Here is a 72089-nt window from a genome sequence, read left to right on the forward strand (position 1 = left end):
GGAGTCTTTCTGGAGTTTGTAAACCTGCTGTGTGGCCTTCCACTGGGCTCCCTTAGCCCTCCTAGCATCCTCACTTTTCAGTGTAGTTCTGTCAGCACCCGGATTCTGATGCTGGGTTCTTGACACTTAAGGGCAAAGTATCTCACTTACTATATATTGGATCTTCCATTTTCAGAGGATTTCTTGGCACAAGAAATTATGCTGTTGGCTAAACCTAAAAGAGTTATTGTTGTTTTTCTATTTGCAAAATACACTGATTTTAGCTATCTATCTCAGTTGTCCTCTTCTTCTTTTTCTTCTTCTTTCTTCTCTTTCTTTTGAGAAAGAGAGATGGACAGACAGACAGACAGGAAGGGAGAGAGATGAGAAGCATCAACTTATGGTTATGGCACCTTAGTTATTCATTGATTGCTTTCTCATATGTGCCTTGACTGAGGGGCTCCAGCTGAGCCAGTGACCCCTCGCTCAAGCCAGTTACCTTGGGCTTCAAACCAGTTGTTGGGAAAACAGCTGTGTTAGGCTTGCTCACTCGTTTTCCAGCTGCAAGCACTTAGCACAATTAGAGCATGAGTATGTGGCAGCGCCATGTGTATATAGTCTATGTAAGGCTATGGGTGCTTGTGCTCAAGGCGGATGGCAGATTGTGGATTTCCTGTCTACCACTATGAGGGGTCGTTTTTGCTGTTCATTCACTTCTTTCCCTGAGAAGAGGTTTTCCCCTGCCTATTTGCTCATCCATCATTGCAAGACTTTATTAAATGGTAATGGCCCAATGCTTTCTGGCTCTGCAATTTTTCTACCATCTGCCTGAATCCAATGTGGATCTGCTTGGCCTTGGCCACTGGCATTACACCAGTGACCTTTGGTCCAAAGCCAGTGGCCATCGGGTCATGTCTATGATCCCACGCTCAAGCCAGCGACCTCAGGGATTCGAACCTGGGTCCTCAGTGTCCCAGGTTGATGCTCTATCCACTCTTCCAATACCTGGTCAGATTAGATAGGCTATTATTAAAGTTAATAGCAATTGCTGTGTACCATACTTCAGCTAAGACTTTGAAGATACTCAAGATCAGTGGTTCTCAAAGTGTGCGCCAGGGCACACTGGCACACCCTAGAAGATTTCCAGGTATGCCCTATAGTATTCCAGAGAAATATGTGCCTGTTGGGGACCAAAAACCAATAAGGTTTTGGAGTTTAGATTTTTGGGGGACAGAGGTGTGGGAAATTGGCTGTAAGCTGACAGTCTGCCCAACCCCTCACCTCACTTGCCTGATTAGGTTGCAAAAGGCGGTTTTACTGTGGTGCTGGATTGTTTACACTACCCCCCATGTTCCCCAGAAAGACTGGAGGCAAGTTTCTTCTATCCTTTGTTTGGTGTAAAGTTAAGATGATATGTATGGTGGGGTTTTCTGCACTCAACACAATTAAGAGTAGAAAGAGAGAAATTCTTCAATGTATTGTGAGGAAATGACAGTTTGCCATTCAAATATATGCCCAAACATTGAAGAAATTGCTAGGACACATCAAGTTCATGTTTCTTATAAACACAAGAATGAAAAAACTTAACACATTCATGCCGGGATCTGCTGAATTTAGTAAATCTTACTAAGAATGTATCTATCTATATAAAAAGATAACTTTTTTGTCATTTTTTTATTTGTTAACCCCTCTTTTTTACAAATTTTAAAAGCATAACTCAAAAGATGTAACATAAAAATGTTTTTTAATGTCAGAATAAATTTAATTTTGTTGTATTTATTTTGTTTAATTACCATAAAAACATGCTTGGACTTTATATATTTTTTTCTTTAATATCTGACTTAATTTTATAACATATTTCTCAGAAAGTTGTGTGCCTACAATTATTTGTAAGATTTTAAATATGCCCCGACTTCAAAACGTTTGAGAACCACTGCTCTAGATCATTTATTGTTATTCTTTTGAAAAATATTCATGTGAAATAAATGTTAATATTGATAGGCCATAGTCCCTGATTTATCTGTTACTCAGAGTACTCTTAAGAATAGTACCTTCAATTTAAAGATGGGGAAAGGACAGTGAATAAAGCACAAGCACAAAAAATTTGTTATCTGTTACTACTGTCACTATATTTAAAATGTTCACTTTTGTGCTATTCTAAGTATAGTAAGTATTGCAGCCCTAGGTTTGTGAATGGGTTGGTAGTGAGGGAAGGACAGTGTGTATAATTCATAGAGCTTTCTCATCTCCAAGATATGTAAGATAGCTCCATGTATTACATTTGCTTCTGGTGATTATTTCTGTTTTGCATATTTTTGGTTTTAATTTCCACCAAACCTAGTAATTCTAAAATAGTAAGTTCTAAAAATGTTAAATAGATTTCACATTTTCTTTTGGCATTTTTACTTATCAATTACTAAGCCTTTTTATCATTTGATAATATTTTTGGTTTTGATGAAGTCAGCTTCTAAAATGGTTTGATTAGAACTTACTCATCTTATATAGCTTAAATACAAGGATGAGAAAATGTAGGTTTACAGTGGCATTATGACATTTTTTTAAGTTAATAAAGTTATTGTAGTCATTATAACCTCCATGTTTTTTTTCATATGAAAAACTGTTAACCTACTTTGTCCACCCCCATATATATAAAATTTTTATTTGTCAAGTATACTTCAATAAAAGTAGAAAAAAGCCCTGGCTGTTGGCTCAGTGGTAGAGCATTGGCCTGGCATGCAGGAGTCCCGGGTTCGATTCCTGGCCAGGGCACATAGGAGAAGCACCCATTTGCTTCTCCACCCCTCCCCCTCTCCTTCCTCTCTGTCTTTCTCTTCCCCTCCCACAGCCGAGGCTCCATTGGGGCAAAGTTGGCTCGGGCGCTGAGGATGGCTCCATGGCCTCTGCCTCAGGTGCTAGAATGGCTCTGGTTGCAACAGAGCAATGCCCCAGATGGGCAGAGCATCACCCCCTGATGGGCATGCCAGGTGGATCCTGGTCGGGCGCATGTGGGAGTCTGTCTGACTGCCTCCCCGTTTCCAACTTCAGAAAAATACAAAAAAAAAAAAAAAGTGGAAAAAAACTTAAAGTGTTATAATTAAGCTTCAACTTGAAATTTTATTTGTGAGAAAATAAGTGAACTCAAAACAAAGTAGAATATGTAGATTTCACTGGTAAAATTTTTGAGGCATTAATTAAAAAGATGCATTCTCAATAATAAGGGTAGATTAAACACTTCTCATTCTTGTTGGATAATTTATGGGTGGTGAGTTCTAAGATTTGAGAGAGAGAGAGCTGTGATTCTAAGTGTTCTCTTCTTTTAGATTTGCTCCTGCTATTGGACTTCACCATGTTCTTTGTTTCCAATGTCACTTAGTTTTGTCAAACCAGCTGCACCAAGGTGGCAGCCAGAAGATGGTTACGCACTGGTGATGGTGAGGTCAGCTACAGCAGGACATAGAGGTTGTGTTTGAAGGCACCTATGGCATTATAGTTTGTTTTTCCTCAAAATTTACATCTTTGTTTTTTAAAGAACAATTTTCAGTGGTTGCCTTGGCCATTAACTTTGAATAAACAGCTCAGCTTATCTGATTATTAAATAATACTCAGAGATTTCTAATAGTGTCATATACATTCTATTATTTTGCTCATTGGAATTAAGTAAAAAGTAATATATGAGAAATATTGCTACTTAGATTACAGCACTTTGAAATATTATCTTTGTTGATTTTCTATTCCCCAACATATTTTTGCTTAAGCAAATTTAAAACATATTTTTCCCTTGAGCTAAGAAATACTATAGCTAAAGGGAATAATTTTATTCTTCCTGTGCCATTTCACAGTTTTTTTCTTATAGACTGAGGGAGAACTCCACTGTTAGGGTTATTTCATTTCATTGTATGGAACACCTTTCACCTACCTGGTACCACTGAGGAGTAATATTCAGTTCACAGAAGCTACCTGGCTGATATGCAGTGTGTAGAAAGACAGGGAGGAGACAGTTATGTCAGTTGATGAATGCTGTCACTTCAGAGTCAAGCAGTTTCATCTCCAGATCCACATCTTCTTTCTGGTTTTTTTTTCATCCTCAACACAAAGATAATCAATAACGTTCAAATGAAAGAAAGGCTGATATTGCTTGATTAAAAAATAGCTATTACATTAGAAAGAAGCTATAGCTCATATTTCTGTGAATATGGATCAGAATTCTCATTCCTGAATGTCGGTACTTTATATGTGCTTGGAGACAGAGTAAGATATCATTTACTACACTCTGGTCACCTCGCCCGCCAGGCAAATGTTGAAAACAGTGAGACCCTACAATCTCCTTCCTGAAGTGTGTAAATAAATGGTCCTGCAGCTCTTCCTGCTCTGCTTTCTCCCCTTACAGAAAGCAGAAGTGAATTACCTGAAGTCTTCTTATCCAGCGCCCTTGAACTTCAGTGATTCCCTCAGAGTTAATGGTGTAAGAACAAAGTCCCATATTACTTTCCCTTTAAAGTTCTGCTTATCTGTACACTGCAAACTGGCAACAAGGAGAGAGACCATGGCCCAGTAGGGGAGACAGAAAGGAGGAATGGGACATAAACAAGTGCAATAGAATGACTAAGCCCTTGTTCTACCCCCATCAGTAGTCTGGGAGAAAAGATGGGGGTTCCATTTAGATATTTGATAAATTTAAACTAGTGCAAATGCTATTGTTCTAGATTATAAAATCTATTTTTGGAGACGCATTGTATGTCTCTCTTGTGATCTTCCTTTGTGGTTAGTTGATTTTTTTTTAGGTTGACATACTTCCTCTTCTCATTTTCTTTTCTTTTTACTATCTTCTATAGGTGTTTTCTTTGTATTTACAATGTGGTTACATGAAATGTTATAAAGTTTTAATAATCTATTTTAAGCTGATAACTTCAATTGCATACAAAAACTATACTTTTAGTCTCCCTACATGTTAAGTTATTGATGTCACAAATTATATATTTTTATATTGTGTATTGATTCATATAGATATATTTTTAAAGCATTTATTATTTTTTTATTAATTTTAATGGGGTGACATTGATAAATCAGGGTACATATATTCAGAGAAAACCTTTTGGTTCACAGCAAAATTGGGAACACACTGAGAATTCTCATATACTCTCTTGTCTTAAATGTGGGTTACCTGCCTCCATATCAACATTGACCACAAGTGGTTCATCTGTTAGCACAACTGATGAACCTACATTGGTTATAATGATTACCCACAGTCCATAGTGTACATTAGAGTCCACTCCAGATGTTGTATATCTATAGATTTGAACAAATATATAATAACATGTACCCATCATTATACTATCATACAGGCATTTTCACTGCTTAAAATTCTCCATGCTCTGCCTATTCATTCCACCATATCTTCCCTGGCCCCTCCTCTAATACCTGGAAACCACTGATCTTTTCACTGTCTCTATAGTTTGCCTTTTCCAGAACATCACTGAGTGGGACTCATGCAGTATGCAGCCTTTCATATTGGATTCATTACATGGTAATATGCCTTTAACCTTCCTCTATGTCTTTTCACGGCATGATATCTCAGTTCTTTTTAGAGCTCAATAATTTTCCATTATCTGTGTGTACCACAGTTTATTTATATATTTACTTACTGAAGTATACATCTTGGTTGCTTCCAAATTTTTGTAATTATGATTAAAACTGATATAAACATCCATGTGCAGGAGCATGCTTGCTGAGTCCATATGGTAAGAGGACGTATGTTTAGCTTGTAAGTAACTGTCACACTGTCTTCAAAGTGGCTGTACCATTTTGCAGTCTCAGTTATCCACAGCAATGAGCAAGAGGTCGAGTTAACGCCACATCGTCACCAGCATTTGTTGTTATCAATTTCAGATTTTGGCCATTCAAATAGGTATGCAGTGCTGTCTCGTTGTTTTAGTCTATATGATAATCTATATTATATTTCCCTGAGATCTAAGGTCCCCTCAAACCTTTTCTGTTACCATGTCTTCTTTGGATTTAATTCCAAATTAGAGGGAGTTGCTGTTTTATCTTGTTCAAGACTTTGTAATCTCTTGTTCCCTCTGGTGTCTGTCTGCAACACTGCAGATTCTCATGGGCAGCTGCAAGCCACCCAGCTCTCCTACATTTTCGGTGGCCCCCAGTCTTCCATTGTACGCTGGGTCCCTCACTGGTCCCTTGGGCGAGACAGAATCCAGTCCCTTGGGCAACCCCCTGAAAAGTCTGACTGCTGGATGTATGGCCAGGTCTTTCCTATCCCTTCCTGGAGAACAGCTGGGAATTAGGAGTTTTCTCCTAATGCAGTGGTCCTGAGCTAGGAAAAGGAACGAATGTGAGGGAAGGAATCAGTAGTGGGATTCAGCTGGTTTGCACAGGCTTGGCAGAACCAATACCTAATTTTTTGTTGAGTTCGGCAAACGAGTTATTAAAATGGTACTTGTAATCAGGGTTCTCTCTAAGGTGGATGCCTGGGCAGCCGCCCAATGTGGAAATTACAAAGTTACATTCCTTATTCTTTTTGAACATTGATCCATGCAACAGTGTATTCTAAGCACCGGGTAGTAATGTTCATTCCATCCATAGGTGAAAAAAATTGCAAGTGAGGATGCCAATCAAGAAGCAATATGGAAATATCTTAAATAACAGTTTTATTGTTTTTTGTCAGGTATTATTTAATATTTTTTATTAATATTTTAAAACTTTTCATGACATAATCTAGTTTTGTGTACTTCTTTTGTTGTTCTTATTTAAGTATCAAATGCATAAAATAATAAACTACCTTTCTGTATATAATTTTTTTATACTTAAAACAGTAATTAGGGCAGAGAACCAGTCATTAAATTATTTGAATTTCACCACTGGAGGAATGCCATGCATTTTCCCATTGGCTTTGATGAGGTTGGCATCACACTCTCCTGAGGAGCATAAGTCACTACACTAGTTTGTGGATTTCTCACAAAGAACACACGTCTATGTACCATTGTTGAGTCAGTGTCTCTGTGACAGGAAGAATGGTCTTCCTCTAGACAGAAGTATAATTACTAAGTGCTACCTGGGCAGAGTACTGTAGGCAGGTGGGAGAGGATGGTGTTCTGCTATTATTACTGTGAAACACTAGTCGATCCAGCTTTATTGCTGTCTGTTCATGCCAGCCAGATTTTTACTCACATCTGTGAATGAGATGAAAGAAACTTGAAAAGCTAAAAGTATTGATGAACTATTATGGTTTCATCTCAAAGTAGAGACACAAGTTTTAGAAGTGAAAACACATTTCTCTTAGAGAATCAACCTGTTTTTATACTCACTAGTTGTGATTAGGTTCTGATGAAGTCAAAGTGAATAGCTTTTCTTTACATTTATTTTATTTTTGAAACCACTTTCAGAGGTCGTGCAAGGTTGTTTTTTGTAAGAAAATAATGAAAATCTACACAGGATAATTAAAGGAATACAGTACTGTATACTTTCATCTTTCAAAAGCAAGACTTGTTAATAATTGCCTGTTTTCCACCTGAAATTGATATAAAAATATTGAATAGAAACTTTAATAAAAATACTAATTGCCTGCTTCTCTCTTTTCAATTCTTAGACCTATTAATAATACATTCACTGTATGATTTTGTCAAAATCAGAAACCAGGAGAATAACATTTCCAGTGAGACCTCAAAGGACACTTAGATTGAAAATTTAAATATATAGGTCACATTAATATTTACATGTTTTCCACAAAATTTTATATTTAACATATCTGCCTCGGTAACATGTAAGTTTTAGTAAGACTTGCACCACACCAGGGAAAATATTTAGAGAGCCAGAAATAATTTAATGTCCTTAGTTATTTAAGATGAATGTATTCAAACACTTGAGAGTTAAGCTCTGAAAAATGCTTTGCCAAATTGTTAAAAAATAAGTGGAATTGAATGTCATTTATTTAGATTTCTATTAACTTAATCATTTAACAAATACTTCTTTTATTATTTAAGACCTTTATTAACAGGTACTTGCAGTTTGTTGACTTTTTTTTAAAAAAAGAATAAGTTGTAAACTTATTACAAATTAAAAATGAGGTTTTAAAAAAATCTCAATTTGACTAGATTTGAAACAGTTTAAAAACCTTTAAAGACATATTGAGAAAAACTAGGCTTTTTATTTTTTTACACGTTTGTCATTACCAAAAAGAGATGTCTTTAAATAAAACTAATAAAAACCCATGCTGTGTAGATAATGCAGATAGTTCTAGTTTTCTGGTCAACTGGCAAAAAGCAGACACTTAGTGTCTTCAGCTCCAATCTTTTGTTCATTTCTTACTGCTGGAACTTCATATTCATTTCTTGTTGGATGAGTAACCCGATGATGGTAGAGAAGGCAAGCCGGCACTTACTCAGCCCTCCCTGCTCAGCCTCAGCAGACGAACTCTCAGCGGGTGGATCACTGCTTTTGTCTCTCTGCCTTTTTGTGGTTTAGGGTTTTCTGGGTGTCAGGGTCGGTAATTGAAGTTGCAGTGATACCGACATTGAGGGGTTGCTAACCTTCCCTCTCATCTCCTTGATTGTCCTTAACTTCTTCATTGTCTTCCTCTCCAAGCTGTGTCTGGGGAGGAGGGCCCCTGGAAATCGTGGTCTGCATCCTAGTTGTAGGAAGCCTCCATCATTTCTCCCTGCTCAGGAAGGCTGGAATACTGCGGTCGAGGCCCACAGGGCCTCTGCAGGTAGTAAGGTGGGAACCATGGCCTGCCCTAAGGGCAGTGCTGGTGATGTTGGGCCTGACCTTGGGGTGCACTCCCCGATCCCTCCCTCTTTCCCCACTCTCGCTATTCTGGTAATTCTGTGTGTCTTGCGAGGAGGACCGCAGCACGTGGACAGCATCTCTACTGGCTGGGGTCCACTGCACGTGTTTCCTGCCTTGCTCTGGAGCTCCACCCGGGCCTGTGCATTTGCTGTCTCGCACCTTTCCTCCAGCAGCAACGTCAGACTCCACTGTCTCTCCGTCAACACTGCAGAGATACCTCCTGGGGCTGTTCTCCGTGGCAGTCTGGTGTACAAGTACATCCTCCTTGGTGTCGTTCCTGTTGAGGAAACCACGCCTATTTCTTACATGGAACAATTTTACTGTTCCCTAAACCTTCATCAGGATAACCCTGACCCCACTGATGGGAGGCTGCTGGGGCCACTGCCGGGGGGCTGGGCTTGGAGTCTGCAGCGCTGAGGGTGGGGGCACAGGGCTGCTGGGTCTCAGCCTGACTGCTCATGGTTTGCGGTGACAGTGACGGAGATGGGGCAGCTGGGGCAGTTGCGGCTCCTTCTGGAGTGTGTGTGAGGGTAACTACTCTGGGGTGGGCTGCTCAGGGCTCCCCCCATCCTATCTCCCTCTCAGCTCCCACTATGGATCAGATTCACAGATATTTTGAATATTGCATAAAGAGATTGTGAAAGCAATTTGATAGATAATTCTATGACTTAGATACAAATAACCATAATAAAGTTCTTTGCAGAATTAGTACCATGGGAAAGATGTTATTATGTTGCAGAAGAAATTCAGAGGCTAGAGTAACATTTCACTGGGGTGAACAAGTGGTTTTCCCCACTACCACCCAGGGAAGAAATCATGCTTATATTATATTGTATCATTAGTGTATGTCAGGGGAGTTCAGAGATAGTGGAAGGAATGAACCAGAAGGTACTTCTTCAATAAAGTAGTTCAGTTTAGGCTGTGTCATGACTTACAGAGTAAGAAAGAAGAGGCACTCAGGCAGACAAAGTAGTATACTATGAGCCACATAAGAGAAAATTATACAACATCTTTTGGAAACAAATTCAGTTTAAGTGCAAATTATGTGTGATTATGCTGGCAAGGTAGATGAGAACCACTTTGTAGAAGTTCTTTACAGATTACTTACTAGAAAATGGGGAGCTAGGGAGGTTTTTGAGCAAAGGAGTAACTGGATTTAATATCCTTTGGGAAAATTAATCTGATAGACATATCTAGGATAGAATGGAGGTAAGACAAACTCATTAGAAATGACACTGTTTGTGGCAGGAGTTGATAAGGACCTAAACTAAAGCGGTAGCAATGAACAGAGAAATGAGCAGATAGATGAAAATATATAATGCAGATAAAATTTTTAAGCCTTGGTAACCAACAGCATATAGATAAGGAAGTAAAAGAGGAAAGAAAAATTTATTTAATTTTCAAACCTGATTAAGGTAGAAAATTTTGCCATTATCGGAAACATTAAAGTCAGAAAAAGGGGCTAGTTTGAAGGGAGAAGATAAGATAATATATGTTAATGTCAATAGGACATTAAAGTGAAGGGAAACACAAGGTAGTTGGAAAAACAAATACAATTGTAGGAAGGTGTTAGGGATTCAGACTAGGAAATCATTCATCAAGAGATAATTGTCAAGGCTTTAGAAGTTAATGAAATACTAAAGGTGGAGGAGATTTGGAGAAAAAGAAGCAAATAAATGCTTTGGAGAATGTTTTTGTTTTGTTTTTATTTAGGGAGCTCAAGATGCAAATGGAGCCAGCTCTGTAGGGAGGAGGAGGAGTCAGAGATAAGCAAAGACTAAAACTGTTTATGTCACAAAACCCCATGTTAACATGGTTTTTAAGATGATAGTTGAGCGATAGTCAAGGACAGAATAATTAAGGCCAGAATCTATATTATAAGGGACAAAAGAACAACTTGGTGGTAAATTGAGAGAGTGAGAAAATTGTTGGTGAAATGAATAAGAACCTAATGATGTAAGAGTAGTACAAGAGTTCACAAAAGGAATGTTTTAAGACAGGGTAGACATATCATTGTGTTGATAAGGATGAATGAGTAGAGAAGGAGGAGCTGAATATTAAAAAAAAGTGGGGAGAAGGGGAGTAAAGGAACAAATATATATTCCACATAGATTAACTGAAAAAAAAGAAGAAAAAAATATTAAATGGTTATATTATGACCTGAAAGAGGTACAGGGAATAAAAGAAATAGGGGTCAAAGTATTATCCTTGAAAGACAAACTTACTGCTGGGATATAAGATGAAAGGATGAAGAGTAAAGATATAAGAAACATTAGATGAAGAGGACAGAAGTTGAGTGAGTTCATTGTGCAGAAAAGAGGAAGCTGTATGGTACACAGTGATGTTCAGGGGCTGAGGCAATGGAAATAGTTCTGTGTAGCCACTACAGACCATCATAAGAGCTCCAGGTGATTTGAATGAAAAGATGGCTAGACACAGGGAAGTTACTTGTTAAGGAGAGTGGACTAGATTAGTATAATGTCACAGTAGTATTTGACACACTTGGCTGGCATACTTGGATGGATTTCATTAAATTTATATTAAGAAAATTATGCAGGAAATTGTGGATCCACATTTATTGAAGAATACAATAACTTCAATTATTAAACAGCTTGGTGGTTTGCAGTGACATTTTTTTTGCCATTGTTCTTTGATGTATCTATTTCTTGGAGAGTTTGTTATAAATTATTATCTTATCAAAGAATGAGGAAAATTAACCATACTAACTCTAGTAAGTCTTTACAGTAAGCAAACCTTTTTAACATTGTTTAACACAATGATTTTTAGAATTCTTTGAGATGAATAATTAGAAATATAATGACTTTGGCCATAACTCCTGAATGTTTCATTATGATTAGAAACCTAAGGGTATTTTTTCTTTAAGTGTATTTGTGCTTAAAGTTCATAAAGATAATGCCCAATAACAAAAGGTAAATTCATTAACTAGGTTTTTTTGTAGAAAATTTTTATTTTTATTTTACTATGGTGTAAGGTATTTTTCCCCACTGAGAAGGAAGAAACAGGGCTCAGAGCCACAAAGTGTGGAATAACAAAAGGCTTTATTGAGTACAGAGTGCACATCCTGCCCGGCGAAGTTCCCTGGCCCCGAGGAAAGATGGAGGCCAAGGAAGTCGCAAGTCGAAACCACGTGGGAGATATTTAAAGGGGTCCCTCTAGGGAAGTTGAGCTAATATGACGTGGTGAAATCTCACTGGCTGGCAGACAGTCGCTTTTTTCCAAACGGTTTCTGGGAAGCCTCTTTTGGCGTGCTTGGTTGTGGGCGGTCCTAGCCAAAGTTTGCAGGTCTGAGTTCCCCACATGACCATCCCCCATTATCCACTGACCTTACATATGGTAAGAATATTTAACGTAAGTTCTACCCCTCTTAACAAATATTTAAGTGCATGATACATTATTGTTGACTGAGGGTACAGTGTTAGACAGGAGATGTCTAGGGCTTCTTCAGCTTGCTAGACTAACACTTCATGCCTGTTGATTATTATCTCCCACTTTTACTGCCCCTAAACCCTGGAAACCACCATTCAGACTTTGATTCTATGAATATGACTACATTAGATACCTCATATAAATGGAATAATGCAGTATTTTTCTCCCTGTAACTGGCTTAAGAAGACATACAAATATTCAATGTCATTGATCATCAGGGAAATGCTAATCACAAGTATAGTCACCTCACATGTGTCAAAATGGCTACTAATAAAAAAAAACAAAAGACAAGTGTTGGAGAGGATATGAAGAAATCAAAACCCTTGCACACTATTAGTGGGAATGCAAAATGATGCAGTTACTATGGGAAAACAGTATGGAGATTCCTCAACAAAATAAAAAATGGAACTACCATATGATCCAGCAACCCAACTCCTAAATATTATATCAAAATAACTGAATTTCAGATGTTGGAGAGATGGAAGCACTCCTATATTTATTGCAGCTCTCACACCCAATCTCATACTAATTAAGTGAGAAGATCTGGGGGTAGAAGCCAAGCATCAATATTTTTTAAACTACACTATGTCATTCCAATGTACAAAACAATTGGGAAACCACTGCCCTGAAATATGATTTAAAGAAATACTGATAAGACTATAAGATGGCGATGGAGTAGGCAGAAGTTACAACTCCCACCTCCTAAAACTAAAGTGGATTACAATTTAACTTAAGAACAATCATCTTGAAAAACCAACTTTGGACTAAACTATAAGAATCTATAACCAAGGATCACTGAAGAAACCACACTGGGACTGGTAGGAAGGGTGGAGATGCGGAAAGGGCTTCACTGCTCCCAGGAGTGAGATCTGGCCCAGAAGGACTCTCATGGCAGGGTGGGTTGTCCAGAGAGTTGTAGGTCCTTAGCCCCAAAACCAGAGCCCCAGCCTAGAGCCCCAGAGACTAGAAGAGGCATATGGACAGTATTTAGCTGAGAGAAGAGCCAGGTTACTGTTTGCAAGAGGGAGACAGAACTCAGACCCAGGCTCTGTCTTAAGGGGATCACACAGAAAACCTTATTCACAGCTACTTACCCAGTGCTCCAGGAGTGGGGAGCCCTGAGAGGACTGGAGTTGTGAGAGGAGAGTGTAGTTTTGGAGTCACAGGGAAAGACACTGTGGGGACAGCAACCATAACTCCTGTGCTGAGTCACTCCCCAAATCTAAAGTGGCCATTTCTCCTGGGAGAAGCAACACTGGCAAAGGGAAGCAATTACCCCACCCACTGGAGGCTCTCCTACTCCAGTCAGAGCAAAGAGTCACTTAGAAGCAGGGGGCACATCAGGGACACAAGTTTTGAGTGCTGAGTCATGCCTATACCACCCCCGCATGCTGCTGAGTACCCATAGAAGGGCAGGCAGGCCAGGTTGTGGCAGTGGTGGGGGTGGTACCCATGACAGCACACTCACAGCAGTGGTGCCCATGCTCAAATGCTTGAGGAGGAGGTGGCGGCAGCAGCAGGCCAGCAGGCAGACCACACCTCAGGAACACAGAGGCTACATCACTGGCCAAGAGTAGATAAAAACCAACCTAGGAGTACAGCTGATATTTACAATGGCACCTGGGACCAGCAGAGGCAATCATAAATTCCTGTAGCTCCAAGCAGGTTGCTAAGAGCCAGTCACAGGCAGTGACCCCCACTGGTCTGCGCCAGGTTCCAGCCAGGGAGGTCCAGGGCTGCCATATCCAATGACCAGATACTGAGAGCATTAGCTGAGTACCTAACAACCCTTGTTAGAGTGGTATCCTAAAGAAGGGCTCCTCATACCTGTCCCAGTGAAGGCATAGAAAATGCCAACACAAATAGCAATAAAAACAGTAGCAGCAGATAAGTAGCCCACAGAAAACTAAAAACAACAGCTGATGCCAACCCTAGAAAATCTAAAAACAATGCAACTGGAAGCTGGAGGCAGACAACATCAACCCTATACTCAGCTAGCTACACAAACAGCACACCCAAAGGAGGAATCTATACACAGTCAAAATGGGAAGACAGAGAAATGCAATCCAAATAAATCAAAAAGAGAAATCTCTAGAGAAAGAACTGAATGAGATGGATATAACCAAGATACCGATGCAAAGTTTAAAATAATGATTGGTAGGATGCTCAAGGATCTTAGAGAAACAATGGATGGAAATAATAAACACCTAAATAAATAGATAGCAAGCATCAAAAAGGACATTGAAATCATAAAAAAGAATCAGTCAGAAATGACAAATACAATATCAGAAATGAAGACTACACTAGAAGGAATTTACAGCAGGCTGGATAAAGCAGAGGATTGAATCAGTGATTTAGAGGAAAAGATAAACAAAAGCATGGAAGCAGAACAGCAAAAATAAAAGAGGCTCAAAAAGTATGAGGAAACTCTAAGAGAACTCTGTGACAACATTAAGAGAAACAACATCTGAATCATAGGGGTTCCTGAAGGAGAAGAAAAGGACAAGAGATGGAGAACCTGATTGAAGAAATCATAGCTGAAAACCTCCCTAAATTGATGAAGAAAAAAGACAAACAAGTTCAAGAAGGACAAAGTCCCATTAAGAGGAACACAAAGAGACTTACACCACGATACATCATAATTAAAATACCAAAGTTGAGTGTTAAAGAAAGAATACTAAAAGCTGCAAGAAAAAGGAGTCAATCACCTACAAAGAAGCCCATATAAGGAAGACATCCGATTTCTCAACAGAATCACTTGAGGCCAAAAGGGATTGGCAAGAAATATTCAAAGTAATGCAAAAGCAAGAACCTACAACCAAGACTTCTTTATCCAGCAAGGCTATCATTTAAAATTGAAGGAGAAATAAAATGCTTCCCAGACAAAAAAAAAAAAAAGTCAGGGAATTCTTTATAGCCAAACCAATGCTGCAAGAAATGTTAAGGGGCCTGTTGTAAACAAAACAAAGAGAAAAATATCTAGAAAAAGAAAAATATAGATTTAAAAAATAAAATGACAATAAACAACTACATATCAACAATAACCTTAAAGGTAAATGGTTTAACTGATCCAATTAAAAGACATAGGGTAGTTGCATAGATAAGAAAGCAGGACCTGTACATATCCTGTCTACAAGAGATACACCTCAAAATGAAAGATACACATAGACTAAAAGTGAATGGGTGGAAAACAGTATTTCATGCTAATGGCAATGAAAAAAAAACTGGGGCACCAATACTTATATCTGATAAAATAGACTTTAAAACAAAGGCTATAGTAAGGGATAAAGAAGGTCACTACATAATAATAAAGGGAGCAATCCAACAGGAAGACATAACCATAATAAATATCTATGCTCCTAATATAAGAGCACTTCAATATATAGAGCAGATTTTGATGAACATAAAGGGCAAGATCAACAGCAATACTATAATAGTAGGGGATTTAACTACCCTACTAATATCAATGAATAGATCCTCAAGAAAGAAAATTAACAGAGAAAAGGCAGACTTAAAGGACACACTAGATCAATGAGATTTAATAGATATCTTCAGAACCTTTCACCCCAAAACAGCAGAATATACATTCTTTTCAAGTGCTTATGGTACATTCTCTAGAATAGACCACATATTAGGAAACAAAATGAGTCTCAATAAATTTAAGAAGATTAAAATCATATCAAGCACCTTCTCTGATAACAATGGCATGAAACTAGAAATCAACTACAATAGAAAAACTGAAAAACATTAAAACACTTGGAGACTAAATAGCATGTTATTAAATAATGAATGGGTTAACAATGAGATCAAGGAAGAAATAAAAAATATCCTTGAAACAAATGAAAATCAGCATAAAACAACTGAAAAATATGGGACACAGCAAAAGCAGTCCTGAGACGGAAGTTCATAGCATTATAAGCATACCTTAAGAAGCTAGAAAAAGCTCAAATAAACAACTGGACTCTGCATCTAAAAGAACTAGAAAAAGAACAGCAAATAAAGCCCAGAAGAAGTAGAAGGAAGGAAATAATAAAGATCAGAGCAGAGATAAATGATATAGAGGCAAAAAAAAAATACAGAAGGTCAATGAAACCAAGAACTAGTTCTTTGAAAAGCTAAACAAGATAGATGAACCTTTAACCAGACTCACCAAGAAAAAAAGAGAGAGGACTCAAATAAAATTAGAAATGAGAGCGGAGAAATAACAACTAACACAGCATAAATACAAAGGATTGTAAGAAAATACTATGAAGAACTGTTTGCAAAAAATATTAGACAGCCTAGATCAGGGGTCCCCAAACTACGGCCCCCGCCGCACTTCTGGAAGGGGCACCTCTTTCATTGGTGGTCAGTTAGAGGAGCATAGTTCCCATTGAAATACTGTTCAGTTTGTTGATTTAAATTTACTTGTTCTTTATCTTAAATATTGTATTTGTTCCCGTTTTGTTTTTTTTTTACTTTAAAATAAGATATGTGCAGTGTGCATAGGGATTTGTTCATAGTTTTTTTTTTTTTATAGTCTGGCCCTCCAACAGTCTGAAGGACAGTGAACTGGCCACCTATGTAAAAAGTTTGGGGACCCCTGGCCTAGATGAAATGGACAAATTCCTTGAAACATATGATGTTTTAAAAATCAATCCGGAAGAATCAGGAAACCTAAACAGACTGATTACAACAAATGAGATTGAAACAGTTATCAAGGGAGATGACGTCAGAGTAATAGCGGGGTAGGAAGCGATACCGATAAATCTCCCCCAAAACTCAACAAGATCTTCAACCAGAAACAGAAAAACCTATACTTGGAGCTTCCAGATGCTTCGCAATACACCCAAAGGTATGATTGAGTGAAAAATTGGCTAAATATATAACCAAACCCCGAAGGAAATAGGGAGTAAGAAATGCTCCGCCTTCCTCACTAACCTAAACAGGGCGGCTTTCTCTGGTAACTGTGAATATAGAAACTGAGGCGGGCAAAGGGGGTGAATACAAACGGCCGAACCAGGCCGTGGCACGGAGATCCAAGCCGAGGAAGATCTGATCCTGTGGCAACCCGGGCAATACAAGCTAACACTCGCGCCAAACCCAAACAAAGAAAGACAAGCGGCGCGGCCATTTTACCCGGTCTCCTGGTTGGTGCGCAGTTAGTGGGCGAGAGATTTCTTCCTAGGCCCCGGGAGTCAGTGCCCGTGTTGCCCCACGGAGAGGCAGGGTCAGAGGCCTTTCTGTGGGCCGAGGGCAGAGTCTCTGGGCAGCCCCAGCGCCCTGGGAAAGCCACGCACGGGAGGGAGTGAGAACTAATTCCAATGGTGGAGATTTTCCTTGCCGAGGGTGTTTCACTCAGAGGGAAAGCGGCCGGCCTCATATCCTGGTTTGCGCGCGCAGATAAGGAGTGAGCGATTCCTCCGAGTGCCTTGGCAGTGCGCGCCCGTGTCATTGCACAGAGGAGCAGAGTCAGGGGCCTTTGTGTGGGCCAAAGCGGAATCTCGGGCCGCCCCAGTGCCTTGCAAAAGCCGCGCACGGGGACGGAGCGAGACTCAATTCCAACACTGCAACTTTTCCCTGCGGTCGGGGGTTTCACTCAGAGCGTGAGACTGCTGGCCGGATATCCTGGTCTGTGCGCGCAGCCAGTGAATGAGAGTTTTCTCCAAGTGCCCCGGAAGTGGGCACCCGCTTGTGTTACCGGACAGAGTGGCAGAGCCAGAGGTCTGTGAGTGGGTGGAAAGCCCGCCTGATTATGCTAGCAGCTCTGACTGACTGAGCCTTACCCAGAGCCCTGTGCTGAGTGGAAATAGAGTGGGGAGTTGCCAGCTCTTTGAGCCTCTTACTATCCAGGCAGAGGCAGCAGCAACCCCATAGCTGGATTATCAGGCTACTAATTGAGGAAGGAAAGACTAGGAGAAAGGTTCTAGGAACACGGACTCTCTCACTGTCGGAGCCTATAAATGCTAATAGCCTAGACTGCCAACGAGACTAAAGCACAATACATGACATTGCCATAGAGACTTATCAACTGCAAACCTCCACCTGAGCGTGGCAAAGGGGCAAAACCCGGGGTACAGAGTCACCGACCAGGAAGAGGGAGAAAAAGAAAAAGCAAGAAGATAACCTCTCAAAATCAAGAATAATCTGCAGACTTTATAACCTATCCCATTTTATTATATTTGTTCGTTTGTTTCTCTTATCTTCATTCTTGATACTTTTTTTTTTCCTCCTCCAATTTGGCCGATTAACTCTCTACCGGTCTTCCTCTCTCCTCTCCTTGAACTACACTACCCATAAGTGTTACATCTCCCATTATCTTTTCTCTTCTCTTCCTTTCACTCTATGAGGGTTGCACTCCAAAACCCTTAACTCTCTCTCTCTCTCTCTCCTTTCTTTTTTCTTCTTTTAGTGGTTCCCTCTTTTTTTTCTCTCTCTCTCTCTCTTTCTTTTCTCCCTCTATATTAGTTTCTTCCTTTTTCCTTTACATCTCCTCTCATTCAAACCTCAATAACAAACAAATTATCTTATCTGGGACTCAAACTTATGTTTGTGGCATTTTGGGGGGTTTTTACTTCACCTTTTTAACTCACTAGCAGTGCTCCCATCCCTGGCTCTCCATATTATCTAGTTCTTGTTCCACTAAATACAATAGTAATTTTTTAATTTGTCCCCCCATTTTTCCGTTTTCCTCTTAATCCTCTCATCATAACTCTTAGACAACCAACACCTAAAAGCAAATCATTTTATTCTTGACCCAAATTTTTTCCTTATTTGCTTTTTGTGGGTCCATACGCTCTTTTTTTTCTTTTTTCTTTCTTTTTTTTTTTTTTTTTTGCCCCTTTATTACTTTTCCCAAATTCAGGCCCTCCATCACAGGCATTGTTTGTTATAATTCACAGTCCACCACAAGATTTTATCAAGAAAGAGGGGAGAGGAGAGGAGAGGAAAAAAGGAGGGGGGGAATAATTTCCTTTTTTTTTAAATTTTTATTTTATTTTATTTTTCTTTATTTCATTATTAATTTTTTTTTTTAAAAAACAACTCTTTTCGATTTTTTTTTATTATTTTTTTAAACTTTTTATTCTTTATTAAATCTCATTAATACTATCAACAAAACCACCCTCAGATGCCATTAAGGAAGAGAAAATCGAATATCATGGATACAAAAGAAAGAGAGGTAACACAGCTAGATGAGGAAAAATCTATGGAGAAAAAATTTAATATATTGGAAACCTTGGAGCTAAATGACAGAGAATTCAAGATAGAAATCCTAAAAATCCTCCGAGATATAAAAGAAAACACAGAAAGGCAATTTAGGGAGCTCAGAAAACAACTCAATGAACACAAAGAATATATGTCCAAGGAAATTGAAACTATAAAAACAAATCAAACAGAGATGAAAAACTCAATTCACGAGCTGAAAAACGAAGTAACAAGCTTAGCTAATAGAACAGGTTAGATAGAAGAGAGGATTAGTGAAATAGAAGACAAGCAACTTGAGGCACAACAGAGAGAAGAAGAAAGAGACTCAAAAATTAAAAAAAATGAGATAGCCCTACAAGAATTATCTGACTCCATCAAAAAGAATAACATAAGAATAATAGATATATCAGAGGGAGAAGAGAGAGAAAATGGAATGGAGAACATACTCAAACAAATAATAGATGAGAACTTCCCAAGCCTGTGGAAAGAACTAAAGCCTCAAGTTCAAGAAGCAAACAGAACTCCAAGTTTTCTTAACCCCAACAAACCTACTCCAAGGCATATCATAATGAAATTGACACAAACCAACAGCAAAGAAAAAATTCTCAAGGCAGCCAGGGAAAAGAAGAATACAACATATAAAGGAAGGCCCATTAGATTATCATCAGATTTCTCAGCAGAAACTCTACAAGCTAGAAGAGAGTGGACCCCAATATTTAAAGTCCTGAAAGAGAGGAACTTTCAGCCACGAATACTATACCCATCAAAGCTATCCTTCAAATATGAAGGAGAAATAAAAACATTCACAGATACAGAAAAGATGAGGGAATTTATCATCAGAAAACCCCCACTCCAGGAATTACTAAAGGGGGTTCTCCAATCAGATACAAAGAACAAAAAAAAAACAGAGCCACAAGTAAAAGCTCCAAGAAGAACACAATAAAACCAAATTTAAACTGTGACAACAACAAAAAGAAAGAGGGGGAGAAGATGGAGATTAACAGTAGCAAAGGACGATGGAGTGCGAAAGTACTCACAAAATAGTTCGCTACAATGAACAGGGTAGGGACCCTTTTCATTATTCAAAGGTAACCACCATTGAAAAAACCACCACAGAAGCACATGAGATAAAAAAGATAGCAACAGTGGAAAGATGTATGGAATACAACCAAATAAAAACAAAAGATAGAAAAACAAAAGAGAAGGATCAAACAAGACACAAAACTAACAGAAAGCAAGATATAAAATGGCAATAGGGAACTCACAAGTATCAATAATTACACTAAATGTAAACGGATTAAACTCACCAATAAAAAGGCACAGAGTAGCAGAATGGATTTAAAAAGAAAATCCAACTGTATGCTGCCTACAGGAAACTCATCTAAGTAACAAGGATAAAAACAAATTCAAAGTGAAAGGCTGGAAAACAATACTCCAAGCAAATAACATCCAAAAAAAAGCAGGTGTAGCAATACTCATATCGGATAATGCTGACTACAAGACAGGAAAAGTACTCAGAGACAAAAATGGCCATTTCATAATGGCTAAGGGGACACTGAATCAAGAAGACATAACAAATCTTAATATATATGCACCAAACCAAGGAGCACCAAAATATATAAGACAGCTACTTATTGATCTTAAAACAAAAACTGACAAAAATACAATCATACTTGGAGACCTCAATACACCGCTGACGGCTCTAGATCGGTCATCCAAACAGAGAATCAACAAAGACATAGTGGCCTTAAACAAAACACTAGAGCACCTGGATATGATAGACATCTACAGGACATTTCATCCCAAAGTGACTGAGTATACATTTTTCTCCAGTGTACATGGATCATTCTCAAGAATTGACCATATGTTGGGCCACAAAAACAACATCAGCAAATTCAGAAAAATTGAAGTTGTACCAAGCATATTTTCTGATCATAAAGCCTTGAAACTAGAATTCAACTGCAAAAAAGAGGAAAAAAATCCCAAAAAAATGTGGAAACTAAACAACATACTTTTAAAAAATGAATGGGTCAAAGAAGAAATAAGTGCAGAGATCAAAAGATATATACAGACTAATGAAAATGACAATACGACATATCAGAATCTATGGGATGCAGCAAAAGCAGTGATAAGAGGGAAGTTCATATCACTTCAGGCATATATGAACAAACAAGAGAGAGCCCAAGTGAACCACTTAACTTCACACCTTAAGGAACTAGAAAAAGAAGAACAAAGACAACCCAAAACCAGCCGAAGAAAGGAGATAATAAAAATCAGAGCAGAAATAAATGAATTAGAGAACAGAAAAACTATAGAAAAAATTAATAGAACAAGGAGCTGGTTCTTTGAAAAGATTAACAAAATTGACAAACCCTTGGCAAGACTTACCAAGGAAAAAAGAGAAAGAACTCATATAAACAAAATCCAAAATGAAAGAGGAGAAATCACCACGGACACCGTAGATATACAAAGAATTATTGTAGAATACTATGAAAAACTTTATGCTACTAAATTCAACAACCTAGAAGAAATGGATAAATTCCTAGAAAAATACAACCTTCCTAGACTGAGTCAAGAAGAAGCAGAAAGCCTAAACAGACCTATCAGTAGAGAAGAAATAGAAAAAACCATTAAAAACCTCCCCAAAAATAAAAGTCCAGGCCCTGACGGCTATACCAGCGAATTTTATCAAACATTCAAAGAAGACTTGGTTCCTATTCTACTCAAAGTCTTCCAAAAAATTGAAGAAGAAGCAATACTTCCAAACACATTTTACGAAGCCAACATAACCCTCATACCAAAACCAGGCAAGGATGGCACAAAAAAAGAAAACTACAGACCAATATCTCTAATGAATACAGATGCTAAAATACTAAACAAAATACTAGCAAATCGAATACAACAACATATTAAAAAAATAATACATCATGATCAAGTGGGATTCATCCCAGAATCTCAAGGATGGTTCAACATACGTAAAACGGTTAATGTAATACACCATATCAACAAAACAAAGAACAAAAACCACATGATCTTATCAATAGACGCAGAAAAGGCTTTCGATAAAATACAACACAATTTTATGTTTAAGACTCTCAACAAAATGGGTATAGAAGGAAAATATCTCAACATGATAAAGGCCATATATGATAAACCATCAGCTAACATCATATTAAATGGCACTAAACTGAAGGCTTTCCCCCTTAAATCAGGAACAAGACAGGATTGTCCACTCTCTCCACTCTTATTTAATGTGGTACTAGAGGTTCTAGCCAGAGCAATCAGACAAGACAAAGAAATAAAAGGCATCCATATCGGAAAAGAAGAAGTAAAGGTATCACTTTTTGCAGATGATATGATACTATACATCGAAAACCCCAAAGAATCCACAAAAAGACTACTAGAAACAATAAGCCAATACAGTAAGGTCGCAGGATACAAAATTAACATACAGAAGTCAATAGCCTTTCTATATGCCAACAATGAAACAATTGAGAATGAACTCAAAAGAACAATCCCCTTCACGATTGCAACAAAAAAAATAAAATACTTAGGAATAAACATAACAAAGAATGTAAAGGACTTATATAATGAAAACTATAAACCATTGTTAAGGGAAATCAAAAAAGATATAATGAGATGGAAGAATATACCTTGTTCTTGGCTAGGAAGAATAAATATAATCAAGATGGCTATATTACCCAAAGCAATATACAAATTTAATGCAATTCCCATCAAACTTCCAATGACATTTTTTAAAGAAATAGAGCAAAAAATCATCAGATTTATATGGAACTATAAAAAACCCCGAATAGCCAAAGCAATCCTAAAGAAAAAGAATGAAGCTGGGGGCATTTCAATACCTGACTTCAAACTCTATTATAGGGCCACGACAATCAAAACAGCATGGTATTGGCAGAAAAATAGACACTCAGACCAATGGAACAGAATAGAAAGTCCAGAAATAAAACCACATATATATAGTCAAATAATTTTTGATAAAGGGGCCAACAACACACAATGGAGAAAAGAAAGCCTCTTCAATAAATGGTGCTGGGAAAACTGGAAAGCCACATGCAAAAGAATGAAACTGGACTACAGTCTCTCCCCCTGTACAAAAATTAACTCAAAATGGATCAAAGATCTAAACATAAGACCTGAAACAATTAAGTACATAGAAGAAGACATAGGTACTCAACTCAGGGACCTGGGTTTTAAAGAGCATTTTATGAATTTGACTCCAATGGCAAGAGAAGTGAAGGCAAAAATTAATGAATGGGACTACATCAGACTAAGAAGTTTTTGCTCAGCAAGAGAAACTGATAACAAAATAAACAGAAAGCCAACTAAATGGGAAATGATTTTTTCAAACGACAGCTCAGATAAGGGCCTAATATCCAAAATATACAAAGAACTCATAAAACTCAACAACAAACAAACAAACAATCCAATAAAAAAATGGGAAGAGGATATGAATAGACACTTCTCCCAGGAAGAAATACAAATGGCCAACAGATATATGAAAAGATGCTCATCTTCTTTAGCTATTAGAGAAATGCAAATCAAAACGGCAATGAGATACCACCTCACACCTGTTCGATTAGCTGTTATTAGCAAGTCAGGTAACAGCAAATGTTGGAGAGGCTGTGGAGAAAAAGGAACCCTCATACACTGTTGGTGGGAATGTAAAGTAGTACAACCATTATGGAAGAAAGTATGGTGGTTCCTCAAAAAACTGAAAATAGAACTACCTTATGACCCAGCAATCCCTCTACTGGGTATATATCCCCAAAACTCAGAAACATTGATACGTAAAGACACATGCAGCCCCATGTTCATTGCAGCATTGTTCACAGTGGCCAGGACATGGAAACAACCAAAAAGCCCATCAATAGATGACTGGATAAAGAAGATGTGGCACATATACACTATGGAATACTACTCAGCCATAAGAAATGATGACATCGGAACATTTACAGCAAAATGGTGGGATCTTGATAACATGATACGAAGCGAAATAAGTAAATCAGAAAAAAACAGGAACTGTATTATTCCATACGTAGGTGGGACATAATAGTGAAACTAAGAGACATTTATAAGAGTGTGGTGGTTACGGGGGGGAGGGGGGAATGGGAGAGGGATAGGGGGTGGGGAGGGGCACAAAGAAAACAAGATAGAAGGTGACAGAGGACAATCTGACTTTGGGTGGTGGGTATGCAACATAATTGAACGACAAGATAACCTGGACTTGTTATCTTTGAATATATGTATCCTGATTTATTGATGTCACCCCATTAAAAAAATAAAATTATATATAAAAAAAAAAAAAAGAAACAGTTATCAAAAAACTTCCAACAAACAAAAGTCCTGGGCCAGATGGCTTCACAGGCAAATTCTACCAAATATTCAAAGAAGAACTAACTCCTATCTTACTCAAGCTATTTCCAAAAATTCAAGAGGAGGGAAGATTTCCAATTTCCTTTTATGAGGCGATCATAATCCTCATCCAGAAGTAGGCAAAGATACTACAAAGAAAGAAAACTCTAGGCCAATATCCCTGATGAACTAAGATGCTAAAATTCTCAACAAAATATTAGCAAATCAGATCCAGCAATACATAAAAAAATCATACATCATGATCAAGTGGGATTTATTCTGGGGAGGCAAGGATAGTACAATATTCATAAGCCAATCAATGTGATTCATCACATAAACAAAGGAAGGAAAAAACCACATGATAATTTCAGTAGATGCAGAAAAAGCATTTGATAAAATCTAGCACCCATTCCTGATTAAAACTCTCAGCAAAGTGGGAATACAGGGAACATACCTCAACATGATAAAGGCCATCTATGAAAAACCCACAGCCAACATCATAATTAATGGGCAAAAATTAAAAGCAATCCCCCTAAGATCAGGAACAAGACAGGGGTGCCCCTTTTACCACTCTTATTCAGCATAGTACTGGAAGTCCTAGCTGATGAACATAAAGGGCAAGATCAACAGCAATACTATAATAGTAGGGGATTTAACTACCCTACTAATATCAATGAATAGATCCTCAAGAAAAAAAATTAACAGAGAAAAGGCAGACTTAAAGGACAGTAATCAGACAAGAGGAAGAAATAAAAGGCATCCAAATTGGAAAAGAAGAGTAAAACTATCATTATTTTCAGATGATATACTGTATATAGAAAAACCTATTGTACCTGATAAATGAATTCAGCAAGGTGGCAGGATATAAAAATAATATTCAGAAATCAGAGGCATTTTCATACACCAAAAATGATCTCTCTGAAAGAGAAATTGACATTCCCCTTCACTATTGCAATAAGTAAAATAAAGTACTTAGGAGTACATTTAACCGAGAAGATAAAGGACTTGTACTTGGAAAATTATAAAACATTGATAAAAAAAATCAAGGAAGATACAAACAAGTGGAAGCAAATACCGTGTTCATGGATAGGAAGAATAAACATCATTAAAATGTGTATATTACCCAAAGCAATCTTTAAATTCAATGCAATTCCTATTAAAATGCCAATGGCATACTTCAAAGATATAGAACAAATAATCCCAAAATTTATATGGAACCAAAAAAATAAATAAATAAAAACAAAACACGAATAACCTCAGCAATCATGAAAAAGAAGCATAAAGTGTGTGGTATCACACTTCCTAATATCAAGTTATATTAGAAGGCCATTGTACTCAAAACAGCCTGGTACTGGCATAAGAACAGGCATATAGATCAATGGAACAGAACAGAGAACCCAGAAATAAACGCACACATTTATGGACATTTGATATTTGACAAAGGAGGTAAGAGTAATGGAGTAAATACAATTTTTTTAACAAATGGTGTTGGGAATATTGGACAGTTATTTGTAAAAAAATGAAACTAGACCACCAACTTACATCATTCACAAAAATAAACTCAAAATGGATAAGAGACTTAAATGTAAGTCATGAAACCATAATCATCTTGGAAGAAACATAAGCAGTAATCTCTCCAACATATCTTGCAGCAATATATTTGCTGATTTATCTCCATGGGTAAGTGAAATAAAGAACAGGATGAACAGATGGGACTATATCAAACTAAAAACCTTCTGCACAAAGACAATATGAACAAAATAAAAAGACAAACCACACAATGGGAGAACATATTTGACAATACGTCTGATAAGGGGTTAGTAACCAAAATTTATAAAGAACTTGTAAAACACAACACCAGGAAGGTAAACAATCAAATTAAAAATGGGCAAAAGAAATGAATAGATGCTTCTCCAAAGAGGACATCCAGATCGCCAATAGGCATATGAAAAAATGTTCAACATCGCTAGTCATTAGAGAAATGCAAATTAAAACCACAATGAGATACCATCTCACACCAGTCAGAATGGCACTCATTAACAAAACAACACATAATAAGTGCTGGAGAGGGTGTGGAGAAAAGGGAACCCTCCTGCACTGCTGGTGGGAATGCAGACAGGTACAGCCACTGAGGAAAACAGTATGGAGATTCCTGAAAAAATTAAAAATGGATCTGCCTTTGACCCAGCTATCCCACTTTTAGGAATATATCCTAAGTATACATAATTACTGATTCAAAAGAAGAAATGCACCCTCATGTTAATGGCAGCATTGTTTACAATAGCCAACACCTGGAAACAGCCCAAGTGTCCATCAGTGGACGAGTGGATTAAAAAGCTTTGGTACATATATACAATGGAATACAATGCAGCCATGACAAAGAAGGAAATCTTACCTTTTGTGACAACATGGATGGACCTGGAGACTATTATGCTAAGTGAAAAAAGCCAGGCAGAGAAAGAAAAATATCATATGCCCTCACTCATTTGAGGAACCTAATGATCAAAGTGAACTGAGGAATGGAATAGAGGCAGAGGCGGGATCAAAGGGACCAGAGGGAAAGTGGTCAGAGGGAAAGGGAATGAGAGGATGGGATCAGAGAGGGAAAGTGATTAGTGAAATTATAAATACATAATGCAGCAGCAGTGTTATAGAGAGCAGGACAGCAAATCATGGAGACAAGGGGGGAAGGTGTTGGGGGAGGGGGCAAGGGAGGTGTGGAGGGGAACATGGGGATGGGGGAGATATAGTTGGTGGGACACTTGAATCTATGTAAACACAATAAATTAAAATCAATAAAAATTAAAAAATAAAGAAATACTGATAACTCAGAACTTCTTTGATTAAATGGAAAATGTTAATAGTTTCTAGTTAAGCTAACTCTTTGGTTTTCTTTATCTACATTAAGACAACAACAGTTTTCAGACCTGTGAATTCATTCCTGGGGTTGAGGTTCAGGAAGGGACTCATCAGAGGGAGGTTGTCAAGGGCTCAGAGTACAGAATCCCAAACCCTGAGTACTGCTTTCTCTTTTCCTTTCCTCACTCACAATAACTCACCTGAACTGCTTGTCTTAAATAAGCATTTTGCATGATTTTTTTTTCTGCTTTAATTGTCTGGTTTAGTTTTCTTTCTTGTGTTCTGTGCTATGGTAACTTCTCCCATTAGTTTTCATCAAATCAGTAAAAGTTTACTAATATCAACTGCTTCCAGACCTTGCAATTTCCTCATGGTTGCTATCTTACCAGCACTTGATTTACATGGGATTATTTTGTGTACTAACCTCTGGCACAAGTCATTGAGTCTCGCACAATTTAAGTGTCCTGAAGCGACAAAACAACTGTTACATGCTTATTTCTTGATGGCTGGCAGTATACAAAGTTATGGGAAAGCTTGTCAAGGATGCTTCTTGTTGACGAAGTTCCTGCTCATAAGTGGTTAGTCACTACATTGAAGTTTTCAGTAGATTGCAAAGCATCATGTATTTTAAAACATATTTTATAAAGTATTTATAAACTATTTCATTTAACTGAAAATCTGTGGCATTTATTTTTTGTCTCCCGTAATACACCAATTTCAAAACAAAATACAGTGGTGGGCAAAAGAAGGTTTACAGTTGTGATTCCGTGAGACAGAGTTTATTCTTGTATTATTATTTACTCATTTTTGTCTTTTCCATAAGAACTATAAACCTATTTTTGCTGACCCTGTATTAACTTCCTATGTGATAATTTGATATGACTTAAAAGTTTATTTAGTTGCCAGCATATAAATTAATAATTATGTATTGATGAGTTCTAATCTAATAAAACAATAGTTTTTATTGTGTGTATTTAATAACAATATCCCAAGCATACTCCCATTTTAGTTATCATTAGTCCATCATAAGGGGGTATTAGAATATCTTTTTTAATTAAAATTCTCATACCTAATTATATTCAGGAAGGATTTTAATGAGAGATATAGCAATATCTGGGGACAGATATTGAAGAGGGTGTAAAAGAAGCAGAGGAAGGAAAGGAGTTGCAATAAAAAACACAGGCCTGAAATAGCCTATTAATAAAAAGGGAAGCAGCCTCGAGGTACAATAATCTCATTAGGTAACAAAAGAAAGTGTGACGTCTGACTAAAAGGGATAAAATTTTTGCTGACTCTGATGTCTGAGAGAGATGTCATGTTCTCCATATAAAGTAGCTTCAATCATCATTTCACAGAAGACACAGAGGTCATTCATACAGCTGTATTTACGTATCCATTCCTAATATTGACCCTTAATGCAAGCCAAGAAAAAAGGCTAATTATAGCTATGTCAAGGCAGTTAGTTGCCTGTTCAGTAAAGCAACTCATCCCAAGTCTATAGATATTGAGCATTTTGATGTTTCATTGGGGTCAGCCTCAGAGAACTCCATTTTAAAGTGTTTTTAACATGCCTCATTGCCTATTCTTTTATACTAGATTGTTACACATGCTTTTATTCCATCTTGTTTTTTTTTTTTTTTAATTAAGTGAGAGGTGAGGAGGCAGAGAGACAGACTCCCATATGTGCCCCAACCAGGATCACCTGGCAAGCCCCCTACTGGGCAATGCTCTGCCCATCTGGAGCTACTGCTCCATTGCTCAGCAACCAACCTATTTTTAGCATCTGAGGCAAGGCCATGGAGCCATCCTCAGTGCCTGGGGCCAACTGGCTCCAACCAATCTAGCCATAGCTGTGGAGTGGAAGAGGTGGGGGGAGGCAAGTGGAGAAGCAGATGGTTGATTTTCCTATGTGCCCTGACTAGGAATCAAACTCCAGACTTCCATACTTTACCACTGAACAACTGGCCAGAACCTCATCCTGTTTTTCAATGTAGCTTTTTCTTTTTTTTTTTTTATAGCTCAAAAGTAACCATATCCAGATTTATGGCCACTAGAGCGTTCACACACATAAATAAGTCTTGCATGCACTACAGTGGTCATAATTACCCACTAAAATAAAGAGATGAATGTAAAACATAACAGTACAAATTTCAGTTGGGTTAAGGTACAATTGGTTGTTGTAGGAGTTAGCAACTAATGCAATGAGCAACTAAATGTGATGGGGATTTATCTAATTTTCAGAGCCCAGAAAATAAAAACAGTTACACGTGTTTAGGTATGAACTATGTCAATGGTGCAAACAAGTCTTATCCTCCCAGAAAAGAATTATTATAATTTGTTTACTTCTTAGTGTCTGTGGACAAGGATAATCATAATACTTGTCATCCAAACTGGGACTTTGGGGAGTGTAAATGGGCCTTCATTAATTATGTCAGGAAAATAGACATAAATTGGAATTGTCCTGGGCAAATTATACTCCAACTGTGATCCCAGAAAAGTTGGTTTGCTTTCAATTAATTAGCTATTTAAATAAAGCTTTCTGATGTACATAGCTTCTCTCGGAGGTGTTTAATTTACAGATGATTTAATTAGGTCTGTGTTGCCAAACTTTGGGCAGAAAAGAGCATTCACACTTTCAGCTCCCTAGACCCAGAATGCTGTTTCCTGGATCATTTTTCCCTGTCAGCTCACAGTGGAGTTATCACCATCTTACATAAACCTTTCCTATTCACTCAGTCTGAAGTAGTCCCCCAATTTGAGCTCAAAAATAAATACTGAGAGGAACACTCTTCTATTCAGTATAATGTGAACATATAAATGTGTAGGGCATGATATATTTAGGAAAAAACACCTTCTGAAACCATCATATAATAATTGATACAGGCAATATTGGCATAACTTGGAGATATTATGGGTTCGATTCCAGACCACTGCAATAAAGTAAACATTGCACTAAAACAAGCCACACCAATGTTTTGGCTTCTCGGTGTCAATAGAAATTATGTTCATAACATACTGTCACTTATTAACTGTGCAGTAGGATTGTGTCTTAAGAAGTAATGTACAGACTTTAATTAAAAACACTTCATTGCTAAAAATGTTAACCACCATGTGAGCCTTTACCGAGTCATAATCTTTTTGCCGGTGGCGGGTTATCCCTTCAATTTGTAAAAACGCATATGCATTATAGGGAAAAAAGACATTCCAGCCAATAGTCAGTTTCTAGAAGGTGACTGTGATATTGTGATTTTGAAGAACTATTTTGTCTTCCAGTTTGTTTCTAACACAGTTTCTAAAGACCCTAGGCATTTCTTAAGTGGTGAGAGGGATAAAGTTGATTTTTATTGTGCTAATGAGATGAATTTTTGGCACGTAAGAGTAAGAACTGGCTTATAGGTAAAACAACCCTGTGATTGGGAGGTTGGCACTTTCAGTCTCCTCCCTCGACTTCTGGGGAAGTTGAATTGATCACCAATTAACAATGATTTAATCAGTCATGCTTATGTAATGGAGCCTCCCTAAAACCCCAGAAGGACTAGGTTCTGAGAGCTCCCGGGTTGGTGAACATGGGAGGAGCTGGGACAGTGCTGTGTCTGCAGTGGGCTTAGGAGCCCGCACTGTTTCCTGTGTGCCTTGCCCTATGAATCTCTTCCATCTGGCTATTTGAATTAGATATTCTTTTATAATAAACCAGTGATATAATAAGTAAAATGTTTCTTTGTGTTTTGTGAGCTGCCCTGGCTAATTAATCAAAACCAACAGGGAGGCCTTGGGAACTTCTGATTTATGACTTATTTGTTAAAAATACAGATAACAACCTGTACTTGGAACAGATGTCTGAAGTCCAAGGAGGAGATAGATGGAACTTCCTATTTGTAGTCAGTTCATCAGAAACACATGTGACAACCTGGGATTGTGATTGGCACCTGAATGAGGTGGCAGTCTTGTAGAAGTGAACCCTCAACCTGTAGAATCTGACGCTGCCTATCTCCCAATGGAGAGTGCTAGAATTGAGTGGAATTCTTGAATGCTCTGCTGGTGTCTGAGATTTGCTTTTTGGTGATGTGAGAAATCCCCAACCCCACACATTGAAATTGGTCTCAGAATATCAAAAAGAGTGACAAATTAGAAAATTACTCCACCTGGCTCTGTTACAGTAGTTTTATTTTTTTAATAAGCATAATATGAAAAATTAAGAATCTAGATAACAGCTTTAAACTTAGATGTCCCAGTGGAAGTATGATAGGCTTTCACTCTTTGTCTTCCAATTTTATGAAGAGTGTTTGGAAGAATATGAAAACACTGTGTTAACCATGGTTGACATTTTGCATATCTCTTGGAGGAACATCTGACGAATAATAAAATAAAAAATTTATTGAGGGAAGTTTGGAAATTCTTTCCAGACTCCCAATTATTTCCCATGTGATTAGGTTGCGCTTTTTTTTTCCTCTGAGACTTTACTGGTGTCCAGTAGGTAAAACTGAACTTTAAATTGTGTGTTTCAGACTATACATTATTGACCCTAAAGACTCTATGGCAGGGGTCGGAACCTATGGCTCGCGAGCCAGATGTGGCTCTTTTGATGGCTGCATCTGGCTCACAGACAAATCTTTAATAAAAAAAAATAATAATGTTAAAAATATAAAACATTTTCATGTATTACAATCCTATTGCTCATGTTTATGGTTGCGAGTGGCTGGAGCCAATCACAGCTGTCCTCTGGGACAACACCAAATTTTTATTGGATAATGCATAAGGTACACGGGTCGTTGTATGGCTTTCGCGGAATTACATTTTAAAATATGTGGCGTCATGGCTCTCTCAGCCAAAAAGGTTCCCGACCCCTGCTCTATGGGATTCTTTGGAGTATTGAGAGCTGTTATGTTGTGACTCCAATAACATTGCATAGTGGGCTGGCATTTGGAACAATTAGGTTTATGTTGTTACTACAGTCCTGCCTATCTTGGGCTTCGCAAACTGAGCTATAACAAATTATAAAACTGCAGCCACCCAGAAACCTCAGTAACTTTAGGCTTTGACATATCCATTATGACAATTTTCAGATTTACAATTTGAAGTTCTAATGACTGTAAATTCCCATGCATTTAATGGTTCCTCATGTCTAAGGGATATGTTGACCCTTAACTGAGATAAAGAGGTCTGTTCTCCTCTGTAATAGATGTCTGTAATTGCTGTGCATAGGAAGTAGGTGTAATCAATTATTGTGGCCAAGGAAAGGGTGTTAAAATTTTAAGTCCAATTTGATCTGACCACCTTCCATATTTTGTAAGGCTACATTTATCTGTCATTGTTTTGTTGTTACTGTTTCATATATATATGAAACATTTATATACTATAAATATTTATATACTATAAATGATTATTATGTAACTGTTTATGACTTAATAATGCATCCCAATATTAGGAATATTTCAGATTTTTTCTTCATGGGTATTTATAATTCAAGTAAAGTAAGCATGCTATTTTACAGGTAAAAGTAGGTTTATAAATCTTCTATTTCTTTTTTTTTTTTTTAATTATAATTTTATTTTTTTAATGGGGCGACATCAATAAATCAGGTTACATATATTCAAAGATCAACAAGTCCAGGTTATCTTGTCTTTCAATTATGTTGCATACCCATTACCCAAAGTCAGATTGTCCTCTGTCACCTTCTATCTAATTTTCTTTGTGCCCCTCCCCCTCCCCCTTTCCCTCTCCCTTTCCCCCCTTTCCCCCGTAACCACCACACTCTTATCAATGTCTCTTAGTTTCACTTTTATGTCCCACCTACGTATGGAATAATGCAGTTCCTGGTTTTTTCTGATTTACTTATTTCACTTCGTATCATGTTATCAAGATCCCACCATTTTGCTGTAAATGTTCCGATGTCATCATTTCTTATGGCTGAGTAGTATTCCATAGTGTATATGTGCCACATCATCTTTATCCAGTCGTCTATTGACAGGCTTTTTGGTTGTTTCCATGTCCTGGCCACTGTGAACAATGCTGCAATGAACATGGGGCTGCATGTGTCTTTACGTATCAATGTTTTTGAGTTTTTGGGGTATATACCCAGTAGAGGGATTGCTGGGTCATAAGGTAGTTCTATTTTCAGTTTTTTGAGGAACCACCATACTTTCTTCCATAATGGTTGTACTACTTTACATTCCCACCAACAGTGTATGAAGGTTCCTTTTTCTCCACAGCCTCTCCAACATTTGCTATTACCTGTCTTGTTAATAATAGCTAATCTAACAGGTGTGAGGTGGTATCTCATTGCAGTTTTGATTTGCATTTCTCTAATAACTAAAGAAGATGAGCATCTTTTCATATATCTGTTGGTCATTTGTACTTCCTCCTGGGAGAAGTGTCTATTCATGTCCTCTTCCCATTTTTTTATTGGATTGTTTGTTTGTTTGTTGTTGAGTTTTATGAGTTCTTTGTATATTTTGGATATTAGGCCCTTATCTGAGCTGTTGTTTGAAAATATCATTTCCCATTTAGTTGGCTTTCTGTTTATTTTGTTATCAGTTTCTCTTGCTGAGCAAAAACTTCTTAGTCTGATGTAGTCCCATTCATTAATTTTTGCCTTCACTTCTCTTGCCTGTGGAGTCAAATTCATAAAATGCTCTTTAAAACCCAGGTCCATGAGTTTAGTACCTATGTCTTCTTCTATGTACTTTATTGTTTCAGGTCTTATGTTTAGATCTTTGATCCATTTTGAGTTAATTTTAGTACAGGGGTACAAACTGTAGTCCAGTTTCATTCTTTTGCATGTGGCTTTCCAGTTTTCCCAGCAACATTTATTGAAGAGGCTTTCTTTTCTCCATTGTATGTTCTTGGCCCCTTTATCAAAAATTATTTGACTATATATTTGTGGTTTTATTTCTGGACTTTCTATTCTGTTCCATTGGTCTGAGTGTCTATTTTTCTGCCAATACCATGCTGTTTTGATTGTCGTGGCCCTATAATAGAGTTTGAAGTCAGGTATTGTAATGCCCCCAGCTTCATTCTTTTTCTTTAGGATTGCTTTGGCTATTCGGGGTTTTTTATAGTTCCATATAAATCTGATGATTTTTTGCTCTATTTCTTTAAAAAGTGTCATTGGAATTTTGATGGGAATTGCATTAAATTTGTATATTGCTTTGGGTAATATAGCCATCTTGATTATATTTATTCTTCCTAACCAAGAACAAGGAATATTCTTCCATCTCATTATATCTTTCTCAATTTCTCTTAACAATGGTTTATAGTTTTCATTATATAAGTCCTTTACATTCTTTGTTATGTTTATTCCTAAGTATTTTATTTTTTTTGTTGCAATTGTGAAGGGGATTATTCTTTTGAGTTCATTCTCAATTGTTTCATTGTTGGCATATAGAAAGGCTATTGACTTCTGTATGTTAATTTTGTATCCTGCGACCTTACTGTATTGGCTAATTGTTTCTAGTAGTCTTTTTGTGGATTCTTTGGGGTTTTCTATGTATAGGATCATATCATCTGCAAAAAGTGATACCTTTACTTCTTCTTTTCCGATATGGATGCCTTTTATTTCTTTGTCTTGTCTGATTGTTCTGGCTAGAACCTCTAGTACCACATTAAATAAGAGTGGAGAGAGTGGACAACCCTGTCTTGTTCTTGATTTAAGGGGGAAAGCCTTCAGTTTAGTGCCATTTAATATGATGTTAGCTGATGGTTTATCGTATATGGCCTTTATCATGTTGAGATATTTTCCTTCTATACCCATTTTGTTGAGAGTCTTAAACATAAAATTGTGTTGTATTTTATTGAAAGCCTTTTCTGTGTCTATTGATAAGATCATGTGGCTTTTGTTCTTTGTTTTGTTGATATGGTGTATTATGTTAACCCTTTTACGTATGTTGAACCATCCTTGAGATTCTGGGATGAATCCCACTTGATCATGATGTATTATTTTTTTAATATGTTGTTGTATTCGATTTGCTAGTATTTTGTTTAGTATTTTAGCATCTGTATTCATTAGAGATATTGGTCTGTAGTTTTCTTTTTTTGTGCCATCCTTGCCTGGTTTTGGTATGAGGGTTATGTTGACCTCATAAAATGTGTTTGGAAGTATTGCTTCTTCTTCAATTTTTTGGAAGACTTTGAGTAGAATAGGAACCAAGTCTTCTTTGAATGTTTGATAAAATTCGCTGGTATAGCCGTCAGGTCCTGGACTTTTATTTTTGGGGAGGTTTTTAATGGTTTTTTCTATTTCTTCTCTACTAATAGGTCTGTTTAGGCTTTCTGATTCTTCTTGACTCAGTCTAGGAAGGTTGTATTGTTCTAGGAATTTATCCATTTCTTCTAGATTGTTGAATTTAGTGGCATAAAGTTTTTCATAGTATTCTACAATAATTCTTTGTATATCTACGGTGTCCGTGGTGATTTCTCCTCTTTCATTTTGGATTTTGTTTATATGAATTCTTTCTCTTTTTTCCTTGGTAAGTCTTGCCAAGGGTTTGTCAATTTTATTGATCTTTTCAAAGAACCAGCTCTTTGTTCTATTAATTTTTTCTATAGTTTTACTGTTCTCTATTTCATTTATTTCTGCTCTGATTTTTATTATCTCCTTTCTTCGGCTAGTTTTGGGTTGTTTTTGTTCTTCTTTTTCTAGTTCCTTAAGGTGTGAAGTTAAGTGGTTCACTTGGGCTGTCTCTTGTTTGTTCATATATGCCTGAAGTGATATCAACTTCCCTCTTATCACTGCTTTTACTGCATCCCATAGATTCTGATATGTCGTATTGTCATTTTCATTAGTCTGTATATATCTTTTGATCTCTGCACTTATTTCTTGTTTGACCCGTTCATTTTTTAAAAGTATGTTGTTTAGTTTCCACATTTTTGTGGGATTTTTTTCCTCCTTTTTGCAGTTGAATTCTAGTTTCAAGGCTTTATGATCAGAAAATATGCTTGGTACAACTTCAATTTTTCTGAATTTGCTGATGTTGTTTTTGTGGTCCAACATATGGTCAATTCTTGAGAATGATCCATGTACACTGGAGAAAAATGTATACTCAGTCACTTTGGGATGAAATGTCCTGTAGATGTCTATCATATCCAGGTGCTCTAGTGTTTTGTTTAAGGCCACTATATCTTTGTTAATTCTCTGTTTGGATGACCAATCTAGAGCCGTCAGCGGTGTATTGAGGTCTCCAAGTATGATTGTATTTTTGTCAGTTTTTGTTTTAAGGTCAATAAGTAGATGTCTTATATATTTTGGTGCTCCTTGGTTTGGTGCATATATATTAAGAATTGTTATGTCTTCTTGATTCAGTGTCCCCTTAGCCATTATGAAATGGCCATTTTTGTCTCTGAGTACTTTTGTTGTCTTGTAGTCAGCATTATCAGATATGAGTATTGCTACGCCTGCTTTTTTTTGGATGTTATTTGCTTGGAGTATTGTTTTCAAGCCTTTCACTTTGAGTTTGTTTTTATCCTTGTTACTTAGATGAGTTTCCTGTAGGCAGCATACAGTTGGATTTTCTTTTTTAATCCATTCTGCTACTCTGTGTCTTTTTATTGGTGAGTTTAATCCATTTACATTTAGTGTAATTATTGACTCTTGTGAGTTCCCTATTGCCATTTTATAGATTGCTTTCTGTTAGTTTTGTGTCTTGTTTGATCCTTCTCTTTCATTTTTTTATCTTTTGTTTTTATTTGGTTGTATTCCATACATCTTTCCACTGTTGCTATCTTTTTTATCTCATGTGCTTCTGTGGTAGTTTTTTCAATGGTGGTTACCTTTAGGTAATGAAAAGGGTTCCTACCCTGTTCATTGTAGCGCACTATTTTGTGAGTACTTTTGCACTCCATCGTCCTTTACTACTGTTAATCTCCATCCTCTCCCCCCTTTCTTTTTGTTGTTGTCACAGTTTAAATTTGGTTTTATTGTGTTCTTCTTGGAGCTTTTACTTGTGGCTTTATTTTTTTTTGTTCTTTGTATCTGATTGGAGAACCCCCTTTAGTAATTCCTGGAGTGGGGGTTTTCTGATGATAAATTCCCTTATCTTTTCTGTATCTGTGAATGTTTTTATTTCTCCTTCATATTTGAAGGATAGCTTTGATGGGTATAGTATTCGTGGTTGAAAGTTCCTCTCTTTCAGGACTTTAAATATTGGGGTCCACTCTCTTCTAGCTTGTAGAGTTTCTGCTGAGAAATCTGATGATAATCTAATGGGCCTTCCTTTATATGTTGTATTCTTCTTTTCCCTGGCTGCCTTGAGAATTTTTTCTTTCCACTGGTTTGTGCCAATTTCATTATGATGTGCCTTGGAGTAGGTTTGTTGGGGTTAAGAAAACTCGGAGTTCTGTTTGCTTCATGAATTTGAGGCTTTAGTTCTTTCCACAGGCTTGGGAAGTTCTCATCTATTATTTGTTTGAGTATGTTCTCCATTCCATTTTCTCTCTCTTCTCCCTCTGATATACCTATTATTCTTATGTTATTCTTTTTGATGGAGTCAGATAATTCTTGTAGGGCTATCTCATTTTTTTAAATTTTTGAGTCTCTTTCTTCCTCTCTCTGTTGTGCCTCAAGTTGCTTGTCTTCTATTTCACTAATCCTCTCTTCTATCTGGCCTGTTCTATTAGCCAAGCTTGTTACCTCGTTTTTCAGCTCGTGAATTGAGTTTTTCATCTCTGTTTGATTTGTTTTTATAGTTTCAATTTCCTTGGACATATATTCTTTGTGTTCATTGAGTTGTTTTCTGAGCTCCCTAAATTGCCTTTCTGTGTTTTCTTGTGTATCTCTGAGTATTTTTAGGATTTCTATCTTGAATTCTCTGTCATTTAACTCCAAGGTTTCCAATATATTAAATTTTTTCTCCATAGATTTTTCCTCTTCTATCTATGTTACCTCTCTTTCTTTTGTATCCATGATATTCGATTTTCTCTTCCTTAATGGCATCTGAGGGTGGTTTTGTTGATAGTATTAATGAGATTTAATAAAAAATAAAAAGTTAAAAAAATAAAAAATTGAAAAAAGTTGTTTTTTTAAAAAAAATTAATAATGAAATAAAGAAAAATAAAATAAAATAAAAATTTAAAAAAAGGAAATTATTCCCCCCCTCCTTTTTTTCTCTCCTCTCCTCTCCCCTCTTTCTTGAGAAAATCTTGTGGTGAACTGTGAATTATATTGTATTTAATAGAACAAACAATGCCTGTAATGGAGGGCCTGAATTGGGGAAAAGTAATAAAGGGGCAAGAAAAAAAATAATAAATAAAAAAAGGGGTGGGGGTATGGACCCAAAAAAAGCAAATAATGAAAAAATTTGGATCAAGAATAAAATGATTTGCGTTTAGGTGTTGGTTGACTAAGAGTTATGATGAGAGGAGTAAGAGGGAAACAGGAAAATGGGGGGACAAATTAAAAAATTACTATTGTATTTAGTGGAACAAGAGCTTGATAAAACAGAGAGCCAGGGATGGGAGCACTGCTAGTGAGTTAAAAAGGTGAAGTAAAAACCCCCCAAAATGCCACAAACATAAGTTTGAGTCCCAGATAAAATAATTTGTTTGTTATTGAGGTTTGAATGAGAGGAGATGTAAAGGAAAAAGGAAGAAACTAATATAGAGGGAGAAAAGAAGAGAGAGAGAAAAAAACCCGAGGAAACCACTAAAAGAAGAAAAAAGAAAAAAGAGGAGAGAGAGAGAGATAGAGAGAGAGAGAGTTAAGGGTTTTGGAGTGCAACCTTCATAGAGAGAAAGGAAGAGGAAAGAAAAGATAATGGGAGATGTAACACTTATGGGTAGTGTAGTTCAAGGAGAGGAGAGAATAAGACCGTTAGAGAGTTAAACGACCAAATTGGAGGAGGAAAAAAAAAAATAAAAAAGAAAAAAAAATCAAGGATGAAGATAAGAGAAACAAACGAACAAATATAATAAAATGGGATAGGTTATAAAGTCTGCGGATTATTCTGATTTTGAGAGGTTATCTTCTTGCTTTTTCTTTTCTCTCCCTCTTCCTGGTCGGCAACTCTGTACCCCGGGTTCTGTCCCTTTGGCACGCTCAGGTAGAGGTTTGCAGTTGATAAGTCTCTATGGCGATGTCATGTATTGTGCTTCAGTCTCGTTGGCAGTCGAGGCTCATTAGCGTTTATAGGCTCCAACAGTGAGAGAGTCCGTGTTCCAGGAGCCTCTCTCCTAGTCTTTCCTTCCTCAACCAGCAGCCTGAGAATCCAGCTATGGGGTTGCTGCTGCCTCTGCCTGGATAGTAAGAGGCTCAAAGAGCGGGCAACTCCGCACTCTTATTTCCACTCAGCACAGGGCTCTGGGTAAGGCTCAGTCAGTCAGAGCTGCTAGCATAATCAGCCGGGGCTTTCGCCTACTCAAAGACCTCTAGCTCTGTCACTCTGTCCGGTAACACGGGCGGGTCTGCACGCGCAGACCAGGATGTTAGACCAGAAGTCTCGCCCTCTGAGTGAAACCTCCTGCCCGCACTAAAAAGTTCCAATGTTGAAATTGGCTCTCGCTCATCCCCGTGTGCCACTCTTTCAAGGCGCTGGGGCAGCCCGTGACTCCGCCCTCGGCCCACACAAAGGCCCCCGACTCTGCCCCTCCGTGGGACAACACGGGCTCCCACTCCGGAGGTGCTGGGAGGAGTCTCCTTCCCACTCTCTGTGCGCGCAGACCAGGATGTGAGGTTGGAGTCTCGCCCTCTGAGTGAAACCTCCCGCCCGCACTGAAAAGTTCCAGTGTTGGAATTAGCTCTCGCTTCCTCCCCGTGTGTGGCTCTCCCCATGTGCTGGGGCAGCCCGGAGGCTTTCGGCCCACACAAAGGCCTCTGACTCTGCCTCTCTGTGGGGTAACACGGGCGCACCCTCCAGGGGCTTTGGAAGGAATCTCTCGCCCACTATCTGCGCGCTCCGAGATCAGGTAAAATGGCTGCCCTGCTTGTCTTTCTTTGTCTGGGTTTGGCGCGAGTGTTAGCTGTATTGCCCAGGTTGTCACAGGAACATTTTTCCTTGGCTTAGATCTCCGTGACACAGCCTGGTTCGGCCGTTTGTGCCGCGGCCTGGATCTATTCACCCCCTTTGCCCGCCTTAGTTTCTATATTCTCAGTTTCCAGTGAAAATCGCCCTGTTTAGGTTAGTGAGGAAGGCGGAGCATTTCTTACTCCCTATTTCCTTTGGGGTTTGGTTATATATTTAGCCAATTTTTCGCTCGATCATACCTTTGGGTGTATTGCGAAACATCTGGAGGCTCCAAGGATAAGTTTTTCTGTTTCTGGTTGAAGATCTTGTTGAGGTTTGGGGGAGATTTATCGGTATCGCTTCCTACTCCGCCATTACTCTGACGTCATCTCAAATCTTCTATTTCTAACCAATTGTTTTACAGAAAAGGAAGCTGAGGCCTCAGATTAAGAAGTAAATTAGGTCCTGGTTGGATGGCTCAGTAGATACAGCATCATTCCTGGCACATGGAGGTTGCAGGTTCCATTCTTGGTCAAGGCCCAGATGAGAATCAACCAATAAGTGTACAACTAAGTAGAATAATGAATTGATGCTTCTCTCTCTCTCTCTCTCTCTCTCTCACTCTCTCTCAAATCAATGGGAAAAAGATTTTAGTAAATTAATAATAAAAGCAGACTTAAATTCTTGTTCCTGAACTTTTTACTGATGGTCTTTCCACTGCTGATAATTGGTTCCCTTTTTTAAAACACCGAAAACATTTATCAACCACCAATTCCCTATTATTATTAGGAACAAAAGGCTTACTTTAATCAATAAATCTATAAAATTTTAGTGAAACATTGTAGCATTTCAGTTTTGCTACTTAAACATATAACCATTATTTTGAAGACAGTTAAGCTCAGGTATTATAAATGTCCCCTTGTGCACGTTCATGACTGTACCAGCAATTCCTTACAAAAAATAAATGTATGTATGTATGCATGTATTTCTTTCAGGAATGTTATTCTTCCATACAGATAAAATCTTACAATTCAGTACATCTTGAAAATATGAGAAATGGTGCTCATTAAAAGAAACCCTATAATTAGGAGGTTAAATATTCAAGTAGGTTAGTGAAACAGCTGGAAAAGTGTAAAATAGGTTCGTTCCTCTGTGTGTGTAGTTTTTGTTTTTTTGCTTTTTTTTTCAAGGACACGATGGAAAGTGAGGTGTGAATTTCAGAGCTATGTTTTTTGGTTCCATATTAAAAGATTTTGGAACCACAAGTTGATGTAATTTTGATAGTACATATCATTCCCATCATTTAGAGTACTTCAGGAGGTGTTTCTTCCCGTCTGGGTCTGTTAACATGTTCGCTCAGCCTGCCAGCTGAGAAGGAATTTTCCCTGGCGGCCATGACCTCATTTTAGGGTTCTGGCAGACAAACCCTGACAAGTGACAGCCCAGATTTTCCTAGTTAGCATACTAATCGCCTGCATTTTAGCGTGCAGCCAGGGTAAGAGGAAGTCTGTGAAAGATGCTCCTGCCCTTCTTAGATCAGACTAAAGGAACCCCCTGTATACCTCAATTTTCTGTGCATAATTTCTTTTTTGCAGGCATCACAGTGCTTCCCAAATTTCTGTCTGGTGTTTGACTTGAACATATGCTATGGATAATGGAAAATGATTGAATTTTAGAGGACGCCAGAGTTGACTACCATGTTGCCTAAGCAGGAATCTTTGTGGATGATATTTTTTTTTGTCCCATTAATTTCCTTTGATATTTGTTTCTGCAAATTAAGGAAGGTCATTTCTTTCTTCTCAGAGTGGAAGTAAATGCTTAGCAAAACCAAATGAGCCTTTGCACCATTCTATTTTCTGAGCATATGCATTCTTAGTAACAGAATAAAAGAAATCTTATTAAATTAACATTCATTAGCTTATCATGTATATTGGGGGGAAAATGTCAGTGTTTAAAATGTTATAGATCTATTGTATGGGAAAATCTTTGGGTTTGCTTAGGATATTTTCCTATTTTATTTCTTGATAAATATTGTTGAATGCTTACTTTTTTTGCAGTTACAGACTATAGAAAATGAAACAGACTGTTCTTTCTACAGGGAAATATTAATCTTAGGTTTATTTTTTCACTTTAAAATTGTTTTGTTTGATATCATGATTTTGGGCCAAAACATTTTTTCTCTTTTAGTCTTAGGCTACTACTGGTAACCAGGAAAAACTTTAATAATAAACTGATCTGCATTTTTAATTATCAAGTTAAAGATTTCATTTCATTTTGAGAGTTCACTGAAGCCTCAGTAACCAAACCAACAGCAAAGCAAAAGACAGTTCTGAGAAATAGTGTATCTTTCCTCCTGTATGTCTTGGATTTATTTTTGGCTAGGCATTTTTTTTCTAGAAGCATTTACACAGTCAAATGAGAAGACAGACTTACGCAGAGCTGATTTAAAGAGAGAGACAGCTGATTTAGAAAGAAGGTTGAAGAATTCTCTGCTGTTAGTCAAGACACTGGCAATTTACTAATGATAAAAGTTGAATAAAAGATTGGATACATGCAAGAAAAGAATTCTTAAAGACCACCAGCTAAAGTTTGTGGTTTTTCATTCTTCTACCCGCTAAGACAGCCATATTTTACCATTTTATACATAAATAAAAATGACTTCCAGGCTTATTTGACTACAGACTGAATTACTCTGTCACAGGATGACAAGCAATGACAAATAGGTTCCCTGTAATGAAAAGTCTAACAGACCCTATATTCTCGGTGAAAGGTGGTCAGAGGAAACCAGTCAGATTTTCCTCCCATTCATACTCTTTTACATGTGGGCTATAATACTGTCAATCTCTATTAGATCATTAGATCACAGGGAAGGTCTTAGATTTGGCAGGGAAATATAAGTTTCAGGGTCATTTTTCTCACAAGCAATCCAGGGCCAACATAGCAAAATTTGAAAGATCAATTAAATTACAGGAGAAGCTTGCATAACATAAATGTGTTCTGCCCACTTGTCAACAAGGGTAGCCACATACATTCATAGTCTGAGAGAGCAATGACAGAATTCCATTTTCAGACTCCAGACTTTTTAACAGAAGCAGTGAAAATCATCAAGTGGGTTTTACTTTTTTCTTTGTTTTTATAAAACTTGACAGTCTTTCTGAACATTTCAAATGCTCTAAAACCACACTGACTTTCTGTATAACTAAATTGCCTGGGTAGTTTTCTAAATATAGCTTGTTGCTGGAGAGAAGACAGGGTGATTTCAAGGCCATGGGGTAAAGTTCTTTGAGGTAAAGGACTGTCTTACTCCTGTTTGTCACATAAAAGAAAGTCAACAGCTGTGTGAATTAATGAATATATAAAGCTATGCATTAATAAGGACCTCTTTTTTTAGAGTGGAAGATGAGAGACCTGAATTATTCTTGTGTGCTCTAAGTGATAATCATCGTTAAATAGTTAAACTTGGAAGTTTGGATGTGCGGGCATTGAGAATGAAGAAAGGAAGTTTTTACATACTTAAATAGGAGATCCCATTATGTAATATTTTCATTTGGACTCAAAAAAGAAAATGATTTTTATGCAAAATAAGAAAACATAAATCTGCCTCCTTCTTCACCATATGCCAGAAAGAAAATGAAGTCACAGATGTCAAAGAGAACACAGTCTGGAGAGAGCATACTAGATACAAGAGTTCGAGTCCTTCCCATTTACATCTGTTGTTAGATTTGTATTTAAAGTAAACTTGCCCTGGCCAGATAGTTTAGTTGGCTAGAGCATCGCTCTAAAGCACAGAGGTTGCTGGTTCGATCCCTAGTCAAGGCACATTCAGAAACAGACCAATATTCTTGTCTCTCCCTTTCCCTCCCTCTCTGTCTCAAATCAATCAATATAAAATAAAATAAGTAAAGTAAACTTTATCTGAAAGTACATTTGTCCCCAGACCTTCAGATTTGCTTGCATCACCCGGGGCTTTGAACACATTATTGCATTTGTCTGAAGTTCTGTTCTCCGTTTACCCTTTCTACCATTCAAATTTGTCCTTTAGAACTCACATCAGGCATCACTTTCTGAATCCTTTCTGGACTGATTTCCTGGAGCCCCCCTCCCACAGCCCCTAGCCTCCAGAACTATGGGGATAGCTAACAACATGATGGATCTATCGGGAATGAGTTTTGAATGGAGAAAGCTCCAGCTGACCTCTCAAGAGTGGAGAAATGGAGGAACAATAGGATATATATCATGAAGGCTCATATATGATGAAGGTTCATTTGAAGCTAAGAGCAATTTTATCTGGTACCTGTTTTCTTGGTGAAAAATATCCCAGTATTGATAAGAGCAGCCCCAATGTTTGGGAATACTTTAGGAGAATGGGAACTTATGATATAATAGAAATAATGTAAAAGAATGAAATATGGGTGTTGAAAGACAAATGAAGTTAGTAAGCATTCATTGGTATTTGCCCAGTACTTTGAAGTATGGCCTTTTTGTCCTGGAGCACTTATGTTGACTTAGGTAAGGAAACGTGAACTTGTTCTCATCGGAGTATATGAGCCAACAGGGCAAGAGGAACAGGAGCCTTGCTTTTACATGACCAATCCTGGAGTCTAGAATGGATACAGAAGGAAGTGAGGCCAGAGGTATATTGAGGAGGGGGAAGGATTGAGGAATTTGAGGTGTGTCCACAGTAAAAAATCTAAGCAATTTGAGTGAAATGGTGAAGCCGGCAGCAGAAAAGCAAGGGTGGTCCGAGTTTAGAATACACATTATTAAGCTTTCACATTTTATCAAGTAAGAGTATTTCTGTGACTACCTAAGGAAGAAATATTGATAATTTCCCTCAATCATCACTCTAAAACATTTTTTAATAGAAAATAAGTTAAAATTGTATTTAAAACCAATGACGCTGGGCCCTGGCTGGGTGGTTCAGTGGTTAAAGCATTGTTCCTAGGTCTCAGGTTCAATCCCTAGTCAGGGTATGTGCTAGAAGCAACTAATGAGTGCACAACTAAATGGAACAACTAAGTGGAACAATGAGTTGATACTTCTATTTCTCTCTCCCTTCTTTTCTTCTTTGCTCTCCCTTGCTATTCCTCCCCATTCCTCAAATCAATGGGAAAAAAACACACAAAAAAACTGATAAAGCTCTGATTACTGAATATAATTTATAATACATTTATTTCATCATTATTAAATTCCTGATCTATCAGGAAGTTTGGCAAACAATCATGCTAGAAACAAAAAATTCTTGGCTTTAGAATACTAAAGAATATAAACTTAATGAAATTACTAATAAGAAAGATTAGTCAAAATAAATCTTACTAACTTTAGGAAGCATTTTCAAGGCTAGCTTCCTTAAAATCTCTGAAGTTGTCTCATAGGACGCTGTGTGTTGCTACCACATATTTGTAGCACAGAAAGAAAGAAAGAAGGAAATGCAATTTTTGAAATTGCTAATTCAAGTTGAGCTTAAAAATCTCTACTGACCTGGCACCATTCTGTCAATTTTTTGTCACTTCCTGGGTGTGTACCCTAAAAGGAAGGGTGGAAGCTATTAGTAATCTGTCATGAAAAGAAATTGATTTTTTTTGAAATTTTAAAAATGCATCGTGCCCAAGAGCTCTTTGGTAGTTTATAGAGATGGAAAGACCCAATAATTTATTTATAGTGAGTTCAGAGCTAGGTAAGACTGATCAAAGAAATTTCTTTCACAGTCCCGAGATAATTTAGGAAAGGAAACTGAGAGAATGCTAGAAATAGTTGTTTCATGCAAATCCTCTTGTTCAGTAAGATAAATACATCTCTTAACTAACTTCACAGTTGCTAATTATCCAGGTGTTTGATTTAGTCATTTCAGTGAAAATCCTAAGCAGAACAAATATAGAGTTACTGCAGGTGTTTATCATTTTGAATTATATAGGCACTAGATTATTTAAGATTGAAATGCACATTGTTAAATTGTGCATCTTTGAGATTTTGCATGCCCTGGTATTTTGACTGTTCCATTTAGTAAGAGTACTTTTCAAGTTTACTATGTAATATCATTATGATACATACAGTCTTGACATTTTACTTGTTGAACTTGAAGCCTGCATTGAAAGTACATTGGTTATGCCCCCTGCTTGTCTTTCTGCTCTCTTTCTCTCATTATTCTTCCTTCTTCCTTTTTGCTTTCTGCACAATTTAGTTTAAAAGCCAGAGGGTGAGGTTAAGGTTTCCAGGTGGAGCTGTGGGTGGCCCTCCTGTCAGGTTAGAGCCTCAGCAAGGGGAGCAGTCAGGAGTGAAAGCCCAAGTGAGAGCCCTGGTCATCTGTGGTGGTGTCCTCTTGGGTGAAGAGATTGATTGCAGAAGGGATACTGATTAAATGGGTAAATGTATTCACAACAATGGGAGCTAGATTTCTCACTGCCTGAGAAATTATAAAGATGGAAAGACGAAAAGTAAAATAAACCTGTCGTGGTGTATCAAATTAGAGCTGTTGGGGGAATCTATAATTCAGTATTTAAATGCAGGAAAAAAGTAATAAATCGATATGTGTGTGTGTGTGTGTGTGTGTGTGTGTGTGTGTGTGTGTGTGTATTTTCCTAGCTGGTCCATTGAAAGGCCTGGTAGTATTGACACCCCAGTCACAGTGAACCCACATAGTGTCAGATCTTGGCTTCTAATCATTCTCCACTACAAGAAACCAGAGCTTCTTGGAGAAATAACTTCCTGGAGAAATGGCTAATACCAAATGGCCCAAGAATCCATTCTTCTGGAAGGTAAGAATGTGATCTAAGAATGATGGAGATATTTTATTATTTTTTAAAGATTTTATTTATTCATTATAGAGAGGGGAGAGAGAGAGAGAGAGAAGGGGGGAGGAGCAGAAAGCATCAACTCCCATATGTGCCTTGACCAGGCAAGCCCAGGGTTTTGAACTGGCAACCTCAGCATTTCCAGGTTGACGCTTTATCCACTGCGCCACCATAGGTCAGGCCGATGGAGATATTTTAAAAGGAACCAGATTCAACTTGAAGAAGCTCCCACTGCCCAAATAAGACCAGGGGTGCTTGCTTTCAGAGCTGCGGATGGTTCATGGCGGTTTGTTTGTGGATTGCCTGCCCACCACTATGAGGGGCTGTTTTGCTCTTTGTTTGCATGAGAAGTGGCTTTCCCCTGCCAGTCTGCTCATCCATTGTTGCCAGACTTTATTAAATGGAAGTGGCCCAATGCTTTCCAGCCCTGCAGTTTTCCTATCATCTGCCTGGCCTTGGCAACTGACATTACACTACTAATATAATTAATTGTTTAAATGTCAATGGCTATGCCTCTTATTGATCATCGCAGTAAATAACCATCTTGAAAATCTTTAATTTGGTGAAAATTATTAAAGCCAGTTAACTTATTAAGCCAACCTAATTGGTTAAATAATAGATGTGATTGATATTTGATTTTTATTTATTAATATGCACATGTCTAACTTTTATCTTGCTCCATGTTCCTAGTATTAACTCATTAAATCTGCCTAACAAAAGGATGAGTTAGGTATAATTATTTTTTGCATTTCATAGGTGAGGAATTGCAACATGAAGACGTTAAGATATGTTTAAGTAAGTTACCCAAAGTCATACAGCTAGTATGCTACCAAGCCAGGATTCAAAGGCAGGTAGTCTAACACGTGAGTCCCTGCTCTCAACTACTTCACTATGTTGCTGAATACACCTTTATATAGCTGTGCATCCCTTAATGTAAACGACTAAATAGCAAAAGGCTTACAGAGTCTCAATACAACAGATCGATTCTGCCTAAGCCTTTGTTTACTCGATAAGAACAATAGACTTTAAGAATAATACATTTAGTCTTCACTTTTCAATCTTTTGAGTAAGTTCAACTGTAAACTCAGTTTCTGTGCTGTGAGGTATTTTTTTTACAGTTCTAAAAAAATTCTTGATTATCCCCTCTCTAAACTTTAACTTACTTACTCCGCTCATTCAAAGACAGATTTACTGCAAGCACACTGAACCATCACAACCTCACTTTTCATTCACTTATCAGTTCACTGCATTATGGATTTAGCTTTCATGATTCCACTTATACTCATCTCTAAAGAATTACTGAGATTTCTAAATGGTCAGACCTTTTGGGGTCATCTTGTTTAACCTCTCTTCAGCTTTTGCCTTTGTTGAAAAGATGTTCTTTCGAATGTTCTCTATTCTCTTAGATTTTATCACATAGCAGACTCTTGCTTCTCTTTCCAATTGTTTCTTGATGAATTAAAGATGTATATATCAAAGATGTTTGTTCTTAGCCCTAGAGCTTCAACTGTCCCATATATATGCTAAGACTTCTAACTACACAGGTCCAACGTCAGCATTTCTTCTGGGGCAGTTCCATAGATCAAACTGCCTTACCAACACCTTTCCCTGGTGGTCACACAAGACCTCATCATTTCTGTGTGAAAATCTAAATCATTATCTCTCATCTTCGATGAGAGGGAATGGGTGCAGCATGGCCCACACCCAAACCCCCAGGATCTCTGGCATGTCATGCTACAGCATTCTCTTCTCCCTGTCTTCGAGATCACATCTTTCCTATGAAAATGCAGAACAGGCAAATTCACTACACTGAAAGTGAAGAGTGACATGAAAGTCATTGTCAAAATGTGATAGGATCTTTTGTTGCTAATTACAATTAGATTGAATAGAAATGAAGGAGTCACTGGGTTGCCCACCCATATTTTATATGCAGAACAGAGAAAACTTGACCATGTCAATGCACTTTGCATCATCCCTTTGTTACTGTCTGACTCTGCAATCAGAACAGGACTGTTTTAAAAAGGAAGCTTGGCAGCCACTCTTTAAATACACGATGGAGGTTTTGTGGACAGAGGACTGTTCATCATTCATACATCTCTCTTTCTCTTCCCAGAAACGACCCGGCAGGGAGCATGTGGTAGTCGAAGTGGTGCTTTGCTGCCCAAGAAGTGGTTCTGTAAGTGGTGCATACAGAGGAAATGAGACTTTCCTGGGCTGTGCCTTTCACAGCATCACAGTAACAGGACATATATACAGGGAACAACCTGAAGTGTTATATGAAAGCCTTTTAGCACTGGGAGTGGAAACAGAAACTGCTTACATATACACACTTGCATACCAACACAGAGACCCAAAGAGCACTCCACTGAATCCAGTGGAGGTAAAGATGTAAAACAGAAGGGCAAAGTAAATGCCCTAAACAAGGAACTGAAAACATCATTAAACACTAGTGAATGACCTCAAAATTCAAAATCAAATTTAGAAAATTTGTTTATTCTCATTAGGGAAGAACCACCAGGAGCAGAAATCCCCAAGGGCAAGGCTGAGATAAATGAAAGAGAATGAGATATAAGGTATGTTTGGGACAGAAGGAAAAATTACAAGGCAAATAAAATCATAGCAGTAGAGATTTGAAGCCTATGTCAAAGGGCATTAATAGGTTTCAGTTCTTCAGGCTACGAACATAAGTTTTGTTTCTTTAAGTTTCGATTTATCTTTCCCTGCCATTTTGTATATTCCAACCCGTTGTTCTACTCAATCTCCTTTTGGCATCTACTTCTATATAAGGTAATAATCCATACTAAATTAAAGCTTCCACATAACTACCTAACTACTCCTACCAATGATAGGCTGCCCCGTATCCTCCTTCCTCCCCTAAATGCCTTTAAAATTATTATATTGACCATAAACCTGGCTGCTCTCCCTTATGAGACAGCCCGGCAGGTTTTCTCTCAATAAAGCCTATTACACTGGTCTTTCGGGCTCCGATTGATTCTATCATTTGGTGCCGATAACCCGGGATGGGGCTCTGGTTGCCTGGACGATCTCTCAACTCTCACCCAAACTTATTACCAGTGAAGCAGCGGACAGTGGCTGCTTGTTCTGGGCTTACTCCCTGATTCTGCTTGGTCCTGGGAGTGAGGGTAGATTGGCTGGCTCTGTGGCCCTGTTTTGAACCCCTGCGGGACCAGGATTAGGGATCCTTCTTTACCTCCCCTTCCTTCGGTAGGCACTCTTCCAAATTTTTCACTTTAAAAACCTGGGGAGGTAGATCTTGGGGTTTCTTGTCTACTCGGACTTATATTTTCAGAAGTCCAGGCACCTGGCCAAGAAACCTCCTACTCACGGGGACTGAATTCTCCCGGGTGATGACCCCCAAATTTTTCCCCTTCCTTTCCCTATGGTTGAAAGAGGAAGAAGGGGACGCTCCTCTTTCTTCCCCAACTCCCGTCTACCTTCTTTACCTACCATGGGGGCCTCACAATCCAAACCCCCCCAACTCCACCATAGGTTGCTGATTCAAAAATCTCTCTAAATTAGGTCTTTCAGACCTTAAACCAAAGAAACTCATTTTCTTTTGCAATACCACGAGGCCCCAATATAAACTAGACAATAATTCCCAATGGCCAGAAAATGGTACTTTCAATTACAATGCACTCAAAGATCTCGATAATTTTTGCCACCGGACAGGGAAGGCCTCAGAAATTCCCTATGTGCAGGCTTTCTTCTTTCTCCGATCGACCCTCCCTCTGTTCCTCTTGCTCGACCTACAAAATACTTTTAGCAAGAACCCCTGCTCCCCCGTCCTCTTCCAACACTCTTTTAAGCTCTGATCTTTTTGACCCCTCTGACCACGTGGCGCCACCACCAGCACCTCAACCTCCTCCCCCATATAACCCCGACATAGAGCCCCAAAACCACTTCCCCAACTTCCCCCTCCCCTCCACTTTGCCCTCCTAACCTCTGCCCTCGACCTCGTGATTAGCCCCATCCACAACCCTCCTCTCAAACCCCACACCTGGCTGGTCGCTATCCCCTATGTGAGGTGGCGGGGGCAGAAGGCATCTTTGAGTCTCCATCCCTTTCTCTCTAACTGATTTATCCCAAATTGAATGCCATTTAGGCTCCTTTTCCTACAACCCAGACACTTACATAAAAGAATTCAAATACCTTACACAAACCAATGACCTTACATGGCATGATCTCTGCATAATCCTAACCTCTTCCCTCACTCCCTCCAATAAAGACTGAGTCTAGACTACTGCCCAGCAAATCGCAGATGAGCCCCATACTAGAAATAATGCCAATCCCATAGGTACCACCACAGTTCCTAACACAGACCCTAATTGGAGCTACCAAACAGACCACCAAAATTGAACAGCTAGAAACCTAATGATTGATTACCTCCTCCAAGCATTAAACAAATTAGCAAATAAGGCTGTTAACTATGTGAAAAAATCAAGAAAATTGTCCAGTGCCCCCAAGAAAACCCTGGAGAATTCCTTGAACGCCTATCCCAGGCCCTCCAAAAATATTTTAGAGTAGACCCAACAACCCTGGCCAGCATGGTTCTCTTACACGCCCACTTCATATCTTAATCCACCCCAGACATTTGGAAAAAAATTAAAAAGCTGGAGGATGAGCCAGAAACACCCCAAAGGGATCTCCTAAATCTTGTGTTTAAAGTATTTCATAACCAGGAGGAACAGGAAAGGGAGGACCTGGAGAGGAGAGATCAGGAAAACTACCTTACGCTAGCAAAAGCCCTCCGGGGACACCCTCCAGTGGGCTCAAAAACCCTTCAAAAGGGGCATTCTGGAACTTCTTCAGACCCACCGGGGCCCTGCTTTAAATGCAGACAGCATGGCCACTGGGCTAAGCAGTGCCCTAATCCCTGACCTCCTCCAGGTCCCTGCCCTCACTGTCACCTTGAGGGACATTGGGGGGTAGATTGTCCCAGCTGCCAAAGGGGGACTGGAACAAACCTCCCCATAACAAATCCCATGCCCTGATCTCTGATAGATTTTCTTGGACTGGCGATTTAGGATTGAAGGGGCCCTGGGCAGCTGGCCCCGGTACTCATCACACACCGCAAACCCAAGGTAAAACTTTGAATGGCAGGTAAGCCTATCTCCTTTCCTGTAGACACCAGGGCCACCTGTTCCATCCTCCCTGAATTTTCTGGGCCTCTCATCACCTCCAACAAAACAATCATTGGAGTCTCAGGAATTAAAACCAATCCTTAATAACTCAACACCTCCTGTGCACTATAGAGGACATCCAATTCACTCACCGCTTCTTACTCATCTCACAATGTCCTACCCCACTACTAGGTAGAGATATCCTCTCCAAATTTCGAACAACCCTAACTTTGACTATTACCACATAACAATTCCTCAGCCAACATTCTTCTTTAGCTGGCAGCAGAAACAGACTCAGTCACAAAACCCTCTTCCACTTCCCTCAGAGGAGGTAAATCCCATCATTTGGGACACCTCCTAACCCTCACTTGCCAAACATCACACTCCCATCCTTATTCATCTCAGAATCCCAACACCTACCCTTTTATTCCCCAATACCCCATTTCTCTAACCCATCAAAGGGTCTCAAACCCTAATCTTAAAATTCCTCCAGGTGGGATTACTAAAACCAACCAATTTCCCTTTCAATACTCCCATACTCCCTGTTCTAAAACCCAATGGCTCCTATCGCTTAATACAAGACCTCGGGGCTGTTAAATCAGCAGTATTACCCATTACCCCAGTCTTTCCAAACCCATACACCATTTTATCCTCATCTTCCTTATCCCCTCCTCATCTTCCTTCTTCACAGTACTAGATCTTAAAGATGCTTTCTTCACCATTCCTCTAGATCCACAATGTCAAAATCTCTTTGCCTTTACATGGACTGATCCTGATATTATGCATGCCCAAAACTGACTTGGACTGTTCTGCCCCAAGGGTTCAGAGATAGTCCTCATCTCTTTGGCCAAGCTTTAGCTGCAGATATCCAACTACTTCCTCTACCCCACTGTTCCTTCATCCAAACATCGATGACCTCCTGCTTTGCAGCCCTACCCTCAAACAATCTCTACTCTATCCCTGGCTCACTACCCCTTCCACATGGTTGCAATGCTCAAAGCAGGCCTCTGATCAGGTCTCCCCCCTAGTTGGGGCTGCACTTTCTTCCACCTTGACCATCTGGAGTTCAGAGACGGATGGATGAAACCGACCTCTTGTCCATCTATTCTCTATTCACCTCTCAGCTTGTCTCATTCAATCAGTGGCTTTTTATATGTGTGGGACCAACACCTATATGTGCCTCCCAACTAATTGGATGGGAACCTGTACCCTAGTCTATCTCACTCCAAATAGCAACATAATCCCACCCTATGAGCCTCTCCCAGTTCCTAGTACTCTACCCATCAATCAAAGGACCAGATGAGCCATACAGGTATCCCTCTTCTTATTGCCTTAGGAATCTCTACAGGAGTAGGTCTGGGGCTGGGGGACTGGCCACTTCCTGTCTTAGTTCCTCTCTCTCTCTCTTTGAAGACCTCCAAAACTCCCTAGAAGAAACTGCCTCCACTCTAGTAAGACTCTAAGATCAACTTGATTCCCTAGCTGCTATCACACTACAAAATTGCCAAGGCCTTGATCTCTTAATGGCATAAAAAAGGAGGTATTTGTGTCTTTCTAGGAGAAGAGTGCTGCTTCTACCTCAACCAGTCAGGGCTCATTAGAGATGCGGCAACCAAATTGAAGGAACGAGCTCAACGAAACCGTGAAAAACAAGCCGAATCTTGGAATCAGTGGCTCCGCACAAACTAAGTGTCTTGGCTACTACCATTTATTGGTCCACTCACTCTCATATTTGTCATTTTAGCTTTTGGGCCCTGTCTCCTATGCCTATTTTTTAGCTTCTTACAGAACCGCATGCAGGCCTTCACCAACCAGAAAATTGGAGAAATCTACCTAGCTCTACACACCAACCCTGACACCTACACTTGCCGGGCAGAAAAATCCGAGCCCCTATGACTATGCCCCTAAACAGCAGGAAGAAGTTACAGAAGAAAGACCACTGCCCCTATATAACCCTACCCTGCCTTCTGCCTTCTCATTTTTTTATATATATTATACAAGAGTTGAGAATAATAGGTTTCAGTTCTTCAGGCTACAAACATAAATTTCATTTCTTTAAGTTTCGATTTATCTTTCCCCGCCATTTTGTATATTCCAACCTGTTGTTCTACTCAATCACCTTTTGGCATCTACTTCGATATAAGGTAATAATCCATACTAAGCTAAAACTTCTGCATAACTGCCTAACTACTCCTACCAATGATAGGCCACCCCATTTCCTTCTTCCTCCCCTAAATGCCTTTAAAATTACTGTATCAACCACAAACTGGGCTGCTCTCCCTTACGAGACAGCCTGGCAGATTTTCTCTCAATAAAGCCTGTTACACTGCTCTTTTGGACTCTGATTGATTCTATCAAGCATAAAGGTTAGAACTGATACTGCAGCGTAACAGAATAAGATCTGGGACACAATTCTAGAATACAGAGGAAAAAGTTCAAAAGATAAAACAAAGAAGAGAAAACATAACAGATGAGTGAAACAGAAAATGGAAATGCAATGTAAGCGTTATTGACAGGTATAAAGAAGAGTTTTTGAATAACAGGAAATGAACAATAAAAATATAATTCAAACACATTTTTGTGGAGTGAAAGAATTGTGTATCAAAAAGGTCAAGCACAGTCTGCACAATCTCATCAGAAACTATACTGGCACATCTTATCAAAAATACTTAATTTTCAGGTTAAAAATTGGAATCATTTATTGATTGAGAAAACACATACAGTATTCTCTTTTCCAAAAACACATCTTAAGCCAATAGAGATGCATCTACATACATGTACAAAGTTTGTGTCTTAAGAATTTTATACCTACTCAAGTTATCTTTCAGAAGTCAAGAAACAGGTAATCTTTAATATGAAGAAGCTTTGGAAATACACCAATCACATATTTTTTAAAAGGTATTTGAAGACTTTTTCCAGACATCTAACACCAAAATGAAGAGCTTAAAATGCAGATAATATAATTAGAAAGATTTTTTATTAACACTATTATGGAAAAAGATAATAGCAAACTGTCTATCTAGCCAGCTAGATGTATAATAGGTTGTAATAGGAAATCATAGAAAATGTAAAGCATCAACAAAACAACAGAAGAGACAGTGGGTATCATTTTTATGGCCTTTTCACTCTGTTCCTTCCTGTCCGTAAAGGTGTGCATAGGAGACCCAGATAGTTTGTCGTGCTATCAGTAAAGCCCATCTTCCTAGCCCACCATTGCAAACTCACTGAAAGACCAACCCCATGAGTCTCTCATTTGTACTTATCTCTACATCCCCCATAGAAACTATCAGGATTAACTATATCATGCCTTATTTTCTTATTCACATTAGCCACCACATGATTCCCTAACTTCCCAGTTTATCCCTTTATTAGAAAAGGAACACCTGAGAAAGTAAAACATTGATCTTATAAGCTCCAATTGTGTCTAGTGGTACTAGACCTTATTAGGTCCAATGTCCTATTACTATAACACATGTTTTATAGTGCTTGCTTTACTTTCCTTAAATGAAATTTATACGCAATTTAACCTACATGTATGCATATACTATCATACTGGAGTAATATAAAGGGAAAAACATAAGGGCAATTATTTGCAATAATATATGTGTGTTTTAATGTTCAAGCATGACAACACAACGAAGGGACAGATGTTTCCAGTGACATATGGAGTCATTATAGTTGCAAAGGCGAACAGATACAGGTATGTTTTATTACAACTCAGCTATAGAGCTGGTGCAGATGATAATGTGATTTTCCAAAATCTTGATTAACTCCTGGTAAATGTCCAAACAGAATACAATAAAGTTAAATGGTAGTTCCCATTCCTAGGAAAGTTAGTGTTAATTAAAATTGTGTAGAAAATAAATTGATATGTAAAATGGAGGTCGGATCTAGGTGAACACAATTATGAGCAGTTTTTTCATCGACATTAATGTTCAGTGGGATATTCCAAGTTCATCTGTTGGTGTTGTGTAATAATAAAAAAGCTTAATTTTGATTGTACCATTCATTGCAGGATATCTATTGATAGCAACTTTAACACCCTTTCACTAATTGTTGCCACCTCAAACATTGTGACAGAAAAAAACATACCCACACATTTCCAAAATAACCCCTAGGGGGCAGTACTCTCTTTGTTGAGAAATTTTGATTTAAAATTGGCCTAAATTTATCACAACTAGGAAGGATTAGGTAAGCTCTAACTTTGGCTTTACATGAAAGTGTATAAAAACATATCAGCACTAATAGAAAGCAGACTGAGATGTTCCTAGAAAAAAAAAGTTAACTAACTGAAGATTTGTACTCCTACTTTTAGTATGTTTAAATTCAATTCTCAGAATCAGTTCTTGTTTTGAAGTTGAACAAGAATTTCTGCACTAAAAATGATTATCCTTATATTCTCTAAAAGCTGACCTTTATCAAAATTTTGCAGCAATTATGATAGGATTTATTATAACACTTATAAGGGAAAGAAAGGGTATTTTGCTTGTAAATGCAGTGCCTTTGTTTTATAAAACTAAATTGTGATTAAATAAGTACATGTGTTTTACATCACATAAAACAACAGAAAAATTGTTTGATGATCCAAATGATTCCCTGATTTTAAGAGCAAGTAATAGATAATAGTAGTAGTTGTAAAATAATATGGAATGTAAATGCTAATTATAGTAAGTGACTAGTATGGAATAAAATTAATTGGGAAAACATTTTTATATAGGAGATTCTAATACTAAACTGATAAGTATAGAATGTCAGAAAACATAAGATAATAGTTGAAAAGAGTTAATGGACTGTGAAGAGACAGAAAGGTAGAAAATAGTCAATGAGGTTACACGGTTGTAGAATAAAACAATTCTTTCATTACTGAAAGCTAAGGAGTAGGTGGAATTCAGTTAAATCTCTTTTTGAAAAGTCAACTTTTCCTTTACTTTGATATTTTTTATTTATTTTAGCAGGGCATCTAAAAAGCAGTCTTCGTCATACAAACTAGACTTATTGAGCAATTTGACATTTTAACTGAGGGCATTGAGCCCAGTCTTAACTTTTACACTCTAATTTCCTATTTGACAGCAACATTTTGAACATGTCTATTTCTCTAGAAATTTTTTGATGTATAGCAGATATTATCTGATTATTGAAGCACAATTCAAGACACAGATCTAGAACCCAGTGAAGCTGTTTGTTCTCAGAAACACCAATGATTCAGTTTTGGAATCTTGGATAAGGAACAGGCAGTTAAATAGCTAGCTGCTAAAATTCTTGTTATGGGCTTTACATAGCCAAAATTTGTGGTTTTGCTAACTTGCAATTTTTAAGTCCAATTATTCACTTTCTGCACTTATTCAAGTTCCCAATAAAATAAATGTTTGGCTATGCTAATACTATAAATATACATATATGTGTGTATGTTTGTATGTATATGTGTACATATATATGTGCATGTATGTGTATGGTATACTCACACACATGCATATATATACATACTTTATATGTATGTGCATGCATATATAGTGAATATGAGTTAAATTTAGTAAGAAAAATAACATACAGAGATTTCTGGTTCGATTCCTAGTCAGATCACATAAAAGAACAGCTCAATGTTCCTGTCTCTCTCTCTTCCTCTCTTGATGAAATCAATAAATAAAAATTAAAAAAAAGAAAAATTAACATACATCTATATATTAGGTTAATAAAATACCTTCTACTGATATTGTAAACCTTAAAATATTTCAGTGGATTGCTAGTTTGGAATAATGTCAACCAAAGGAATATAAAAGAAGGGGTTACATACCAAAACTCCATTTATGCCCCAATTTCAAATCAATTACATCAACTCATGGCAAAGCTTTTTAAAACTGAAAGTACAATTTTAAAAAGGGTGGAAATCATGTCAAATTTCAAACAACCTTGTCACTTCAAGGACAAAATTAATTATTGTCTATATTATCTATATTGTCCCAGCAGATTTGGTGGTCTTCCCTTTAAATTGGACACCTGCTTTCCTTCTGGCCACCCTAACTTCTCACACTCATCCCATAACCCTGCCATGGATCATGTTATTGTTTAAAAGCATTGTGATTTTTAAAAGGGTGTGTGTGGGGGTCACGGTTAAGCCATTGTCAGTTGTTATTATAATTACAGTGATTGTTATCTAGTGAAAGCTTTTTTGGCAGATTTCCACCCAAAGGCTAAAACTTGTATCCATTTTTATTTTCATTAAGCTATGGGGTTTTTCATTCTGTTTGAAATGAGTCTTAAATCCAGTTTTTATTTTAAAAAATAATGTTAGCATTATTGAGTTCCATAACAGTCAAAAAGGGTTTCCAAGTTCATTCAAAAATCAATTAACTGATTGTCTTCAAGACTCTTCACAAACCAAGACATTAAATCATATATGGTGCATGTTTCTGATGTTGGCTAATAAAATAAGTACATAAAATATAATATTTTTGAACTTTTTTATGAAAGAGAAAATGTATAAAGCAATGACCTATTCGTTTGTGTTTTAAATCATGTTCTATCTTGTGGTCAGTAAATAATAGGCCTATAGTAATGGCTATGTACATAAATGAATAGAAGAACCATTTCTTCTGAGGAATTTTACTTTTGTTCTTAATTAGCTACATATAAAATGAAGTTAACAATTTTATAAGAAGGATAATTTAGGAATCAGAGTTTAAAAGGGTATGCTATCTATGATGAGACAATGTAAAAAATAATCTATTCCCTGAAAATTTTGGTTAATTTTTTTATTCTGTATTTATGTATACTGAAATAAGAGAGAAGATAATATCAATATCCTGAAAATAAGTCACTGATTATATAAGCACTTTCATCAAAATTATCTTATTAAAAGCTCAGCAAATAACTTCTTTCATATATAAATGAACAAAAGTAAAACAGACTTAAGACTACTGGGTAACAAAATAACAATTAAAAAACTAAAAATATAAATTTTTTTCTTTTTGTATATCTAGAGCTGATATATATATGCTTTCAAATTGGTTGTTTGTGTGACCTCCAATATCTTAACATGTAGTTTCCATATAATTGAAGCATATTTAGGTAGACACAAAGATATATACTTTCTTTTTTTTTTTCTTTTATTAAGTGAGAGGCAGGGAAGCAGAGATGCAGACTCCCACATGCGCCTTGACCAGGATCCACCTGGCAAGCCCCCTATGAAGCAATGCTCTGCGCATCTGGGGCATTGCTCTGTTGCTCCACAACCAAGCTATTTTACCACATGAGGCAAGGCCATGAAGCCATCCTCAGTGCCCAGGGCCAACTTGCTCAAAACATTCAAGCCATGGTTGCAGAAGGAGAAGAGAGAGAGTGAGAGAGAAAAGAGGTAAGGGGAGAGGTGGAGAAGCAGATGGTTATTTCTTCTGTGTGCCCTGACCAGGAATTGAACCCAGGATTTCTACATGCCGGGCCGATACTCTACCTCTGAGCCAACTAGCCAGGGCTGCATATATACTTTCAAATGTTTATTTAAGAAGTAGTTATAAGGGAAATGCACATCAAAACCACAATGAGATGCCACCTCACACCTGTTAGAATAGCTATTATTAATGAGACAGGAAATGACAAGTGTTAAAAAGGTGGGAAAGAAAAAGGAACCCTCATTCACTGCTGATGAGAATGTAAATTGGTGCAGCCTATATGAAAAACAGTATGAAGATTGCTCAAAACATTTAGACTAGAACTTCCACATGACCCAGCAATCCCTCTTCTGGGTATCTAACTAAAAATTTTGAGAACACTTATTTGTAAAGTGCACCCCTATGTTTATTGCAGCATTATTTACGGTGGCCAAGACATGAAAACTACCTAAGCGTTTTTTGATGGATAATTGGAGAAAGAAGATGTGGTCCTTAAATACAGTGGAATACTACTCAACCATAGAAGATGAAATATTTCCATTTGTGGCAACATGGATAGCTCTGGAGCGTATCACGCTGAGTGAAATGATTCAGAAAGGAAGGGTCCAGAACTGTATGGTTTCACTCATATGTGGAATATAAAACAAAAAGCAACAAATGAACAAACAAGACAATTTCATAGACACAAACAAAAGCATGGTGTTTACCAGAAGGAAAGGAAGTTGCAGGAGGACTGAGGGCAAAGGGGTCAAATACCGTATACGGCACGGATGGAGGCCATGGATGCTGAGCACACAATGGAGTATACAGATATTGTAGTATAAAATTGTACACCTGAAATTCATATAATGTCATTGACCAATGTTACCCCACTCCATTTTTTAAAGTTTATTTAAGAAGTGTGCAATAGTTCAAAAACTGAGGCAAGTTTCTTCACCTTTTAGCCTAAGACTCAGTTTCCTTATCTGCAAAATGGTACTCATATAAATTAAACTGGTGAGATTGTTGTGATGCTTTCACAAGACAGCACAAATATCCAAGAGTTAAGGAGCATAATAGTTATGCCCAAACTGTGTCAAGCATTGGTGTGATAGCATTCAACCCATAGGATGACAGGTGTTTATCCCTAGTTCTAGGAAGCCAAGTGAAAGGTGTTTTTTTTAAAGATTCTATCAAGGCGAGTCATTACTGAAACACTTGCTAATACATTAGAAGAGTACAGACTTTCGTAAGTAATTGATGTTTAGGTTTTTTAAAATTAAATCTATTTCATAGTCTATCTTTTACTTGTAAAATGAAAAAAAGTAATCAAATCTTTAACTATTAAGCAGTTGCAAGAACCAAAGGGAAAGCTTTACATGTAGCCACTGCACCAACTCCAAGTGGCAGACATTTGGGTTATATTGGCAATATTTGAAACATGAGCTTGTCTGTATATTTAATAAAGTACAAGGATTTTATAGTACAGTGGCTTAGTGTTACTATATTTGGTTTGATTGTGATATAAACTACATATATAGATTTCAAAAATACATTTTCTGAGTAGAAACACAAAAATATAAGCCACATGCAGCATTACGATGTTGCTTGCAAAATAATCTCCATGTATATGAAATTTTCTTGCTTACATTCCAGAAAAAGACACTACCATCTAAATTCAGCTGTGCCACCTGACCTGGTAGCAGTGATGTTTGGAGTTTAAGAAGGTGGAATGGTAAGAAGGACGTTTCCTTTCAGAAATGTAAGGTTTATTTTATTAAAAAATGAATTTGTTGAATTAATTAAACAAGGAGACCTTTAGACTAATGTGGCTGTAATGCTGGCCACCATAAACAAATCAAAACATAAGCCTCCTAAGCCTCAAGGTTACAAAATCAAAAGCTAAGGACAAATAGCCAATCAAATAATTTCCCTTCTTTGCTTCTGTACTTTTTCTATGTAGGTCTTCCCTCTGGCTCCTCTGTTGACAGAGTTCTATTAGCACTTCCACTTTGGTCCTGCACATTTGGTTGAATATTTGCACAAATAAACTAAAAAATTTTAATATTGCCTATGTTTATTTCTTTTAGCGAGAGAGACAGAGAGAGAAAGAGAGACAAGGATGAGAAGTATCAAGTTGTAGTTGCATCACTTTAGTTGTTCACTGATTGCTTTCTCATATGTGCTTTGACTATAGGGTGGGGGACTCTAGCTGAGCCAGTGACTCCTTGCTCAAGCCAATGACCATGGGATCATGTCTATGATTCCATGCTCAAGCCAGTGACCTTGGGGTTTGAACCTGGGACCTCAGTGTCCCAGGCCGATACTCTATCTACTCTGCTACCACTTGGTCAGGCTCTTAGTTTACTTTTTTTTTTTTTTGTATTTTTCTGAAGTGAGAAGTGGGGAGACAGAGAGACAGACTCTCGCATGCATCCGACTGGGATCCACCTGGCAAGCCCACCAGTGAGTGATGTTCTGCCCCTCTGGGTCATTGCTTCACTGCAACTGTAGCCATTTTAGCACCTGAGGTGGAGGCCATGAAGCCATTCTCAGTGCCCAGGCCAACTTTGCTCCAATGGAGCCTTGGCTGCAGGAGGGAAAGAAAGAGATAGAGAGAAAGGAGAGGGGGAGGGGTGGAGAAGCAGATGGGCACTTCTCCTGTGTGCCTCGGCTGAGAATCAAACCCAGGACTTCCACATGCCGGGTGGATGCTTTACCGCTGAGCCAACCAGCCAGGGCTCTTAATTTACTTTTAACAGATCTATAAACTGGTATTAGGAGACAGACCCATTTGTGGACTATTAACAGCTCCATGTTTAGGCTTTTCTACTCCAGTCAAATGTGAAATTTTATAATTTTAACAGAAAATACTGAAGGCAAAATAGGAATGCCTTCAGAGGGAAGGATGGGGGGTTGTCCTGGGGACAAGGTACGTGAACTGAGAAGAGAATTAAATCAAAGCCCAGTTGAGAGGCATGCACACCACAGGCAGGCCCACACATTTTGTTTGTTGAAAAATTTGGAGTGGGGTCAGTTTTTCCTCTTTCAACATGAGGTGTAAGGAGAAGCATTCTGTTGAATAAAGAAAAGATTCAGAGTAAGGACACATAGATGACAATGGGACCTGCAATAGTTATAAGGGAGATATGAGTGTCAGACATCTGGGTTGTGGGCCGCCCCTGCAATGCAGTGAGACTGTCCAGACTATCACGGCTTCCTGGGTGAGTGGCAGTTTCTTTGATAAGAGGGTGTATAGCCCAAGAGACGTTCAAAGTGCTCCAATAGTGGCCAGACTTTTATCTGCAACCTCAAGTTGTCTTACTGATATATATAACACAGAGATACAGACAATAGGACAGCAAATCCCAGAGGGAAGTGAGGAGGGAGTTGGGGGAGTGGCGCACAGGGGGTGGAATAGGGGGCACGGGGGTGGGGGTGTTATACTCAGTGGGACACTTGAATCCAGGTTAACACAATAAATTAAAATTAATAAAAAATTAAAAAACAAAACTAAATAAAAAAGTAGCATGAATATAAATTTTTTTAAAACAAGAAAGTAAGATTTTTTTTATAAGCAACACACAAGCCAGAAAATATGATAAAGAAACTTCCTCTCTGGTTTCATTTGTGTGATGGACTGAATTGTGTTCTCCCCCAAAATTGTATTTTGAAAGTCTAACCTCCAGTGTCTCAGAATGTAATGGTGTTGGAGACAGGGACTGGAAGAGGTGATTAAGTTAAAGAGTGTCCCTTAGAATGGGCCCTAATTCAATCTGACTGGTGTCTTTTATAAGAAGAGGAAATGTGGACAGAGAGGCACAACGACAAACACACACAGAAGAAAGCCAGTGGGAGGGCACAGTCAGAAGGTGCCATCTGCAAACCAAGGAGAGACTGCAGACAAAATCCAACCTGCTGACACCTTGACTTCGCACTTCTAATCTCCAGAAACATGAGAAAATAACTTTCTGTTGTTTACCACCTGCTATGTGATGTTCTGTTACGACAGTTCTCAAAATAATATAGTCAGTAACAAAAATGCATAGAAAAATCTCTGTAAATATAACAGGGTTTTTAAAAAATCCTCCTTATTTCTCCTTCTGTACAACTATATTATTTCAAAATTATAATATAAATAGAAACATTTCATAAACTTTAGAGATTGGGTCTTTTCACTCAGGATAATTCTCTAAATATATGGCTATGTTATCGTGTATAACAATAGTGTATTCTTTTTTGTTGTTGTGTAATATGCCATATATGGATACTGAACAGTTTGTTTAACCCTTTATTATTGGAGGATATTTGAGCTGCTTCCAGTTTGTAACTATCGCAAATAAAACCACTATTAACATTTATGTAATGGTTTTTGTGCAGATTTGTAAGTTTTTATTTCTCTGGAAAAAAAATGTCCAAGAGTGTGATTGCTGAGTCATACAATAAGTATTTTTACTATTATAAGTGCTACAATGTTTTCCAGCATGGCTGTTTAGCTTTACATTCCCACAAGCAATGTGTGAAGGGTCCCAGTTTCTCTGCATCAGGAAACAGATAACCCATGTGCTACATAAGTTTCCAGATAAGATTAAGAGGAAATAATAGATATTTCTGCCATGGCTGATTTCAAACTACCACATGACTTCATTAAAAGCCAAATTGGGAAGATATAGAGATAATGATTCTCACAAGCTGGCCCAAGCCAGTTCCAGCACCCAGCTGCACAGAATCATACACGTATGTGTGCATGCGTACGCACACACACACATCCTAGATTTATCTCTCATGAATACAGATAGAAAATTAAATAAAATGATGGCATGAATTTAAAAAGATGGTGACATAATTAAATCCAGAGACAGTACAAAATAAAAAGTACAGCATAGTACAATCTGGAAAATAAAAAATTTATGTTAATGTACATATAGTATTTATAGAATAAAAGACATTGAAAGCACCAAAATGTTAATGATGTGTTATTTCTGGGTAGTTGGATGATGATTGATACTAGTTTTCCTGATTGTGTTTTTCTCAGTATTCCAAATTGTTTTCAATGCACATTTCTTTTTCTTTTAAGTAGAAATAAACCAGAGATACACAAGAGGAGAGTAACTGCCTAGAGATAGGAATGAAAAGCAAGAAAGGCCTGCAGATAGTGGCTTGTGTGAGAGAAACAATCACAATTTGAAAAGGCTACAGAGGAGTGCATATTGCCATGGGAGGGCCAGATGTCCGTTGAAGAAGAAACATGAAGGGCACTTCAAGAGAATTGGAAGAGGTGACAGAGAAATTTGCCAATGTCTGGTTGTGAGTTCCAGAGTATCCCCTTCAGAATGTATTTCAAGGGGAAGGATGGGAGATGGGTTCAGAATAAGGAATATACAGAGCTTTATGGGCTTGGATTTCTGGGTATGAGACAAGCTCAGGAGTCTCAGCCTTCTCTCTTAAACTTGTTAAGGTGAATAAGGTAAACAAGAATAAATAGCTTGAAGAGATTAATTCTTAAAGGCAGGCAGGCAGATGGGATGGAGAGGATGTGAATGTTGGGGCGGAATAAGGATCTGAAGTTGAGTGAGTGGAGCTATCAAAGAAGATGAGCAGGTCAGAAGTGGGGCAGAGTAACTAGGAGCATTTAGAATTTAGAGAAACTGTATTTTGAGCTAGAAATTATTAGTGTTGGCTTAAGGGTCAGTCCTACTGTAACCTTTTCAGGATGGGCATTTGATACCAACACAAAATACTGGTATAAATACACTTGATTATAAATGTATGAATAATAAAACAATAATTCATGAACTAATGTTTAATGAAATGCTTAATTATAATTTCCTTTGTGAAAAAAATATTTAATTGTAAAGATTGAACTAATTGGAAAGTATGTAGAAAAGTATGATATATTTACATTTATTACCATCTGAAATTAATAAACATTAACATTTTAAAGCATTTGACTCAGATAATTTTTTAAGTAAGAAAACTCAACAATACTATATACATTTTCCCAGACCTATTTCTCTACTTTTCTAGAGGCAATCTCTGATGTTTCTTTAGTCTATACATATGTTCTATATACATTTTAACATAGGTTTATATTAATGAAAGCATGTCATATTATTTTGTGTTTTAAAATTTTGCATACATTTTATCATAACAATCATATTATCTTTACCTGCTAATATAAAGTTAACTTCTTTTCATTACACTTGAAAGACCTATCCCATCACATAACTATATCAGGGATGAATTATTCATTTATCTGTAGATAACATTTTGATTGCTTTTAGTTTAAAAATTCCAACAATGTCACAGTGAATATTTCTGAATACGTCTCCTTGAATACATATGCAAAAATTTCTCAAGGGTGCATACTTAGAAGAGGACTTGCTGCATTGTAAGGCATGAGTACTTACAACCTATTAACTATTGCAAAATTGCTCTTCAAAGACATTATATCAATTTTCACTCCAATGAATAAAGTTTGAGAATAACCATTTGCCTATACTCTAGTCTACACTTGGGATTGTCAGACTAATACATTTGTCAATTTGATAAGTAAGATATATCTCATTTTTTAAATGTGCATTTCCTTGATTATTAGTAAAGCTGAACTTATTATTTGTTTATTGACTTTTCTTGAATCATCTTTTTTTATTTTTATTAATTGTAATGCAGTGACATTGATAAAGCAGGATACATATGTTCCGAGAAAACATCTCCAGATTATTTTGATATTTGATTATGTTGCATACCCCTCATCCAAAGTCAAATTGTCTTCCGTCACCTTCCATCTGGTTTTCTTTGTGCCCCTCCCTTTGCCCCACCCCCTCTCTCTCCTTCCTCGACCCCTCCTCACTCCCCCCCACACACCCCTGTTACCATCACATTCTTGTCCATGTCTCTGAGTCTCATTTTTATGTCCCATCTATGTATGGGTTCATATAGTTCTTAGTTTTTTCTGATTTACTTATTTCACTCATTATAATGTTATCAAGGTCTATCCATGTTATTGTAAATGATTTGATGTCATCATTTCTCATGGCTGAGTAGTATTCCATAGTATATATGTACCAAAGCTTTTTAATCCACTCGTTCTCTGACGGACACTTGGGCTGTTTCCAGATCTTCGCTATTGTGAACAATGCTGCCATAAACATGGGGCTGCATTTCTCCTTCTGAAACAGTTCTATGGTGTTCTTGGGGTATATTCCTAAAAGTGGGATAGCTGGGTCAAAAGGCAGTTCACTTTTCAATTTTTTGAGGAATCTCCATACTGTTTTCCACAGTGGCTACACCACTCTGCATTCCCACCAGCAGTGCAGGAGGGTTCCCTTTTCTCCAAATCCTCACCAGCACTTATTCTGTGTGGAATTCTTTTCTTGAATCATTTATTATAAGTTTCCAGTTCATATTACTTTTCCATAGATCATCTCCCTCTTATTATTTCATTATGTTTAACATACTTATATATTATATTACATATACTATACACTATATACATATAATATTCTTTTTGTCTCTATGTTTCAAATATATTTAGAGCATAGTTTCAGTTTTGTTTTTGGTATCATTTGGAAGATTTTCAATGTGATGTAATTGAATTGATTAAATTTTTCTACTTAAAATCTTTGTTTTTGTGTCTGATTTGCTTAAAGTTATTAGTAAAATACTTTAATCTGTAATATGATTATGGAAATAGCTCACACTATTATTTCTGGGAGGAGCCAGCTTGGCAATGAAGATAGACTGATCAAAATTGTATGACCAGACTCAGATAATACTCTATTTTTCAGATAGAGTATTATCAATCAAATGAGACATGTTATTAATTACAAAATACTGCTAAGTAGGCAGGGCTGTGAATGCTGAAAAAAATGAGTATTTCCCACTCACTTTGCCTTGTACATTCTTTACGTAAAGCAGTGGTAGTCAACCTGGCTCCTACCGCCCACTAGTGGGTGTTCCAGCTTTCATGGTGGGTGGTAGCAGAGCAACCAAAGTATAAATAAAAAGACAGATTTAACTATAGTAAGTTGTTTTATAAAGATTTATTCGGCTAAATATAGCGAAAATCCAACATAAAGTACTTGGTATGTAATTATTAATTATTATATGCTTTAACTTGCTGTAACTCTGCTTTATAAATTTTATAAAGTAAAGTTACTTTCTTACTTTATAAATCATCATTACTGTGGAACCGGTGGGCAGTTAGAAAATTTTACTACTAACAGAGGTACAAAAGTGGGCAGTAGGTATAAAAAGGTTGACTACCCCTGAGTGAAGGATATATTTGATTGATGAGCTTTAAAGCTATTACAGGAAATGTTTGGAGCAGATACAGAAAATAGAATCAATAGTATCTAGATAAACTGGATTCATATAAACAGATTGATTATCTTGACCTTTCACTCCAAATGCCCTAATTGTGTTATAATAAAAGTTAAACATACTTATTATAAAACAACAGGAAACAGATAACTTAGTTGAGGCAACATTATTAAAATCTCAGAGCTTGCATATAATTTGTGAGCCCAGCACTATTTTTGGCTTCTTTTAGAAATGATTCTGTTCACAGATTAAAGTCATTTTGTTGTTTCCTCTACCCCACTTTCTTGAGGACTCAATATCACCAAATTTTGCTTTTATAATAATGAGCTAAATTATTTTTAGTTTCAAAAGAATTTAAGAGTAGGTGAAGGTAATTTGGGTGTTTTAAAGTTAGTTAGATCTATGCATGAAGAAATTTATTTATAAGTTAGAATAGCCTGACTGGGTGGTGGGACAGTGGATAAAGCTTTGGCCTGGGACACTGAGGTCCCAGGTTAGAAACCCATTGAGCTCACCACCTTGAGTGTGGGGTTGCTGGCTTCAGCCCAAAGGTCACTGTCTTGAAGTCCAAGGCCACTGGCTTGAGCCCATGGTCACTGGCTTGAGCAAGGGGTCACTGGTTTGGCTGGAGCCCCCCTGTCAAGGCACATATGAGAAAGCAATCAATGAACAAATAAAGTGTTGTAATGAAGAATTGTTGCTTCTCATCTCTCTCCCTTCCTGTCAGTCTGTCCCTGTCTGTCCTCCTTGATCTGTTTTTCTCTGTCTCTAGCTAAAACAAAATAAATAAAAGTTAGAACATTTTGTAAAATTCTCTATGATTTTTCAATAAACACATAATTTTGTTATATATATGTGTGTGTGTAATTTATAGTTAAAACATTCTATTTTTAAACATTTATTTGTCTTTACTCCTTTGGTGGTTTTGTCAGTTTCATGACTTTAAAAATATCTGTTTGGTGTGATTGCCTCAAGTTTATTTCTCCAGCCATATCAATTATTTCTCCAGATGAAATATCTCCACTTGTATTTTGAATAGGTTTCTCAAAGTTGGTGTTTCTAAAGCTGACTTTCTAACTCATCTTACCCTACCCTGAAGCCTGCAGTTCCCATAATTTTTCCTGCTTCAGCATTAGTAACTCCATTCTTTTAGTTGTCCGGGTCACGTGTGGCATCATTCTCTACCCCATTCTTTCTTATACTACACATTCCATCTATTTGAAACTCCTATCACCTCTTCCATGAAATGTCTAGACTTTTCAACACGATGGCTGGTACTTTCCTGGCCCAAGCAATCATCAGATTGCCAATATATGACTTATTGCTATAATTTCCCAACTACATTTTGTGTTTAGCCATGTTTTTGGAGGTGAGGACTTAAAGTAATGCTCAGCAGAGGTGCTAAAGTATTTGAACGTCATATCCGTTTCACATTTAGAAGAGTACATAGTCAAGGAAGCAACTTAAGTGTAATGGCTATTTTTATGTGTCAACTTTCTGAGCCATGGGCCACCCAGATTTTTGGTTAAAAATTATTCTGAAAGTGTTTTTGAGAGGTTCTTTTTGCATTTATTATTATATTTCTTTTCTTTATTTTTCTTTTTATTGAATTTACTGAGGTGATACTGGTTAACAAAAGTATACAGGTTTCAGGTGCACAACTCTACAATACATTATCTGTACACTGTTTTGTGTGTTCATCACCTCAAGTCTCATCCATCACCATTTATTTCTCCATTACTTAGCTCTTCTATCTCTCCCTACCACCCCCCTCCCAGAAATCACCACCCTGTTGTCTATGTCCATGAGTTTTTTCTCTTTTAAATTTTTTGCTCAATCCCTTAACCCCCCCAACACAGTAGCCTCTGACGGCTGTCAGCCTGCTCTCTATCTATGAATCTGTTTCCATCTTACTTGTTCTTTTATTTTGTTCATTAGATTCCACAGATGAGTAAATTCATATGATACTTGTCTTTCTCTGACTGGCTTACTTTGATGACTTTAACATTTCAATCACATTGTACTCTCCCATATGAGGGGTCTGAATAGAACAAATGGCTGACTGAGGGAGAATTCTTTTTCTCCATCTGACAATTTTGACCTGGAACATAATTTTTTTCTGTTTTTCGACTTGGACTCAGAGTGGAACTTATACGATTTACTCTTGGTCTGGTTCCTACCCAATTGGATTCAGAGAAGGACTATATCACTGGCTCGCCTGACTGCCCAGCTTTCTGACTGAAGACCTGGAGACTTAACAGTCTTTATAATTGTGTGATCCAATTTCTTACAATAAGTCTCTCTCTGTGTGTCATTCATGGGTCATATTGGGGACTACTTAATGAGGTAGTGGGCAACTTTTAACTAAAAGTTTTCAAGTTAAAATAAGGTGTGCCCTTGTTAGGCAGATATGGTAAATGGGATCCTGTATATGACTAATGGTAGATGAAGAAAAGGTGACACTAAATTATATCCTTTCTCTCTTCAGAATATGTACTGAAAATAAAACACCCAAATGAGCAAATAGAAGAAGACAGCATAGCATTATGCATATAACAGATGGCCAATAAATCTACAGAGAATGAATAAATGAACAATTCTATTATGTTGCAACATTCAAAGGATCATGGTGATATCATTTTCTACATAATCTGTGAAAAATAGAGTTGTTCAAGATTACGTGGTTCTTTATTTGAAGATTATCAATTCTACCTATAAGCTTTTCGAGTTAGAGTATTTCATGTTTTTGCTACATACTTCATATAAACTATGGCCTGACACAGGTAAGTGTGTGTTCTGTAAAATAGACATTCGTAAGCTTACACAAAATACACTAAAATGCTGATGTCTTTGTGGTCAAGAAAATACCCTGTGATTCACTACTTGTTTTTTGCATTATGTAGGAAAAGGAATTCACTTAGTAGCTGGTGAAATCCAATAAACTAGATACATTAAGGATTTTCAACAGTCCCTTGAAAATATATGTTGTGTAAATAACATTGTGTCTTTGTATACTCTGTCTACTTTCTATGTAGTAAAATAATGAAAATTGAATATTATTTTTAAACACCTAATAGTAAAGTGGCTAAAAATCCCTTCCAACTAGATATTGTTGCTGATATTAAGCATATATCAATACAATTATTCTTGAAAATTACTTATTAAATAATCAAACTTGATTTCTTTTGTTCTTTTAAATGAGAGGAATGTAGATAGAGAGCCAGACTCCCACATGCACCCCAACTGGGATCCACCTGGCAATCTCTATCTGGGACTAATGCTTGAATCAACAGAGCTATCCTCAACACCCATGGCCGATGATCAAACCCATCAAGCCACTGGCTGTGAGGGAAAGCGAAATAGAAGGGGGAGAGAGAAGGCAAGAAAAGCAGATGGTAGCTTCTTATGTGCAAGCTGTCCGAGGATCAAACCTGGGACATCTGCACACTGGGCTGACACTCTATCCACTGAGCCAACTGGACAGGGCACTTGGTTCCATTTTTATACAGTATTTGTGAGTAGGTTGGATAACTGGAATACAAATATTGGTTCAAACTATTTATATGAACTATCTCTATGACCTCACAACCAAATGTTTGATGCTTCCCAAATCCTACTTAACTTAATGGCATAGAGACAGTCTCTGGCAATTCATTTTGCCAAAATTACTCCCAATGGGTTTCTATGAGTATTTTCTTGTAGTGGACAAGTGATATTCCATCTTTTTTGAATTGTAACTATCTGCCTTATTTGATTCCATTTTTAAATCATCCTTTAGCTTTGTCTCTTTTCACATTTTTAGTTTCCATAAACTTTAGAATGCCTTATAGCTTTTCAATGAAAACAAATTATCATTTTTATTAGGACAATTTTTCAACAACTGTTGAGAGA

The sequence above is a fragment of the Saccopteryx leptura genome, chromosome 2 (genome assembly GCF_036850995.1).
Source record: "Saccopteryx leptura isolate mSacLep1 chromosome 2, mSacLep1_pri_phased_curated, whole genome shotgun sequence".
Classification (NCBI taxonomy): Eukaryota; Metazoa; Chordata; class Mammalia; order Chiroptera; family Emballonuridae; genus Saccopteryx; species Saccopteryx leptura.